The sequence below is a fragment of the Balaenoptera ricei genome, chromosome 5 (genome assembly GCF_028023285.1).
Source record: "Balaenoptera ricei isolate mBalRic1 chromosome 5, mBalRic1.hap2, whole genome shotgun sequence".
Classification (NCBI taxonomy): domain Eukaryota; kingdom Metazoa; phylum Chordata; class Mammalia; order Artiodactyla; family Balaenopteridae; genus Balaenoptera; species Balaenoptera ricei.
Window position 1 is genome coordinate 70,114,333 of NC_082643.1, and position 53,960 is coordinate 70,168,292.

Genomic DNA, 53,960 nt, shown 5'->3' on the forward strand with positions numbered 1-53,960 from the left:
CGCTGCGCTCAAAGCTGAGCCAGAGGAGAAGTGATGGAGTGGATAACCCAGCTCTCTTCTCTCAGTAAAACCTGGAGAAGTATTCTATTTATGCACACAGCGCCACACTAGTCCCCATTCAGTGTCCACACTGGTTGGTGAGGCTCCCTCATGACTCAGAGACACCGCGTGCAAAGCTGCCTCTGTGGCTAGAATTCCCTCCTCGGACAAAGGCTGTGGAGTTGAGGCTGGTACTGAAGTGAGTTCCCTGCCAGGGGTCCTGTGGAGAGGGCTTCTGCTGGCAGCCAGGACCATCACATGGGCAGTAAAGGGCAGGAACAAAGGGAATTGTCCAGACATGGAGAACTTCTTTTCTGGCCAGAGTTTCCAGTAACAAAACCAGTCCCCTCCCGTGTGGGAAATTCTGAAGAGAGGCGAGCACAGTAGCTGTGGGAAACGTGCAGGCTGACCATCTTCTTTTTTTTTTTAATGTATTTATTTATTTATTTATTTTGGCTGTGTTGGGTCTTCGTTTCTGTGCGAGGGCTTTCTCTAGTTGCAGCAAGCGGGGGCCACTCCTCATCGCGGTGCGCGGGCCTCTCACTATCGCGGCCTCTCTTGTTGCGGAGCACAGGCTCCAGACGCGCAGGCTCAGTAGTTGTGGCGCACGGGCTTAGCTGCTCCGCGGCATGTGGGATCCTCCCAGACCAGGGCTCGAACCCGTGTCCCCTGCATCGGCAGGCGGATTCTCAACTGCACCACCAGGGAAGCCCTGACCATCTTCTTGAAAAGCCTCAGTGGACAAACTGGCTTCATGTTTTGCCCCGTACATGTTATTTTGTCTTCAAAGACCTTAAACTTTGAAGAAATTATGACGCATCCCCTCCACCCATTTACAATTCAATTTTTTTCACAGTCTGAAAGCTTAAGGAAGTCCAACAAAATTCTGATTTTTTTTCCTTAAAGCTACTTATAATACTTTTTGAAAATAACAGACACCAAGTTATTTTACTTGGGGGGTGACCTTGCTTTGCTGATACCCTAGTTCATGTTCAGCCTGACTAGCAGCAGCCCAGGATTGGTCCTGGTCCTCTACTTCCAAGTATGAAAATCAAAACAGAGCATTGTTGTTGGCCCTCGGGGTTATAAGCAAACATAGATCTGCAGGTTCATAAGAAGAAGGAAAGAATAATCTTTCTTCTGTTTTCAATGACTCTATTGTCATAATTAAGAATATGTAGAAATTAACAAGTTCATTTAAATTTATTTATGGCTCTTGGGAAAAGGGTGTTCCAAGAGAGGAGGCTTAGTGGGACATTGGTATTATCTCCAAAGGGAATGACTTTCCAAAGTTTCTCTATGAAGTTCTTATTGTTCTTCAAAGCAGAGATCACTCAAGTGCTAGTGTACTCTGCACCATCCTGTAATTGATGGAGGGCTAACTCTTCTTAAGGCAACTCTCCAGTACACAGAGACTAAAGCCAAACAAGATACGTATTTCAGAAAGCCCCATCAAAGAACAGACGATGGGATTACATCCAGTAATTAACAACTCCCCCTTATCTTTGACTTTTCCAAGGAAATGTCTCTCTTCCTGACACAAGATGTTCTCTTGCAGTGTGAATGTCAGAGTTATATTTTGCTCAAATAACAGTTTCTATGCTGTTAAATGTCTTTAAATTTTTATTCACTGTACCCTTGATTAGAAATGCCTTTTAGGTCCACCAGTACAGATGTCCACACATCAGACTGGCACTTCCATCCCAATGTCCATATTGGTCTGAAATACACCTAGGATTAAAAGGAAGTGTATTGGTCAGACCTGTGTAACAAAGTTCATGTGATCAGAAACTGAAATTGGGCAAATCCTCATTATTTCTTAGATCTAGCATTTTTTATTTTTGTGGCTACAGAGAAAAGTTGCTCGTAAATGCAGTTTCATGTGATCCAAGAAACCTGTTACTTTTGGTCTTGTTTCCAAACTGATTTATTGAAAAGATACAGATCACAATGAGATTCTCTCATCAAAGCCCAGAGATACTAGCCATATTGAATTAATTTGCAGACAATTCAAAGCATGCATTCAGAATCCAAAAGAATGTATTATCAGTATCATCCCTGTCTTTATTTAAAGTGCAAGTACTTTGTTCGTCATGGATTTTTTTCATTAACTTTGACTTTTTTAAAATATTGCATTAAAATATTATTTTATTACTGAGTTTTTGGTACCCAATGCAACTGCATTACTTGCCTCACCCTAGTCCAGATCCTGTGCATACTTCTCTTCCTAAAGGATCTCAGAAGAAAGGAAGAAGCCCCGTTTGAAGAATATGGTTTATTTCCCCTCAGCAGGGGAACAGCAAAAATGGTTCTGATAATCTCTTCTAGATGAGGCCTTCCGAGAACTTTGAAGATGCTACTAAACCAATACTAAAGCCACCTTCTCTTATGCAGGTTTGCTGGATAAGGTTCACTGTTGAGCAATGCACAGTTCTAGGGGACACTGCTCTCATCATAGTCTAATTGGCGCTGCTCAGGACCGCTATCAGCCCACAAGCTATTGATTTTAGGTCCACCATTAAATAAGGAGCTTGCATCAGAATTTAAATCAACTCTATCCCTAAGCATGCTGTTTAGTGCAGCTTTTTTTTTTTTCTGTAGCAAAACTTTCTCAACAAAGGAAGCAGTTCATTGATTTACAATCAGGTCCCAGCTCCTCGTTGACTGGCACTTTGAATAGCAGTGATCCAAGTGAGAGGTGCTCCCTGGGGTTGGGAAAAGCAAAATCTGCACAACTGAACGTGGACATCCTGTTTTCACCTCTCCTTGACTTCCTGATAGACACAGCTCCAGAAGCAAAACTAGTAACAAAGAGATGTCCTTGAAAACAGACCCCCTTCAACCTCTTCTTTAATCCTAACACCTTTTCCTTATATCTTTAACACTCAAAACTTTTCCTTTCCATTTCCTGGATTGACTCTGGGGCAAAGTCACTATTACACTATTCTGGTTTAAGAGAGATAGGTACCTTACCCACAGTGACTTCTGTCCTCCTGGGACCATGCACAATGTCTATTTATTAAAATTAAATACTAAGTAGATGGATGCTCTATTGTTAAAACTATATACAAATAAGCTCTTGGCTTCCTGATGGCTTGTAACATCAATTAACAGCATCCTTGTTATTGATAATAAACACACACCAAGGAAGAGTTTCCTTTCCCAGCCATCAGCGACAATATCCTGAAACTGTTATATCTCTGAGGATAGTGGAAAAATTGGGGATTGATCCCCTTACCCAAAAGTCTGACCCAGGTGATACAGAGCCTAAAGACCTGGATTAAAGCCTCTGTGAGGGAGGAGGATGTATAAAATCCTTTGTAAAATTTTGTTTGGAGACTAGAATTTTCACTTAAACTTAGGTGTATGGTCATTGGCAGAAGGAATATTTAACTGATAAATTCACTGTCCTTAAAGACGTAAATTTTAAGATCAATGTTCTCAGAAAAATTATGTTAAAAAATAAAATAGAAAAAAAATACCAAAGCAGGTCTAGAGAAGCCAAAATGCAAATCTACATTTTTTTAATTGAAGTATAGTTAATTTACAGTGTTGTGTTAGTTTCAAGTATACAGCAAGGTGATTCAGTTATACAAATATATCCTTTTTCGGATTCTTTTCCACTATAAATTATTACAAGATATTGAGTATAGTTCCCTGTGCTATACAGTAGGTCCTGGTTTATTTTATATGTAGTAGTATGTATATGTTAATCCCAAACTCCTAATTTATCTCCTCCCACCCCCCATCCTGGAAATCTACATTTTTGACAGGAAACATTTTTGCTTCTTCAGAGACTTATTTTTTTAAGTAAATAGTTTTAATTAATGCTATAGAATTTTCTCCCTTTCATTTGTGACCTTTTTCAAATGCTTGCATATTATTCTCGTGAGTCCCTATAATTTCTTAAGAGAGTTTCTCAGCAATATTTTTCCATCTTCCAGGTGAAAACTGAAATATTTGCTTGGAATAACCCTAAGGGTCTCTGAAACTGACCTCCCTGCTCAGGACGGACCTGGGGAGCTTGGACCATGGGAAAAGCTAACAATCTGAAAAATTTTGGAAACCTTCAAGGATGATTAAACGTTCAGTTTCTCCTATTCCATGTTTAAAAGCAAAGAACTATATTCAAAATATTTATTAACAAACTGAATCATGCCTCATTAAGAACTCCAGGTTAACAAGATGGTGGTGGTAGGTTGCATAAGGAAATTTAAAAATTAACACACAGAAAGCTTTGTTTTAGCAGAGGAATTTCTTCCCAGGCCTTGGGGATCAAATACATAAATACTTTATTAGGTATAATGATAGTTATTTAACACTTCACATTTTCTATCACACTTTTTGTATTTTATGCATGGCCATCCTCCATCAATTTAAGTTATTCTCTAAATTTATGGAAAGCAGTAGAACTGGTAATTGTTACAGATTTTACCTAAGGAATTGCTATTTCCCAGTTTGAGTCTTAGTACTGAGGGACAGTAGCCTATTTCTTAAGCAACATTGCCATCTGGTGGCTGTCTGTACATTTTCCAGGCCTACGTGAACTAAAGAGACCTCAAGTTTGGAATTGATTTATGTCCCACAATTTCCTTTAATTGTAGATCAAATTGGTTAAGGACAAAGGGATTATCCTGCCCCCCCAAATTTTACAACTTTTATTTCCAATAATCAATGTTGTTTTGTTTTACAAGGCCACTTCTGGCTATTCCATGAAGAAAAGCTGAACCAAACAAGGAAAACATTAAGAAAAAAAAAAAAAAAATCTATCATTATTTCCACCAAAGAACCATGTATTTCAAATACTGGCACATTCAATTTGAAGTTACATTTAGCCCCTCTGTATCAATATTTCTTTCTTGGAGCTTTTGAGAACCTAATTTTCAACACTAAGACACTAGTGATGAGAGATTATATTGCGCTCTGAAAACAGAAAAAGTGCTTTAGTTTTTACGAATAGAAACTGAAACAGGTTCATTTCTAATCTTCTCTTTGGGACATTTGTTGAGTAAACAGAAAAAGCCAAATGTCTCTCCTCTATTTAATATTTGGGAAAATTCCAGTTGAGGTGGGCCACCTGTGAGGTCTAATATTTGGATGTCAGTTTCATTCTATTTTAGATTTTCTCTAGAGATTCATATGAATAATCATAAAGCTGTTCCAAAGTCTGAATCATCCAGGTGACAAGCTCCATTTGGCAGACAACCACGAGTAGGCAAACTGTGGCCGATGGGGACTCATTATTCTAACTGTGTTTCTAACTCTCAGTAATACACAGTGAACACAGGTAGAAGGGAATGACATGAAATACACATTCTGACAGCTCAACAAAGAAGCTATCCAAATATGAAACACAAGAGAGGACATTTTTTAACCTCTAGGGAAGAAAAATAAAATTTCTATTCTTTTTTGTCCTTCTCTTTCTTTTATTGAAAATCTAATTATATAGCAATATTTTTATATGTATGTACACAGATCAAGAATACACATACTAAATTTTCAGTAATTTACCTATTACTGGAGTATGGCAAATAATATTCTCAGAGGCTTTTAAATTAACATTTTATTTTCCATTTAGAAAGTTAAGGACAGCATAAGACATGCAATAAATTATTTCTGCAATATTATGCTTGTGAGTCATTAAAGCCAGATCGAGAGCAGTGCTTTTCAAACTTGTCTGCCAATGTTAAAAATACAGATGCCCCTGGAGATTCTGATTCAGTATGCTTGGAGTAGAGTCCAAGAATCTATCTGTGATAATCATGCCAAGTGATTTTCATCATCAAACAAATTTGGGAAATATTAATCAACATTTTTATTGAAGTGACTTAAGATGTAAGTATAATCACAACTCAGACTTATTGGAAGTTACACATAAGTTAAGAATTGTCATTTTTATTAACCCAAATATTCAAACATTTAGAAAATAATTATCTTAAAATTTCATAAAATGCATGCATATATGAATCAGGATACAAATTCATCTTTATAGGGAATGCTATTCAGTGTGTTCTAATTTTGAATAATATCCATTTGTCTTTTTCATTGATTCATAATTACATTAAAGGTTAGGTACCTGTTTTTAAGAAGTGTAAATAGATTTACATTAGAGAGACTAACTAGGAAAACAAAACCCTGATAAAGCAGAAGAGAACAAGAAAGAGAAAGTAGAAGTAAAGATGCAAAAGCATAACATGTGAGGGACTGAAGGAGAAACATGAATGCTGGAAAAGCAACACTGACATAAATACTGGGTTCAAGGGAATTTTATTTTATGATACGCTTGATAGAAGGGTGAAGAAAATAAGACAAAAGGGAAAGATAAGCAGAAGTATAAAGAATAGGGATAAATAAGAGATTTCCATTTTGAGCCTTTTATCCCATAACGAATTTATTGAGTGAAAAGTCTGTTTATCAGGTGATAGAGTCAGAATTCTTCCTTCACTTGTAAAAGTTGATAAAACCTAACTCCCAGTGGTGAGCAGCATCTGTAATTCTAGAAAACCAATAGGTCTTAGGAAGAATTTCCTGAAACAGGTCTTCTAGAACAGTACTTCTTCAAGAACTCCATGAAAAAAAAGGCTTCCATGGCAAAATAAATTTAGAGAGTCTGCACATGACATTCTCTTTGAAGCTCCCCACAAACAATTGATTAAAGGCTCTGAAGTCCTATAGAGATTTGTTTGAATCACTTTTAACTCATTATTTTCCAAACTTAGTTGGCCACAGGACACTTTTTTTCAGTTCACATCTTACTAACATTCTGTAGAATCAGGGAGAAGAGGGTGGGGCTCAGCATCAGAAAACCTGGGTTGAACTTTTGCTCCAACGTTTACGTGCTTCGTGACCTGGGTCAGGTCACTTAATAACTTAGCCTTAGCTTCTCCATCTGTAAAATGGGTTTAATAATGCTTAGCATAACATCTGGCACATAAAAAATGTTGGATTAAGTACTAGTTATTTGTATTCTGCAAAGGCTATTCTGAGAAACATCTTAAGCTTTCTGTCAAATTATCAATATGAAGCGTATGTATTAAATTATGCCATCACTCTTCTTAACATCAGAAGAAATTTATTTTTCCAATCAAAGAAAACCCGAAAATTTTTCTTTTATTTTTCCTCCCTCCACCCCCAACCCTTTTTATTTTCAGTTAGTCAATTTCAAATCAAACCAAGAAAGGTCAGAAATCGGTCACATCACATCCAGGCCAGTGATATGCAGCAGAGAGTTGTCATAAACAACAGGATAGAATGGATACAAATGGGTCTTAGATAAAGATAACCATTATCTTAGTCTGTTCGGGCTGCCACAACAAAAATAGCATAGAGTAGGAGCTTACTCAACATTTATTTCTCACTGTTCTGGAGGCTGGGTTGTCAAAAATCAAGGTGTCAGCAGCTTCAATGTCTGGTGAGAACCCGCTTTTGGGTTCATAGACGGTCATCTTGCTGTGTCCTTACATGGGAGAAGGGCTGAGGGAGCTCGAGGGGGTCTCTTTTATAAAGGCACTAATTACATTCATGAAGGCTCCATCCTCATGATCTAATCACCTCCCAAAGCCCCCATCTCCAAACACCATCACATTGGGGTTTAGGTTTCAACATATGGATTTTGGGGGGACACAAATATCCAGTCTAAAGCAATCATTTCTAAGATGAAGCTGCCTTCTGGAAACAGAATTCTCACTGCCTAGTAAAACTCTACTGGTGCCAAACACAAGAGTGTAATAGGTGTAACTTGGTTTTCATGCCCTTGACCATCCCATTCAAAGGGTAAAATTCCATTATATATCCTGCCAACCCTAATCACATGCTAAAGGCGCTAATAGTCCTTCATCTCCCCCTCCATCCATATGACTTCCTGAAAAGACTCCAAAACCTCCTAACACCATAACTGGAACATCATTTAACAAGCATCAAGGGACTTCCCTGGTGGCGCAGTGGTTAAGAATCTGCTTGCCAATGCTGGGGACATGGGTTCAGTCCCTAGTCTGGGAAGATCCCACGTGCCATGGAGCAACTAAGCACAACTACTGAAGCCCACACACTTAGAGCCCATGCTCCGCAACCAGAGAAGCTACCGCAATGAGAAGCCCGCGCACCGCAACGAAGAGTAGCCCCCGCTCACTGCAACTAGAGAAAGCCCGCGCGCAGCAACGGAGACCCAATGCAGCCAAAAATAAATAAATTAAAAAAAAAAAAAAGTATAGACAAATGCTTCCTAAGTGAATCAATGATGAATGAACGAATAACTGTTTCCATTCTCACTTCAACTTTGTGACCCGCAGAGCCAGGCCAATCCTAAAGTCTGTTATTCTAAAGACACAGCTCTGAAATTTGTCCCCTGGTCTAAGAAGATAGAAGCAAGTAGGAGGGGCGTATAATGCCACATCCCCAGCAACCCAACCCCGGAAATCAATTGCAAAAGGGTCCGATTCATCAAATGGCGCTCAAGAGCTTCTGACAATTATCCAATTACTACCTTTTCCAAAATATATTTCACATCACATTTCAAGACATTATTTTGGTTGTATCCTAAAATTATGGCTTAAACTATATTGAAATAAAGCTATAACATACCCATTTATCATATTTTTTGTTGTTCACCCAATAGCAAATAGAGTTAGCTGCCTGGTTTTTTTGTTTGTTTTTTGGGTTTTTTTACATCTTTATTGGAGTATAATTGCTTTACAATGGTGTGTTAGTTTCTGCTTTATAACAAAGTGAATCAGCTATACATATACACATATCCCCATATCCCCTCCCTCTTGCATCTCCCTCCCACTCTCCCTATCCCACCCCTCTAGGTGGTCACAAAGCACCAAGCTGATCTTCCTGTGCTACGTGGCTGCTTCCCACTAGCTATCTATTTCACATTTGGTAGTGTATATATATCCATGCCACTCTCTCACTTCGTCTCAGCTTACCCTTCCCCCTTCCCATGTCCTCAAGTCCATTCTCTATGTCTGCATCTTTATTCCTGTTCTGCCCCTAGGTTCTTCAGAACTTTTTTTTTTTTTTTTAGATTCCATATATATGTGTTAGCATATGGTATTTGTTTTTCTCTTTCTGACTTACTTCACTCTGTATGACAGTCTCTAAGTCCATCCACCTCACTACAAATAACTCAATTTCATTTCTTTTTATGGCTAATATTCCATTGTATATATGTGCCACATCTTCTTTATCCATTCACCTGTCAATGGACACTTAGGTTGCTTCCATGGCCTGGCTATTGTAAACAGAGCTGCAATGAACATTGTGGTACATGACTCTTTTTGAATTATGGTTTTCTCAGGGTATATGCCCAGGAGTGGGATTGCTGGGTCATATGGTAGTTCTATTTGTAGTTTTTTAAGGAACCTCCATACCGTTTTCCATAGTGGCTGTATCCATTTACATTCCCACCAACAGTGCAAGAGGGTTCCCTTTTCTCCACGTCCTCTCCAGCATTTATTGTTTGTAGATTTTTTTGATGATGGCCATTCTGACTGGTGTGAGGTGATATTTAATTGTAGTTTTGATTTGCATTTCTCTAATGATTAGTGATGTTGAGCATCCTTTCCTGTGTTTGCTGGCTGCCTGGTTTTGATACATTAATTGCCAGTGATACTGTGGAAAGTATGATATTCATGCTGGCACCCAGGGGGCAATTTTTTAAGCGTGAAATTATCGCATCACATTGCATTTGAAAGAAAATTAGTTCCTGCTTCATTTTCGATGCCCCTATTCACTCAGTGTATTAAGGCCAACAGCCTTCACCGTTTTGATATTTAAATGGCATATGCTGAATGTCACTTACCCTACCCGTATGGTTCCTGGGCTCACAGTTCAATGACCTAATGCAGTTTGGAATACTAACTTCTTAAAATCTCCTTAACACATTACCCTTAACTATAGGTATGATACTATTCAAAGTCATACTGCTAAGAAGTCTCCCATTCAACCCAAACTTTATAGAACACTATTGGCAGCAATCTGCCTTGCGAAGGATTTGCAGGTGCCTAAAAGTGAATTATAATGCTCTGCAACTTGCCATTTCTTAGGAATATGGCAGGTGGAGGACACAGCTGCAGTAATTGGAAGTATTAGATGGATCTCTGGGCCCCTCTCCCCGCACTCATTTTATGGCTGATGATGATCCTAGGATTATAGTTTCAGTAGATACTTGTAAAAAGACTGAGTAATTCACCTGTGAATGACATAACTGAGTTACATTCTTTTGTGACGTTCACCATATTTCTCCCATTGTCTTGCATAACTTTCTTATATATAGGTATTTGCCCCCCAAATTAATTCTTCAGTTGATATGTGGCGCTCTCTCTTTTAAATTTGCTCTACTGGCTGTATTTTTTTTTCTTTTTTCCATCATATATGCTCTCTATGACAGGAAAAACACAAAGGAATGCAACTGGACATGACAGTAAGCTCCAGAAGAGCCCGAACCTTGTCCATCACTACATCCCTAGCAGGACATACTGTATCTAGCACACAGGAGGTGCTCATTGCACTTGTGAATGTATGAATGAATGAATGAATGAACTAACCAATAAACAAAAGAACTGACGCTATAGGCCATGGAGGAACAAAAGAAAACAGGAGAGAATATTATTCTGAAATAAAAAGGCTTGGAAGAAGACCACATGGTGTATTGGATGAACAGGTTCCTAACCTATTTTACACTGAAGACACCTGGATTTCTTGTGGGGAGAAACTGAAATAATGTACATGAAAACAGTATAGAACTACTCAGAGAGAGTGTCTTGAATATGAAGACAATGAATTGTGAATAAAATAAGCTGAAGCTGATAATTAAGCTGCAGCATGGAATCACAACATCATGGAGTCAACCCCAGAGCAGAGGCACCATTGATATTTATTGAGGGAATTTGTGGCCCTGGTTCAGACCTCAGAAAATGGAGATGGGTGAAGGGAATCTGCAAGGAAAGCATTTCATTGCAAAGAACCTACAAGTACAGAAGCACTTTTTTTCTTAATTTTATTATTAGATGTTAAACTGGTAATACAAAAACTAACATTTATCCAGGTTACAAAGAAAGAGTTTATCATTTTTCAAAGTCACCAAGGTTAAGGTGCATTAAGATGTTAATGCATCTTTTTCCCAATCAGATGCATTCCCATATTTCACTCCTAAAAAATTCTGATATGTAGGCATTCTCATTATTTAATGAGATTTTAGAAAAGACCTTTTAACATATAACACATTCTATGGTTTTAATATACACCAGCTTCTCCAGGAATGCATTTACTATGTAAATTAAGGCACAGCTGTAAGTTTTTGTTCAAAACTTTACCAAGAGTTGTTCACCATTTCAGAAAACCCATGACATTAGTGTTTATGATATTGCCAGTACAACGCACATTGATCTGCATTTGTAGCTAGTAATTCTACATAAAGGCGTAAGCGTCTGATGACTTTATCTTCCGGGATAGTCATACCCAAGCTTTTTTGTTGAAATACGTTCTATTATATTAAAAACTGCTTTCCTTTTTTCTGATTTATATTACAGCTCAAGTACTATATTCGTTGTTTAAAAGTATATATGCCTATAAATCATATTAACTTTGAACATCATTTCAGAATAGCCAAAATAAAATATTTGTTATGAAAGAGGGCATGAGTCTGGGAGGGTTGAGAGAACCACTGATCCCATCCACCCTCGTCGCTATGCAGTGAAACTGAGGCTCGGAGAGATGCAGTAACTTGCTTAAGGCCACCAAGCAAGCTGATGACCAGGTCAGAACTGGAGTTACCTGGGCACTGAGTTCTCCTTCCAGCACGCAGCCCTGCCTCAAAGTGATGCCTACATAAATGCAGAGGGAGAACAATTAAGTTCATGCTTCAGAATGAGTTGGTGACCATTAGACCCAAGGGGTGGAGGCTGGGGAGGTCTCTCCGCGTCCCTGTGTCCCAGCACAAGAGGCAAGATGCTTTAGAGAAGATTTTTTTGGTTTTTTGTGGGGTTTTTTGTTTGTTTGTTTTCACCTAAAAAGCCCCAGGTGCTGGTTCTGGTGCTGAGCTTACACAAACTGAGCTGTGACCAGTTCAGCGCTTCTCTCTAAAAGGCACACAGCAAAAGCTGTCATTTGCAAAGCTTGTGTTTAAAACCAGCATTAAAGTGAAAAGAATTTAAAAAAAAAACAAAACAGAAAGAACATTATTCATCTTGAGAGAGCAACATTCCATTATAATCTTGAATGTGAACTTTTTCAACAGTACTTCACAGTGAAGAAATCAAGGGATAGACATTCAATTTAAAATCCATAAATGGTACCCTTAGCTTTTAGCCTTGAGTTTAAGTGTTTTTAGTCAGATGGAGTTCTTATGCGGTCTGAGTTTGTAAACAACCAGGTGGAATAGGTAAAGGGTGTGTCCCAGGAATCTTTTATATTTCACACATACATTAAAACTGCCCGAAATATTCCCAGGAGATAAACACAAGGTAATTAACATTTATATCCAAACTGGCTTCTATCCAAATCACAGCTCTGCATTTATGAAGCAAGAGAATTCTCTCAAGTAAGTAGCTTCAACAAACAGTGCTCAGTTCAGCCACACTGGGCACTTCACAGTAAGAAAAGAGAAGCGAGCCAATGAACTATATTCTCCTAAATCATCATCACCTACATTTAGCCTGAAGTCACTGCTATGCTATAAGTTCCCCAACCTGAGACTAGGGCTGTCTTCCAAACCCCCAAAGAAAATTAAAACACCCCAGATTGTTTTCCAGTTAAAGCTAAAACCAGCAATTATAATATTTATGATCAGTTTATAAACTGAAATGACTCCTCTTGTCTTTTGGACTTAGCATGGTAAAGATTTTCCACTTTAGTTCTTGTAGTTGCTATAAAAGAGCCTCGTATTTCAGGATGAGAATCCTGAACCTGTGTAATGGACTTTGCTTCGAATGAATATGATCCTAAATACCTAGGCAATTGTTTTTTTATCAAATTAATGGACTCAGTATCTATAAAATAAAATAAAATGCAATATATCTGAAGTTACAAATGCACTAAGCCAAAACATTTAACTCTCTGTGTGAAGTGATACACAGAATTGCCTTTTCACATTATCTTAAGTGAGGTCTGAGGCAGACAGCAGGCAGGCGGAGGCACTGGGTAAGTTGGCCGTTGCAGACGTCCTGGGCAGAGGAACATGGCTGGTGGTTTTAAAACCCTAGGGAGAAAAGTAAACGGTTTATTATTATGGTCCATTTCTTAGACTTTCTTTTGGGAAGACCTAAAAGAAAGGTGGGTGATTAATCTAAGTTTACATCAATCAAATCTCTCCATGAGAGCCTCTTCCTGTGTCACCCATGGCACCTGCCGTGGTACCATCCCGCGAGAAGGCCCAGAAATAAAAGGTGTGAAGTGGAGGTAAGAAATGTTCTCCAAGGAGCAAAACATTCATTTTGCTGCATGATGCTGAGTTCTAAAAGCAACAATAAAAAGCAGAAACTTTGTTCCATCTAGACCATCCTACTTACTTGGCAATCCATATCTTATTGGAGAAGGACTCCGGCTTCGAGATATCTGGAAAATATAAAAGTGTAGTGTGAATTACACAGTAGATGGAGCTCAAAGAAAGAATCCTTTTGATGTTTTTTTCCTAAAACCAGCTAAGGAGTTTATCTGAAGCAGTTTAGAACTATGATGGTTTCCCCCTGAGGTTGAGCCCTGTGATTGCTTTTATACTTCCTGAAGTAAATGGACACTCAACTTAGCTTAAATTTTATTATTAACTAAAAGTTGAGCTCAGTGGCCTAGTTTTTTGTTGGTTTTTGTTGCTGTGGTTGTTTTTAGTGGTTGCTAAACACTTTGAGACGGGATGCTCACTGGCCATACTGAAGTCTATGCTTTCCAGAAAATATTTATTATTATTATTAATTAAAGCTAAAATGATCCAATACTCTCTGGCACATCCTTTATATGAATTATATCATGTGTCCAAAATGCTGTCCTATGAAGGAGGGTCACTGGGAAGCCAGAAAAGAGCCATTTTTCAAATCTCACCTTTGCTTTCACTGAGGAAAACTACCCCCATACCTACAAGCCTGCGATGGCTCGGAAATAACTGACCGCAAGCATCATTCTTGCTGTGAGCTTTCAAGCACTTTAGATAAATAGACATTAACAAAGATGGAAGCTGTTCTGGATATGAGGTCTCAAACAAGTCAACAAGATTAACCAAAAATGTTTGTACCGGGCTTGTCGTAAAGAGATGATGCTGGAAAGGGACAGGATTTTGGCAGCAGTTTCACCTTTGAGAATCTACTTTAGTCTATCAAAAGTTTAAGTTTGCTCTCCCTGGGCACAAAGTTGGAAAAAGAGAGGATGGGTTCAAACATATACAGGTACTTATTACAGAGGGACATTGCCCATTGCTAAGCCTTCCAATGAGGGTCCAGAGTTAAAATTCACCATGGCTGTAAGTGCAACAGGTGTCTAATATTGCTCTTTCTTCTGATAGAACACTTCGTCTTAGAATGAGAATTGTAATTCTTCCAGTATAAAACTCGTAATATGTCTTTTTAATTTATCAGCCTGTTAAATGTACTCTCCTTTTGCTTTTTCCTACTGTGAATACCTATTTGGCAATAAGGATAATTAAGTTATATTAAAATCAGCAAGAGCTAAAGAACTGTGTCTGACACATGGCTTTCCATTCTCAGGCCATTTCTTTCATGTGGATAGTCGTCCCCAGTTTCCCAGCCCACAAAAATTCTGCCAGATCACATAACAACTCCCCCGTGAACTAAATCCAGAGGGAATCTCTACCTCCTCTGACAGCTTTAGCTGTCATTCAGTAACATTCAGTTACTTTGTTGAAATCATACTGATTTTCCTATATTGAAACTCATTCAGGGAAGAAACCATGTTTTAGTCATTTCTGTATTGCCCACACACACATACACACTAGCATCCATCCGATAACGGAAAAAATGTTTGATAAGAATGTTATCAGGGCTCTCCTGGTGGCACAGTGGTTAAGAATCCGCCTGCCAATGCAGGGGACACGGGTTCGAGCCCTGGTCCAGGAAGATCCCACATGCCGCGGAGCAACTAAGCCCTGGTGCTACAACTACTGAGCCTGCGCTCTAGAGCCCGCGAGCCACAACTACTGAGCCCGTGTGCTACAACTACTGAAGCCTGCGCACCTAGAGCCCGTGCTCCACAACAAGGGAAGCCACCACAATGAGAAGCCCGTGCACTGCAAAGAAGAGTAGCCCCCGCTCACCACAACTAGAGAAAGTCCGCACGCAGCAACGAAGACCCAATGCAGCCAAAAATAAATAAATAAATAAATTTATTTAAAAAAAAAAAAAGAACATTATCAAACATAATGTTTTGTTGAGAGGGGTTTAGAAGTTTAGGGCTAGAGTTGCATCGCTAGAGATAATTTCAGAGAAGTTGCCTTCTCTACCACTCTCCCTAAAACAAGTTTGAACAAATATTTAAAGAATTTTTATTTGAAGGAACAGCAAATTGTTAGCCTATCTGGTATCTTAACATGTCTTGGTCTAGATCTGTATTCAAAAGGCACTAACTAAATATTATGTGTTGAATGAATGAACAGTGGTGAATCATAATAATGTTAGTTTTTAGGGATATTATCTCCAAAGTTTTCAGAGATGTTTTTGCTGTTTTTTTTTTTTTTTTTTGATAGATGTGTTAGTAATCCTAAGAATGAATACACAGAGACTAATCCTAATTCTTTCTACTTTGAAGTTTGGAGGAAAATTAAGACCTGCAATGCCCTTTATACAGTATTGAAATCCAGACCATTTGAGCAATTTCTCCAAACTCATACAAGAAGTTCTAGAGATACCAGAGACTGATGTGTGCAGAGACCAGTTGACTAAGATGTCCTATTCTCTGTTCAGGAGACTCATAGCTAATAGCCCATTTTCATTTAAAGATAAAAATAAAACACGAAATAACTAAAGTCTATTATTCTTTCAACTAATGAAGAAAAATACTACCTCTACTTCCTTCTTTCTAGAATGATAAATTCCTTAGCCAAGGTAGTATAAAAATCAATCTGGGGTGATTGTAGTAGGTTCTCTTTCTACCTACAAACTTATCATCACCTCTTTTATAGGTGACTGTGGACCAAAAAAAACATCAACCATAAGATGATTTTGTGTAAAAATGATTAGACAGATACGTACCGTGCTTAAACTAATACGGCTACGAGGGCAGATGGGACTTAAGCTCCTGCTTCGACATCGACTTAGAGATCGCACTGAGTTCCACTAGAGAAAGAGAAAGAGAAAAATAGTCAATAGTTTGTGAAAGCCCAGGTGGCTTAAAACAATACTCATATCCCATAGAACGAACAAGAGGTTTTTCTGATATGATTACACTTGCCCGTTACTGGTCGTCAGTATGAGTACACTCATTTGCTATAGCTGCCCAATATTTGACAATAGCTCTAGGGTACTTCTCAAATAAAATCCCATTACAATGAACTTTGGGATATTCAAATTCATGATGCTAGTGGAACTTTGTTTTGATGAGTAAACTGTTAGAAATTACATTCAGGTTTGCAAGTGTTGGAGAACGTAAGCTCCATCTGGTCAGGAATTTGTGTTTGCTTTGTTCATTGCTGAATCCCCAGCACCTAAACACAGTGCTTGGGTCGTAAATAACTATTGAATAAAATGAATTAATGAATAAGTGAGTGAGTGAATCACTACTGTGGCCCACCTACTGTCCAACTAAGTTAATGAACAAAAAGAAAATTTTATTTCCTATAATGAGATTTTACTAGTCAAAGTCTTCTCATCAATTCCCGTCATTCAACCCTTTCCCAAGTTCTTGCTTTAAGGGTATTTTCTTTGTTTTAGGAGTTTAAGCTTGGGTAAATATTGGTGACATACTTGAGGGGAGAGAAGAAGGAAGTTAAAAGGCAATTGCTATTTGATGGAGAACATAGGAATAGTGGCTATTTCCTCTCCCTCCCTTCCAAATTGCACTGCAGACAGTCTACAACAAGAGTTTCTTAATAGAGGGTAATTGTTGTAAGGGCAAGAAGCACGTTTTATGAGCTCATTCATTGTAGAGCACGTGCGATTGCCAAGTCAACACAACCCAGTTTCTATGGGCTCAACTCTTACAGCACAGAATATTTTCATTGAGATACTTTATGCTACAGTGGGATGTTTAAGCTTAAGTTCTTAAGTTCTTTTAAATACACTACTCCGCTTCTCCACTTCATGTGTGAAAAGCTGCCATGAAGCACTTCCCCTATTCTCCAGGTCAAAGAGAACAGGAACTGAGACCACCAAGATGGTGGCTTTGCTCTGGACCTGGGAGCTCCTCTCCAGGATTCACTTAACTTCTAGGAAGGGCAGGGTAAAACTCCATAATGGGAACAATACAGAATATCCAAGCACCCGTAGCAACCAGTTCCAACATCCTCTCCCCACCTTAACACACACACTTACACACTTGCATACCTAAGACTCCATTCTGAAGGCTGTCCAATTATTTAACATGTTCAAAACATTCTACAGCCAATGTATATAGGAAGCAACCCTCCAAAACTGATTGGCTCCTCTCTCCCCACCTCCTCTGCCCTCTTTTTCTCCATCCCTCCCCTCCCTACACATCATACCAAGGAGAGAAAAACAGGACACATCCATCATATCCCAAAATACAGAACTATCAGTAAAAATTGGGCCAATTGTTTTCTGACAGTTAATTGATCACTTTTAAATGCTTAGAATTGTAGAGGGCCTCCAAAAGTTGAGCTCAAAGGGCTTTGCCCTTATAATAGCATAATATTTCTAAGACAGAGGAGGCAAATAGGACCAGTTCTATCTTGTAAATAAAGCAATAAACAAAGAAACGACTGCCAGGAAATGATGAAGACTCATGGAAGAATCAAAGAAAAGAATCTGTTCTTTCCCAGCCGGTCCCTTTCCTCTCCTTTGTACGAAATCTTATCAAATAACCCTTTATGAACTTCTTTTATAGAATCTCTGGGTTTATAAATGTTCTCGAACTTGTGAATCAAACACTTGTGATGAATTGTCACTATGCAAGGCCACCGTACAAAAGCCCCTCTCCTGGTGACAGCTTCTCCCTTCATAATGATACAGTCATTCTCCATGATAGCAGGCCACACGTGATAGAAGACCAAGGGAGCCGTGAAATCGGAGTCATAGCTTCGACGGTACCTATTTTAAACACCCAAAAGAACAAGAAAGAGAAGGTAAGCAGTTATGTAACCTAACTGGGAGGGAAGGGGACATCAGTATAAGTTTTCATCTTTTATTCTGCTCACATTTAGATAAATATGGATCCTGATTCTATTATTAAAGAGATAGTTGTGGGCTCCTAGAATAGGAACCAGTGATAACAAGGACCCGACATGGACTCACTAAAAACAAGTCATGTCATAGAGAACAGACTGGTGGTTGCTGAGGGGGAGGGGTTGTGGGAGGGATGCAGTGGGAGGTTGGGGTTAGTGGATGCAAACTAGCATATTTAGATGGATAAACAACAAGGTCCCACTGCAGAGCACAGAGAACTATATTCAATATCCTATGATAAACCATAATGAAAAAGAATATTTTAGAAAGAATGTATATAGAGATATGCATATGTGTAACTGAACCACTTCGCTGTAGAGCAGAAATTAACACAGCATTGTAGAACTGCAATGTGCTATCACTGCACGATGGAGCCACCCCAACACAATACTGTAAATCAATTATACTTCAATTTTTTTAAACTGACAAAAAAAAAGTCATGCCAGACTAGTCTTGTTCCTTCTCAGGATTACAAGAATTGTAATTCAGTCAAATGCTAGAGATAGAGACCATCTAAGTCCCACAGGCAACCTATAAGATTTCTCATGCTGGGGACTTCTCTGATGGCACAGTGGTTAAGAATCTGCCTGCCAATGCAGGGGACACGGGTTCGAGCCCTGGTCCGGGAAGATCTCACACGCCGCGGAGCAGCTAAGCCCGTGCGCCACAACTGCTGAGCCTGCGCTCTAGAGCCCGCGAGCCACAATTACTGAGCCCGCGAGCCACAACTACTGAGCCCACGTGCCGCAACTACTGAAGCCCATGCACCTAGAGCCTGTGCTCTGCAACAAGAGAAGCCACCGCAATGAGAAGCCTGCACACCTCAACGAAGAGTAGCCCCCGCTCGCCGCAACTAGAGAAAGCCCACGCGTAGCAACGGAGACCCAACGCAGCCAAAAATAAATAAATAAATAAATAGATTTATTTAAAAAAAAATTAAAAACAGAATTACCATATGATCCAGCAATTCCACTTCTAGGTATTTATCCAAAGAAAACTAAACACTAATTTGAAAAGATATATACACCCCCATGTTCATTGCTGCTTTATTTACAATAGCCAAGATGGACATCTAAATGTTCATTGATGGATTAATGGTTTAAAAAGTTGTGGTATCTACACAATGGGATACTATTTTGCTATTTAAAAAAAAGAGAATGAAATCTTGTCAACTGAGACAACATGGATGGACCTTGAGGGCATTATGAAATAAGTCAGACAGAGAAAGACAAATACCACACAATCTCACTTATATGTGGAATCTAAAGCAAACAAACAAACAAAAACCAAGCTCACAGATACAGAAAACAGATTAGTGGTTGCTGGACATGGGGGCAAAATGGGTTAAGGAGGTTCAAAGGTACAAACTTCCAGTTACAAAATAAATGTCATACAGACGTATAATTGTTAACAATATACTTAATAATACTGTATTGCAAATTTGAGAGTTGCTTAGAGAATAGATCTTAAAAGTTCTCATTGAAAGAAAAAAAAGTTTTGTAACTATATATGGTGACTGATGGTGATAATCATTTCACAATATATACAAATGTAGAATCATTATGTTGTAGACGTGAAACTAATACAATCTTATATGTCAATTATACCTCAATAAAAAAAATTTTAAACAATAAAAAGCAATACATGTCTGTATTTCTATAGCACTTTTCTTTTTTTTTTAACATCTTTATTGGAGTACAATTGCTTTATAATGGTGTGTTAGTTTCTGCTTTATAACAAAGTGAATCAGCTATACATATACATATATCCCCATATCTCCTCCCTAGCACTTTTCTTTTAAAGAGTTCCAAACAGACTACAGGTACTCATTAGTTCTCCCCAAGACCAATATGTTCAATGGAAATCATAACATCACCTCTGAAGCACATTTGACTGAGAAGGAAAACGACCCCAGAAGAGGGCCCTGCCCTGTAGTACAGAGAAGTATATGGCTGGGCCTGAAAATCAGGTAATGTTTGTTGATTTCCCCATCCAGAGTTCTTTTCCCTAAATTGTTCCCAGAGAATACAGACAAGATCATTTATTTATGAAGAATCCCTTAGCTTCTGCTCCTATGTCTCTTACTTGCAATCATTAAAAATTTCTCCATCGGCCCCAAATGCAATATCGAGGGGTGGGTCTAAAGTCTGCATTGCAAAGGCGATGCAACATATCTCATGGATGAAGTTACTGAGGAGGCAAAAGTCAACTTCAGGAGGGAATGAAATCTTGGGATTGACATTCATGGCTCGGATCACATCCTGAAAAACAAAAAGATGGCATCACCTTGTTACCAACCTGTGAAATACACACTGACAATCCTAAGGACGTTATGACTGATGGGAGGGTAAAAGAGCATGTGAGTTAAAACAAGGTAAACTAGAAGAGAAGTGCATGTGCTGAAAGGAGGAAGACTCATTAACAGAGAAGGAGGAAAGATGACAGAGGACAAATGATATACTAAAGGCCAAGAAAGTCTCCAAAAACAAAAAACTAAAGCAAAAACCCTTAGTAGCTTTCATTTATTATTTCCTTATTTTTCTATTCTGGGCAAGTTATATAATCGCCAATACAGGACTCTGACTTGTTCATAATCTATAATAATAACAATTATAATAGCTTACTCTTATTGAGAGTTTACTCTGTGCCAACTCTTGTGCTAAGCAAATTACCTGCTTCCTTTCATTTAATCCTCTCACAAACTCTATAGGGTCATGACCACTGTTGCTCCCATTTTAAGATTAGAAAACTAAAGCACAGAGAGGTTAGGTAAATGTGCAAGGTCACACAGCTAGTAAGTGGCAGAACCAGGATGCAAATCCATAACTATCTTTCCCAAAATCATTGCTCCTAAGCACTATGGTATTCTATCTTCCAATCTTAAGAGCCTGTCTGAAGAATTGAACTAGAAAGCTCAAAATATTTTCCTCATAATATGTCTAAGAAAGAAAGAGCCAATAATGACTGGTTCTACAAAATACATTGGATGCTCATTCCAGCTCTTCCATTACATAGATGCGATGCTAAGCTGGATGGATTTCTGAGTTATTAGTATTCATTACAAACAGCGGCAGCAGCAAACCAGTCCCAATAAAAGACCCAACACTTACATTAACACTGCTTTGGGAATCATATAGATCAAGATGACAAATGATATAATCCAAAACAGCATCCTCAAAGTCATTTGACCCTGCATAAGACGGTGTCAGCGATTTCCTCACACGGATCTTGAAGTGTCTGAATGCCACTTTAGCTACATGGAACGCCTCCTGCACATAAAAGTACAGCAAATTTATCTTGTGGGAGGAGGGAGGTAAAGAGGTCCAAAGCAAGGAATGAAGAAAGAATGCCCAACAAAAATTCAACATCATATTGGACTTCTGGTAACTAAACCCAGTGGTCAAAACTACTTTTAACCTGGGAGAAAATACATATCTAAATTGTGGAAAGTACATAAATACATATAAGACTATCCATATTCACTAATTTCAAGACAGTTGACCACTGTTCTGGTAATCCTGATTGCAAGAAGCAGGACAATGCAGGCATTCAAGGAAATAAAATCACCTGTGGTTACATAAATACTTGAAATATGCTAGTTGATGCTCTGATTCCACAGCAATATCATATTACTGGTCAAGAAATAAGAGAAAATTATCAATCTAGTGATCACGTCATACATAGACACATATCAAGCGTCTGACATGTTTCCTGGCATATATTAATTCAACAAATATTTATTAAATGCCTGTAATATAGCAGGCACGGGGAAAACTCAGTTATGCATGAAAGATATAGCCTCTACAATTACAGAACTTTAACCAACTCAGTACATGATTCTTAATTATATAAATTATATATAAGTTAAATAATTCTTAATGATATAAATTATTTTTTCTGTAAAAAGCCAGATAGTAAATATTTTAGGCTTTGCAGGTCACATAATTGTCTCTGTCACTTTTTTTTTTTTTACAACCCTTTAAAATGTAAAACCATTCTTATATGTTAGCTCTTGGGTGGTATTTCTCTTAGAATTACAGATCAGGGCCAGATACAGCCCAGGGGTCATAGTTTGCTGACTCCTGATATAAATGAATAAATATAGGATAAAGTCCGGTAGATTCTGATAATTCCACTCTCACACCAATATTTTGTTTTGTTTGTTAATATTTAGCTGCTCTCATTACAGACTCTTAGTATCTCCGTATGGTACCCACAGAATAAACACATTTGTTTTGGATTTTAAGATTATATATGAGCATTTTTTAATCTTGCCATACTCAAGTAGTTAGCAGTTCTAGTATCTACTCTTAGTTAAATAAACAGAATAGTGAACAAAATCACAGCCTTTTGATTTTTCTAAGAAGGGAAGGTAACCTATCAAATGATAGCCCTTAGCAATAATATATCCATTGTGCGTACATATACCCATATTACAATAGAAGATCCAGTGCGAATCAGCTTGGATGGGTATATACCCATCTGAGATAGTCCTACATTTATGGATGCTTCAACAAATGTCTGGTCAACATAGGTATTAACATCTATGAATAGTTATTGAGTGTGAAAAATAATTCATGGCAAATATCTGTAATGGAAGGAAGGCAGGGGGGGAGGGAGGGAGGAGACAGATGGAAACCCACCCTCCTTCAGTGACCTCAGGCCCTACCAGTCTTTTTTCAGCCGTCCTGTTCAGTTGACCCAAGCACTGCCTGGCCGCAGCGCCCTTGGACCGCGGAAGTGCAGCGGCGCGCGCGAGGCTCACGTACCACTGCCGCGATGTAGATGATCCGCTGCACCGTCTCGGCTTTGTCGATGCAGCGCCGCAGCAGGCATTGCGCGTCCAGGCGGGTCTGAGAATAGGCGTCGCTGAACCGGGACAGCAGGGCGGCCTTGCGCGCCGCGCTGGACAGTTTGGCGCGACTCGGAGACGGGCTCCTGACCTTCGCGACCGCGGTGGAGGGGCTGGCGGACCGGCTGCGGCCGCGGCTGCGAGGGTCAGGGCTCGGAGACCCGCTCCTGGCGGACCTGTTGGTGAGCAAGAATCAGGCAGGGAAGCGCTCTGATTCCCTTCACTCTCTTGTTCCTAGACTCGGCTGCTTCTCTCCCCGTAAACCAGAAGCCATGGGAGCAGGGAGAGCAGCTCCCTATGAGAGGCACTGTGTCTCTATAAGGCCTCAAATAGGACCACAAACAAAAAACAATACTCTATACTTGCCTGGTGCATTAGAATTTATAACACACTGTCACTCACTCAGCGCATCAATTTATCCTTCAAGCAGCCAGGTTGGCCCTTTTACAGATGAGGAAGTTGAGGCTCAGAAATGCTAAGAGGGCTGTCCTAGAGTAACACAGCTAGCAAGAGCTAGAGTTAAATAAAAAGTCCGATTTTCAGTATTTCTTACCCCAACCTTGGGCCACTAACACATCACTGAGCTTTCTGGTATAAAATGAGATGAACGCTGATTGAACAATGAGAAAGAAAATCTGTGTTCTCCTTCCATAGCAATGGAACCATTTGCAGTCATTTTCTCCTCTGCAGGTCCTCCATTTTCACCTACAAAATTTGTGCCCTATTTTGGGATGGTGGGGAGGTTATCAAGTGAGCTAATGCATGTGGAAGTAACTTGGTGAATCGAAAAGCACTGTATCAGTGAAACGTATATTGCTACCAAGTACAAAGTAAATGATCAGACTAGCTAGTCCAAAGGGAATGGGCCACCAAAAAGAGAAGTTTTGTAGAAGGAACTGTGGGGCAAAAGGTAGTACAAGCAGACTCTCTGAAGGTGGAAAGGGGACAAAAAAGCCCTCATTTATAGTGTTTGCCAGTTTCCATGGTGCAACAAATACTCTCACCATAGCCAATTTCAAACTATCAATGTGACGTCACTGAACCCAGAGTTAGGTAGAAATGCACAGAATCCGTTCCCAGAGCTAGTACAAGCTGGCACTCGCACAACACTGATGGAGGGATTCCCCAAAATGAAAGCCTAAGGTGACATTTAGGGGAATGGAGAACAGGGTTAGGGGTGGCTTTGATAGCCTGAATCTGGGTACACTGTGGGGCTGGGGGGGAAGAGGGGAAGTGTTAGAAAGAACAAGGAAAATGCAGAAACTCCTAAGAGAGAAATACTCTACTTTGTCCTCACTTAACACTGTCTGAATGACCTGTCTTAACGTTCTGTCCATCAGTAGAAGGGACTTTCACATTCCCTTACCTACTCATTCCATCAAACAAAGTGAGATGTAAAAAGGCAATACCCTCTAGTAAAATGACAGTTGGTCATCCTGGCGAGAGAACTCGTAGAACTCAGAGAACAAGATCCTTCCCCTATCATGGAACAGTCTTTCAACATGGGTACCGCCTTTTGCATTATAGGCACTCAAATCTGGTATCAAGACAAAGAACCTTCCTTTTGCACGTCTTAGTTTCATTCCTTAAGCTTCAATGTCAGTCCGAAATTAATTAGTGCCCAAGTATTGTCAGTCCACGAGGTATTTTCTCTATGGAAGCGTGAAGTTAGAGAAAACAATCCCTCTACAATTCAAAGTTTTCCATATTATTGGGGTTCGCACTCAGGATGTCACTTTATTTTTCTTTTTTCTTTTTCTTTTTTCCTTTTCCAAGCCAGGCTTTTATCACTAACTCAACAAAAGGAGCTTAAATGAAAAGATCTGTGAGACTTTGTCAGACCTTCCTTGGAGTACAGATTTTTCAGTGGACAGAACAGCTATCTCGTCCTTCAGCGTTCGGAGCTGCTTCTCATAATCGCGTATCGCTTCTGCCTTCCACTGGTCTACGCTCCACCCGTCCGCGCCCATCTGCTCCGAGCCCCACAGCTCCTCTCTCCTACGCTCGGAGCCCCGCTTCTCTGAGCTCCTATGCTCTGAGTGTCTGTGGCGAGATTCCTCCTGGGCTTGAAGAGATTTAAGCCTGAACAGAAAAAAAAGTTTGAAAGAAAAGAGAGAAAGGGAGGGATGGAGGAAAGGTAATAAACAGCAATTGGCCTACTTAAGGAGGCTGCTCTATTTAGTGTGCTGCTATTGCCCTGGGAAACTCAGATGGAAATACATAGGATCAAACACAAATTAACAAAGAGCAGAATTGCCAGGGTCAGGGTGCCACTTCATGTCTGCAGCTTGCATGAGAAAAGGCTCCTGAAGAAAAGATAGGCATGCAAATCCTCTAGCCAAAGCAGAGTGGGCAGAGTTATGAAGTCTTTGCAGAAGCAAAGCAGAGACATACTATTCTACGTTGGACGGCTTCACTGCACAAAACTCTGGAAGGCCTGTGACCTCCAAAACCTAGTCCAGAAGCTGGTCAAAGATATAATCTATTCTCACTGGCTCTTCTATTCTCTGAACAGATGGAATGTGGGGGGAAACTGCAGTGGAAATTGAATACCATCCACAACACTAAACAGAAGTGTGGACCTATGAAAATAATGGACTACTATGGAAAAGAGTAAAGCTTTAGAAATAAAACTGGCATCCTCATTAATACAAAAAGGTATGACCATCATACAAGGGAGCAAAAGCCGTAAGAAGAGAACATGCTGTGATGAAAATAACAGTGATGTAAGAAGAAAAGGGAAGGGGTAAGATTAAGAAGGATGTAGAGGGCTTCCCTGGTGGCACAGTGGTTGAGAATCTGCCTGCCAATGCAGGGGACACGGGCTCGAGCCCTGGTCTGGGAAGATCCCACGTGTCGCGGAGCAGCTGGGCCCGTGAGCCACAACTACTGAGCCTGCACATCTGGAGCCTGTGCTCCGCAACAAGAGAGGCCGCGACAGTGAGAGGCCCGCACACCGCGATGAAGAGTGGACCCCGCTTGCCGCAACTAGAGAAAGCCCTTGCACAGAAACGAAGACCCAACACAGCCAAAAATAAAAATAATAAATAAATTTAAAAAAAAAAAAAAGAAGGATGTAGAAAAACTAAAAATGCAATAGCAGAATTAAAAGCTGCCCTAGAAACAGTAAAGAACAGAATTGCTGAGGAATTGTGCTGAAGGAATTGCTGAGTAATATGATCAAAGAATTTGAGAAGCTGTATCAACTAGGAAATGAGATTAGTGCTCCAAGCTAAAATTTATGGATGTTCCTGAAGAAATCAGAACAATTGGAACATGTATGAAGGCAATAGAAAGGTGTGTATATATGTGTGTGTGTGTATATATATATATATATATATATATATATATATATATATATTTTTTTTTTTTTTTTTTTTTTTTTTTTTTTTTACTGCAACTCCCATTTGCTCTTTTTGGGGGAAAAAAAAATCAAAGTTAAGATTGAAAAAAGTGTGCCCTTAAAGGATCAGTGTTTATTTTCCCCTTCTAGAAATTTATCTTTAGAGGATAATCTGAAATTTAAACTAAGATTTGCCACAAAAAATTATTTCTAATGCTGAAAATTGGCATCAAAGTAAATATTCCATGTTAGGGAAATACCCAAATGAGGAAATATGATGTACCTATTTAAGACTAAGCTCTGCTTTATTTTTTCTTAGTAATAGAGAAAAATGTTAAATGAAACAATGGGGTCCACAATTGTATACTTACATTTTGTTGTCTTAACTTTATTTTTAATGTACTAATTGGAAGAAATAGCAAATGGTGACAGTAACTGGCTCTGGAATTATGAGGGCTAAGGTTCCTTTCTACTATGTTGTACTTTGAAGATTTTCTATAGTAGATAAGTATTGTTTTGTAGTAAGAAAAATATATAAACCATTAATAAAAACATTGCTGCCTTTCCTCTTTATGGACAGATTCTTTCATATTGTAATGGAGCACCAAAAAAGCTAAATTCAAAGGTTAATCAGCAGCCTGCAATAATCCTGTCATTATTTTTTCTTACTGCTTTCTTAGCTGATTTATTTCCTCCTCTGCAGTCAGAAGGGATATGGCCGATCTGTTCTTGGGTTCTTCAAGAGTCTTTTCAGTTTCAGCCATACTGTAAGAGAAATCAGTAACTAAAGACAGATTTCCCAAAATTGGCAGACTTTCTAAATCAAGGCATAGGTTCTCTTGGGAACTTTTGCCATATGATATAAATTCAATATAAACAACATCAAATTATAAGACATCTGCATTCAATTAGATGATATTACAAATATTATGGCACACTAGTATGCAAAAACATGCTAGCACCTTTCCTCGATGTCAAACACAAAGAAATTACAGAGCTACTACCTCTAAAAGACTATGTAATAATTACTGGTATTAGAATGTAAAAGACAAACTTGTTCAGTTTCTCCTTCTCATCCTCCTAATTCATCTGCTCTAATTACACCGAATCCCCAGGTTGCCTCTCTCTATAAAATCTCCATTTTTCTGTAATATACTAATACCTATTCTTATTACTTTGCACTGTAGAGCTGCATTTGACTTAATTTTCCCAGATTTACTAAATATAGAAAAATTATTTGCCCGCCTATAAAAAAGTCCTCCACTATTACACTCGACTACCAAGTACTTCGTGTCTTCCTGCCTCTGACTTCCACCACTAAATGAGCACAGTTTTCCTGAGTTTTCAACCTAGCTTAGTCCTTGTTAGTTTCAAGGACTCTCCTCGTTGTAGACAAATCATAATAAATCATACTATTTCTTTAGGAAGTGAGAATGTGATGGATGCCATTGGATGAAGACCAATGGTTCTCAATGAGGTTGTCCTAGTACAGTGAGAGGCTGTGGATTGGCAAAGGTTTTTGGACTTCTCTGACCTTGCATCCCTGGAACACCCAGTATTTTTCATCATAGTAGTTCTGAAGCTAAGAGATTGCAACTGCTATCCAAACTCACACCAGTCTTCCTCCCTACACTTGGATGGAAGCATGGAAGGTCAAACACTGGCCTCCCCTATACAGTGAGGCAGACTGAGAAATAATGGGACAGCAGGATCCCTATCAAGTTCACACAGATCCGATGAGACAATGCAGGAGGTGGTGTGAGTTTCCCCAAATTCCATCTCATCCCCTTCTCCTCTAACAAACGCCCACTCATCCAATGAGTGCCTCTCCAAAGGCCACACCTGACTCTCAAGCAAAGTTTGTCTTCCCTTCTCCTGAGCCCCTCCAACACTTGTTCATATCTGTAATCTCATTACAAACACACTGTGAACTACTTGAAGGCAAAGATTTTATTTTATTCATCTCTTTATCCCCAGCTCCTAAAACAGTACCTGTCATATAGATTTTTTTAAAAAACTGAAAAACTGAATGAATGAATGAATGAATGAAATGTCTGAAGTCTAAAATAAAACCAGAGGAGCAATAACTTCACAATAGGGATGCTGGCGATTGTAAGGAAATTGCTGTGATTTAATTTCAATGTGAATATGTTATAGATTTTTTAAAGTATATATGGGAAAATGAACATTTTTATCAAGAGAAAACTGTGGAAAATTAAAAGAAGAAAATAGACCAAGAAAGGAAGAAGAGTATGAACAGTAATCGGGTTTTTTTCTCTCAAGACATGGCATACATGTGTGAGCACATATATATATACAAGAAAATATATATGCCAACTTGGCCCCCTTGGACGATATACAGAGAGAAGAAAGGAGATACCTTCATGTGACAAGCATTGTTTTAAGCAGGCTAACACATTTATTTTTTGTTATGGATTTATTCATTCATTGAGCAAGTTATTGAGAATTTACTATGTGCCAGGTACGATGCTAGATGCTGGAGATACAAGTGTCAGAATAGTGATACAGGACAGTAACACTTTGGAGCTTCCAGTCTAGTGGATCATAAATATTCAAACAAATTTTTCAAAGTTCCAACTTGCAATAAGTGCTATTCTTAGATGACTGTGAAAGAGAATTAGAAGAGAGGGAGAGGAAAGACCATTCAATGTATAGTGGTCACAGACTCTGAGAAAGTCACATTTAAGCTGAAACCTAAAGGACAAGAAAAAGCCAGCCAGGCAAAGAGCCAGCAGAAGACTTCCATTTCTCTGAAAATGCACAGGCAAAGGCCTCGAGGTGAGGAAATAGACAGAAGACAAGGTGAGGGGAACTTGGCATGAGATGAGGGTGGAGCAGGAGGTAGGTTCAGATCACGCAGGGCTGGGAGAGCCCTGGGAAGGAATTTAGAATTTTTTTCTAAGTACGAAAAGAAGCAACTAACAGCTTTTAAGCCAGGGGGTGACTTGCTACAATAAAAGTATATCTATACTTGCTGTGTGGAAAATGAGTTGTAGTAGAGCAAGAATGGACCCAGGGAAGCCAGTTGGAAGGCAACTGGCTGAGGCAAAAGGTAACAGCGACTTGAATGAGGGCAGTGGTAGTAGAATAGAAAGGAACATGTGTGGGAGACGTTTAGGAGGTAGATTCCACTGGATGTTCTAATATATTGGACATAGGAAATGAGGACAGGTGAGATTTCTAACCAGAGTCCCAAAATAAAATCCAGCAGTCTTCCCTTGTCTAGGGCTCGTCAAACCTGAGCAGACCCGTCCCCATTCGGCACTCTGTTGGAATTTGCACCTTTGGAACCGAGTCACAGCTAAACTGGTCTCCACAGGGTTAGACATGGGAACCTCCTGGGGTGGGCCCCTCATTCCACACTAGGTAGCACCCTGGATTTAGAGACAGGTAGGCAGAGCAGTGGAGGAGAGAGCTGGCTACCGTAGAATGTGGGGAACAGCCTCCGTCATTTCTGATGCCTTAAAAAGTGGAACATGAACCACACGTGGGTTAAAAAACAAACCAAAACAAAAATAGGGAAAAGCACCTTCCTGTGTGCAACTTTCAAATGGGGGAGGGCAGTGTGTATACAGATAGGGAGAGTATACATACAAATGATAAAGCAGGGACTTCCCTGATGGCGCAGTGGTTAAGAATCTGCCTGCCGGTGCAGGGGAAACAGGTTCGAGCCCTGGTCCGGGAAGATCCCACATGCCGCGGAGCAACTAAGCCCATGCACCACAACTACTGAGCCCGTGCCCCACAACTACTGAGCCCGTGCCCCACAACTACTGAAGCCCGCATGCCTAGAGCCCGTGCTCCTCAACAAGAGAAGCCACAGCAATGAAAAGCACGCACACCGCAACGAAGAGTAGCCCCCGCTTGCTGCAACTGGAGAAAGCCTGAATGCAGCAACGAAGACCCAACGCAGCCAAAAATAAATAAATTTAATTAATTTAAAAATGATAAAGTAAACGGGGCAAGGGGCATATGAAAGGGTATATGGATGTTCTTAGTACTATTCTTGCAAATTTTCTGTATTTGAAATTATTTCCAAATAAAAAGTTTTTTTTAAAAAAGCGTGCAGTCATAGTTTTTGGTCCACGATGCCCCTGATGGGTAACTACACAGCCATAGTGACAAGAGAGGCAGGTAGGAATTCCTGGCTCCTACGGATTCTGACTGAAGACAAGAATCAGCAAAGTTGCAAAGCTTTGCCTCACAACCAGAGGCAAATGGAGGCAGCAGCAGGGGCCAGCGAATGCCTGAGGAAACTTAACCAGATGAGCCGCAACTCAGCGCCCATCAGCACAAGACTCCAGTGCCCAGGTAGAACCAAGGCAGCAAGAACCCAGAGGGCAGTACAAGACCAAAAGCCCCTCTCCTCCATCACCAGGAGAGCACGGAAAGGAAAACTGTGTGAGAAAGGAAAAATGTCTGGAGTAAAATATGCCAAAATGTTAACAGGCATGAACTAACAGGTGATCTTCATCTTTATACTTTTATTTGTTATATGCATTTTGACAAAGGAAATGTGTTTTACTTTTATAATCAGGCAAAATTAAATCAATCGATAGAGATGTTTTCCTTAGAAGGAAATCTAATCAGAGAACAAGGCAGAATGCCATACCCTATTCCATCACAAGCCTTAACTAGTGACAAAAGAACCCCTTGCCGTCCTCTACATGTCAACCATGGAGCAATGCTGCGGTAGGAGAAACACCTTACCGATGGATTTTTATTAGATGTGTTAAAAGCAGTTGCATCACATTTGTCTATCTCCCTCAAGTACAACCCGAAGTTTGCAATTTTCTTTGCAGTGATTCTTTGAACTTGCTACCCTGGCTTTGCACACAGCATACATCTGAGATCTGTTACTGCCAGACATTGTTTAACTTTTTAAAAATACATTTTTATATCTAAAAGTTATTCCAAAATCTTGAATGGTTCTCAGTTAGGCGTGAATAACCCCTAACTGACAGATAGATGCAGGCTGCTTCATCTTACTTTTTCTCTCTTTCTCTTAATTTTTCTCTTTACCTGATCTTTCACTCTCTTTAACCCTTCCTCTTCTTCCTCTTTTCTTATTTTCCTCCCCAAAGTTAGATTTTCATGCAACAATCTTTCTATTTTATACATATGGACTGATAGTGGGCCTATGGAAAAGGAGGAGCCCCAGGAATGAAGCCAAGGGGACCAGGGTCTTAGGGATCATAATGTAATATAGGAATCCTGTCCCCAAATTCAAAGCCACTGCCTCCCAACTCATACACACACACACACACACACACACATCATATGACTTATTTGCGAATGTCTACATTTTACATGAGCCAGTATTCTCCTTTCAAACTTAAAAATTAAGTTAAGAACAAGCAATTCTTTTTGGAAGCAAATAACTTGCATTCCTCTTACTCGTCTTGAACCTGGTTGAGTTGATGACGAGTTGCATTCAAATCAGCATCTAATTGTTGTATGTCCCGATCCCGAGCGTCAGACTCTTTATGTCCGTCCTTATCAAACGTGTCCTGGAATGGTACACAAATCAAAACAGAGTCTGAATACATGAAACCGCATGGGCAGATTGCAAAAACATTACCCTGGACAAAAGAAGTCAAGTACAAAAGGGCACGTAATGTATAGTTCCATCTTCATGAATTTCCCATGCAGGAAATTAATGGAGAATGATAAAAATCAGAAGAGTGGTTGCCCAGAGGGTGGAAGGAGGGGACTGGGAAGTGGCACAAGGGAATGCTCTGAAGTGATGGAAATGTTTTATATCTCGATAGTGGTGTGACTTACAAGAATATATCCATTTGTCAAAATTCACCAACCTATGGTTTTCACTACAGGTAAATGATTCCTCAGATTTTTAAAAAAGACAGTGAAATATCATCCTACATCTTTATACCCAAAATAACATCCACAGAGGGTAAAAATCTAAGAGGCATATGAAAATCCCCACATAAAAAAATTTGTTTAATAACAACCGATGTCTCCAGAGCCCTTACTACATGTAAGTTGTTTCGCAGGTTTATCACGTTTAACTCTCACAGTGACCCTGTTAAGTCAGCAAAAGCATTGTTTCCATATAACAGATGAGGAAACTGAGACCTACCAGGTTGGACAACCTACCCAGGACCATAGAAGATAGACTAGGATTCTGTCCAGTGACCTCTAAGCAGGAATCCTTTGGCCACTACCTCATAAGGCCCTCTTGCTTAGAACGGCCTGCTCTAAATGGTTCAGTTTTTGAAAGGAATTTATGTAAATCCATATAAACATTTAAAATCAAGGTTACAAATGTTTTGCCTATCCAGACATAGTGATACCAGCGCCTTAAGCAAAGTATGCATTCTCTTTCCAGTCTGGTCCTCAACTGTTAAAACACTGCCACTGTCACATGGAAACCACCAATATCAACCACAAATAATGACACTCATGATCAGTCTACCAGAATTGAGTTTTCTTCTTATCTTGGAAGTTTCCAATTAGTTTTATTTTACTCTTTCAGAATACTGAGCTTTCCCCCATCTAATGATCTCTTTCTCTTCTGACCCCGCCCGGTGGTACCCTGTCTGGGTGGCTAACTTGTTGTTTAGAAGTTACTATTTAGTGCCTAGTGTGGGCCCAGCAATGTCCCAGACGCAGATCATCACCAGGACCTTTTCACAGCTGAGGAAGCAGGGGCTTATTGAGTTGCCTGAAGCCATACCACCAGTAAGTAGGCAAGGCTGAGATTTTAATGCCGATTTGTCTTAGGAGAAAGATTAATCCATTATGCCACGTATTACTGTATATAGAAACTCACCTTTTCGACCCGCGTCTCAATTCACTAACTAGAGTTGAGCCCCTCACTAGGTAAAAACCATATCTTACGTATGTTTGAGTCCCCAGAGCCTGATGAGGTGCTGAACACCTAGGAGGATCCTTTAGCATCCCTACCTGTAGAGAGGACACCTTGCTGTCGACAGGTTTTCCTAGGGAAGCGGCAGTAAAGGAGGCCTCCAGCCAAGGCAAAAGGCGCGATTTGATTGTTTCCACACCATCATAATGTCCTCCTAGAAGAATCCACAAATCAGGTCAGTGAGAGAAATCCAACCACACCAACCCAGTCAGAGAGCACAGAGAAGGGACAAAGAAAAGAAAGCAAAGACGGGAGACCCGGAGGGGGATGCATGGACCATTCTCACCCTCTTGGGCTGCTGTAGTGAAGATCCCAAAGAGTTGTCTCTGCACTTCGGCGACTTGCTCAATGAGTTCGAGGCAATGATTTAGATTTTGATCACATGAGTTTGTCTGCAACGCCAGAACAGTAGACATCAGTGCAATTTCCTTATTCTGGGACCCACTGCAGGTGGACAAGCACTTCACTTTACACAAGGACCAGTGGCTCTGGTATGCTCCCAGGGCAGAGACTGTTGTGTGCTCACAAAACACACTTCCCTCTCTTCCTGGGCACCCACTAGACTGCTTTCCCCAGCTTCCCTAGCGGTCGGTGCAGCCGTGCAAACCATTTCCTGTTAGGGATGGGAAGTAATGTGATTGTCCTGAATGATTGTCTTCTTCCTGTCTCCCCCCATCTACTAGCCAAATGCAGAGGACCCAGCAGAGGACCCCAGGGACATAAGGGATGGTGGAGCCACAGGATTTAGAAGGTTGCTAACTGAACACTTGAACTGAACTGTCACATCACTGAGAAAGTTTTTTGGTGGGCATTAAGCCACTGAAACTTGGGGGTTGTTTTTATAGCAATAACCCTGACTCCCTACTCAATGGAACCCTGCAAAAACTTCTTTTAAAAGTAAATAGTCCTTTTGTAACACAACATAAATCACTGCCTCCTAATTTACCCACTTTACTGGTTCTTACCCTCTACCTAAGTTCAATACGTGCATAAAGGGCACTACTTGCTAACAATAAGAAGATATTGCTGGTTTGAGGATACAATGGAGTATAAGACCAAAAAGATGGCCCAGGTCATATGGTGAGCCAGACAAGTGGGGGAGAAAGGAGAGTAGACAGTTACCCTGCAGTGGAATAAAGTCTTACTATAGGGATGAGCACAAAGTCTATTCAAGAGCCCATTGTCTTAGAAAGTCAGGGAAGGCTTCCAAGACAAAGTGAAATCTAGGTGAGAAGACGTTAGGCAGACTTGGGGAAAGTCTGTCCCCAGAATGAAGAAGCCAAGAGGTAGACCTCTCAGCTCTTTTTCTGCTTTTCTCATCTCCTTGGTGACCTTTCACCAATTCCTTGTTAGTCAAACCTCTAACTGATTCTAACTCCAAAGGAATGAACACAACTACAAGCAACAAATTGTGTGGGTGTAAAAATGCATAGATTTATGTGTGACCTCAAGCCATAATAAGGCACTAGCAGGGGGTACCTTCTGGGCACTACGAATTCCTAGACAGGAAGTGGGAGCTAGAAACTGGAATGAAGAGGAAAGTTTCAGATGACCTCTAGGTAAAAGTTTACAAGTAAAATGCAGATCTGTGTCAACAAGGGAAATGGTTCAGACAGGCAGTAAGCTCTTGTGGACAGAGGATATGCCTGGCCTGTTCACTGTTGCATTCCCAGCCCTGCATTCTGTTGTCTCTATATATTCAAACTCAATGTGTATTGGGTTGATGAATGAAAATGAGACAATTCACTCACTTTGGCTTTATTACATCCCCCCTAAGTGCCAGGCACTGTTAATGCTTTACATACGTAAACTCAGTTAACCGCACTATAGTACTCTAGGAGATTAAGAGGGCCTTTGTCATCACTCCCATTTTCAAATGAGAAAACTGAGACCCAGAGAGGTTAAATAACATGGCCAAGGTTACTTTAGTAAAATGCCAGAACTGAGACCTGGTTTCAGAGCCCATGCTCTTAACTACTAAACTATAGTGACTTCTGGATCATGATTCGTGCCGGGAGGAGGAAGAGAAGGACTCGATGATGTGACAAAGTGTGAATGAGGAGGGCACTCCGGGAGGCCTCTCTGAGGACGAGACACTGGAGCTAAGTTCCGGTTGCAGAGCGGCAGAGAAAGAGCAGGCCAGGCTGTGGGAACAGCAAGGGCAAAGGCCCAATGGCAGGAAGGAGTCTGGCAAACTTGAACCAGAAGTAGGTACATGTGGCAGAGGACAGGTGGTCAGAGAGGTTGGCAGGACAGATCCTGGAGGGCCCAGGAGGCCTGGTAAGCAGTCCAGATGGAATGGACTCGTTGTAACTGAGAGGAAGCTGCTGGTTTACCTTCCATGCCTGGTTAACGGTACCTGGGGACTAGCTCTGTTGTAGCATTGATTTCTGTTGTGGCCATTTCTTCTTCTGTCTCATCTTTCTACCCCCTTCTCCTACCAAGACTAAGTTTTTTTGTTTGGGTTTGGTTTGGGTTGGGGTTCTTTGTTTTTTGTTTGGTCGCGCCTCACGGTTTGGGGGATCTTAGTTCCCCGACCAGGGATCGAACCTGGGCCCCCTGTAGTGGAAGTGCGGAATCCTAACCACTGGACCACCAGGGAATTTCCTGGTTTGGTTTTGACTATGAGTTTTTTTAAAGACTTTGTCTTTCTCATGTTTGTATCAATCATCACTAGTATCCATAGCAAATCGAAGGACCCAAAATATTTGATGAATGAGTGAGCAAGTGAGTGACTTAGCATAATATTGACATGATCAGAACATATGGAACCCACAGCCTGAACAGCTCTCTCCATTCCTTCCTCGTTGAATCAGCAGCTCCTTGTCCTTGCTGTTTTATTCCTGCATTTACCACAGTGAACTTCAGTTCCCCACTTACAGCCATTTGCCCTCTGGCTAGATCATGCCATGTGCTAAGTGGACAGAGAAGGGGCTTGGGAGTCAAGCAGACCTGAGTATCTCAGCTCTGCTACCTGCCACAGTTCTGTGTGATCCTGCACAGGTTATTTAACCTCTCCGATCCCATTTCCTATCCAGGAAAATGGGATAAAGCCTTGCAGAGTGTTAAGAGAATTAAATCAAAATAATGCACGTTCCACACCTTAAAGGCAAAAGATGTTCAACAGTTGGTACCTGCGAGGCACTACACAGAACTGAATGGAGCAATGAACTGAGTAATAGGGCAGACCATGGTTCAGATCTAGTTCTCCACTTATTAGCTTTTTCTCTTAGAAAGGATATTTTAAATATGAGCTTCCATTTACTTGTATTTAGAAGGTGGTTGATCTCACCAGCTAACTTAGGTGCAGAGTAGAGGAGGTATGTAATAATTAGCATTATTGTAATACTATTACTATATGTTCCCGTGCTATGCCCAATGCCTGATACAAAGTAGGGGCTCAATGTTTGTCAAATGAGTTTGTACACACGACTGAAATAACAGAAGAGAATATACCACATCAGACAGTTCCTGATCCCAAGACATGTCATAACATGCTGCTGTTTCTAACACAAAGCATTGCACAAGACACTCAACTTGCAATAGAGTCACAGTACTCCACCAAACAATTACTCCCACAAGATAAATAGAGCAAGGATATGAACTAATTATATTGTCTCCTAATTCCAAAGCTCATTCATTCATAAATCACTGAGTTCCTTTAATTTGTAAGCCTTGGGCTGGCAGCTCAGGAAACAAAACTACATGAAAAAATAAAAAGTTGCCTGCTGTCAATGAGCTCACCAGCTGGGGAAGCAGGATGGAGAATGGGAAACACACAGAGGATAAATAATTCCCTTAGTGTTTATTAAATGCTCTAGGAAGACAATGAGCTGTAGAGGGAGCAAAATACACTCTGGTGAGGGGTGAGGGTAAGAGGTTAGGACACTTCAAAACGAAAAACATCAGGTACCAAGGCAAGAAGCAGTAAGGCATACTATACAGGAGAAGGGAATGCAGGGTCCAGTGACCAGGTAATGAAGGACTTTATTTGCCACGTGAAGGGCTTTGGGCTTTATCCCATCACTGAAAAGTTTAATGGGGCAAGTGGAAGATTTGCTTTGATTTTACAAGAATTACTCTGGCAGGAACAGACCAGATAATTTGGATTAGAGAGCGAGTCCTGTGAGACGGTAGTAGCTGTCTGGCTGAGAGATGCTGAGAGCTGTGGCAATGACAAGGGTCCCCTAGAAGTCCTTCCCAGCCCCCAAATTACATCTGTATCAGGCAAGGTCCCACTGATTCTAGCATTACCTGAGGAGGAAGTCAGGATGCTTGGAAACAGGTAAGAGGTATGAGAGGGAAGATACTGTTTTCAGACAGTTTAAAGGGTTTGAAGGAGCTTCAGATAGAGATGTCCAGTGAGAGTACGTAACCATTACTGAGCACCTACTCTTTGCCAGCCAGGCACTGCGCTAAGAGCTTTAAATACATGTTTAAACGTTTCATTTAGTCCTCAAAACAACCCTGCAAATTGGACACCATCCATCATCTCGAATTCACTAATGAGGAATACAAAGCTCTTAAGTAATTTGGAAGACATGGTGGTTCATCTGGAACCTAAACCCATCCTTGCAGCTTCTGGAACTGGAACCGATCTCTCTAACATGAGGCTTTACCAAAAGCCGTTGGAAAGTCATCTGGATCTCAGAAAGGAGGTGAGGGTTAGAGGTGCGGCTGTGGAAGCCTCCAGCAGAGGAAGAATGGAAGCCACGTGCACAGAGGGGAGAGTGGGGAGGGGCCTGAGGGCGGGACAGAGGGCAATTTGACTGTTTCGGAAGTGGGCTGAGGAAGAGGGGCCAGTGAATGAAAAACAAAGCCAGGGCAGTAAGAAATAAGAGGACAGCCAGAAAGAAGGATGAAGAAAGAGGAAGCCAAAGAAGATGGTTTATTCTCTGCTTCACTCATGCATTTATGTTCTCAACAAATCTTTATGGAGGAGGCTACGGTGTGCTGGGTGCTAGGGACCCAAGATAGTCTCGTGCCCCCAAGGAATTTATAGTCTCAGATAAACATGTAAATGAATGCAAAATCGAGTACTGCCTGCTATAATAAAGGCAGGTCCAGAATTCAGAGGTGAGGCTCAAAGGAGGACGTGGTAAGAAGCCTTCACCCGAGGAGCCTTGTGGGTTCCCACTCTTAAAAATTCTAATTGCTCTAGTTTGGGATCTGGGCATTAGAAAGCTTAAAAACTTTCTAGATGATTTGTAGGTGTAACCAAGACCACAACATTAATGAGGAGTGATATTGATTTAGTGAGTCTCACCCAGCTCCTCCTAAAAAAATTAATGAAAAAGAAAACAGAGTACATCACAATTACTAAAGATAAGAATTATTTACGAACCTTTACTTCAGTTATATAAGGGTGTATGTGTGCTATGTCGTGATGTAAAATGCATTCATTTCTATGGGTAAGTTTTAAAAACACTGTCCCAGGGCATAGGGTTTTGCCTGCATTGAGAATCACTGGTATGGGGAATGAGGAGCCCCCCAAAACGATCCCCTGTACAGCTGTATAAAAATTGGATTGGAGAGGGGCATGGAGCAAGGCAGGAAATCAATAGGAATATGCCATGTTGCAGGTCTGGAAGTTAAACAAGTAAACTTCAAACTTATTCTAGTTGCTTCATGAAAATAGGAAAGCTAGAGGTAAGAGAAAGGAGTAGAACATTCCGGAATATAACCACCAGCATTATTAACATTTTTTTTTAAAGTGTTCTTTTGAAGCTACAAACCCCTGTGCAACAGAGATGGGCTACTAGCCTCCTTTTGTAACCGTGACGGCTATAAAAATACTGTGAGTTGTTAGGGACAGAATTCTCTGCACAGCAAGCAACTGCTATGCCAGTGCATCTTCTCCCTGCAGCTGTAGGCATTATTGCTATAAAGTTCACTTGAGATCTGCCTTAAATATATCCTAGAAGTTGGTTTTCCAACTGATTGGAGTTTGAATAAGAACAATAGCAGCGGGCTTCCCTGGTGGCGCAGTGGTTAAGAATCTGCCTGCCAATGCAGGAAACACGGGTTCGAGCCCTGGTCTGGGAAGATCCCACATGCCGCGGAGCGATTAAGCCCGTGAGCCACAACTACTGAGCCTGCGCGTCTGGAGCCTGTGCTCCGCAAAGAGAGAGGCCGTGACTGTGAGAGGCCCGCGCACCGCGATGAAGCGTGGCCCCCACTTGCCACAACTGGAGAAAGCCCTCGCACAGAAACGAAGACCCAACACAGCCAAAAATAAATATAAATAAATAAATAAATTTATAAAAAAAAAAAAAAAAAGAACAATAGCAGCTAAAGGGGAAAGGGAGGAGATACTTGAGACCTTTAAAAGGTGGAATCCTCAGGGCTTGATGAACCCATTGGTGAGGTGTGATGGGGAGGGAGGGCGCCCGGGCTTCTGAGTTGGGCCACAGGGGAGATTGTGATGCCGTTGCCTAACCAGAGGCCACAAGTGGAGAACCCGCAAGACTAGAGGGAGGGTAACTAGTCCCGTTTGGTTCATGTTGGGTCAGAGGATGTGGACATCCATTTAGAGCTGTCTGGAAGGCAGGTGGCCGGCCACTCAGGTCAGGAGCTCTGGAGAAAAGCCCAAGCTAGAGATAAATCTGGGAGTTGCCAGCATCTGGGAAGGAGCTAAAGCCATAAAATTGGATAAGTTGTGTCAATTGCTGCAGAGAAATCAAGGAGATAAGGACTGTGGAGAAAAAAAAAAGAGATTGGATGTGACTGACCATCAGGTGGCTTTCAGTGACCATCGTGAGAGCAGTTATGGCAGAATGATGCAGGGGCAGTGGTGCTTGGTGTTGTTCCAGATTACTCCAGGTTGAGGAACAAATGGGAGTTAAAGAGCAGAGGCAATGAAGACAGATTACTCTTTTAAGAAGTTTCATAGTGTGGGGAAGGAGAGCAAGGGGACAGGGGCTTTGTTCCCATCCCTTCAGTGTCACCACTCTCTTACCCAAACCAAAGGTCCTAACCCACTGAGCCTAAGTGTTGCCTAATTGCCAAGGTCCTTCATAAAGTGCCTCCCCACCACTTACACAGCCTTATTCCTCCAGCAACCCTCTCCAATCCAGCCACCATCCTGCTTTGCCATTGTACATGTGACGTGTGCACCAGATTGACCACCATTCCTTTGATCCCTTTCACTTCCTTTACTTCTGAGCAATCTTGACCTTATTTACATTTCTTCTCATGAGAGCCTGATCATCCCAGCCTCTATCAATGGTTCTCTCACACCCACTATTCTATTCCTAACTCGAATCACCTCCACAACATGAAAATGAAAAAGAGAGAAGATGTTTCACCCCAAAATAATAAAATTTATCACTAAATATGTTCAATCAACTTGCCAACTTCAGTTTGAAAAGCTATTCAAATCTATCAATTTTAGTACAAAACACAGTTATTTCCACTTTGAGAAATTTTAATCTCATATACACAAAATATGCTTCATCTATATTAGATAAGAATTAAATTGTGCCAAAGGGTTCATCACAATATTCCTTTAAACTATGAATGCTACCACAACATTAAATGATTTGCCTGACATTTTAATTTTTTTAATACTTTTCTTTTTAAAAAAAAAAAAAAAAAACCTCATTTTACATACAACAAGGATACCATCTCCAAACCTGCCAATTAGGGAATATGTAGATGAGCAAGGGAAAGAGATGATCAGTTGGAAGTAGGTGGAGTCTAGTCTGAGGGGCAGCATTTCGCAGGTCCTTGCAACTGGCCCTGGAAAGACACACATGGAAAGCAAAGCCCTAATTTTTACCTTCTTTCCCTGTTCCCCGCCCCCGTTGTTCAGGGTATTTATTCTTGGGGGAGTGGGCAGGGGAAGGATGGCAAGAAACAGACATCCTTCAAGTGGAGTGTCCTTATACCGTCCCTCCTTCTGTAGGAGATAAGAGAATGGACTTGACAAGCAAAAGACCTAGATTCAAATCCAAGTTCCATCCTTTCTAGCAGAGTGACCTTGGGCAAGCAAGCTGCCCTCCTGGGGTTTGGTTTTCTCATCTGTAAAATGTAGAAAATAAAGCCTGATATTTCATAGGTTCTTACAAAGTTTAAAGGCAATAATACATGAAGAGTGCTTTGAAGGCTTTCAAGGGCTCTTTAAATGCTGGTTATAGGGATGAAGAGGTACAAACTACTATGTATAAAATAAATAAGCTACAAGGATATATTGTACAGCACAGGGAATATAGCCAATATTTTATAATTATAATGGAGTATAACCTCTAAAAATTGTGAATCACTATGTTGCACACCTGAAAACTTATATAATATTGTACATCAATTATACCCCCCCAAAAATTTTTTTAATGAAGTACGCTACAAAGTAAAAACAAAAATTCTGGTTATAACAGGCTATAACCTCTTCTCTAGGGAAGTACAGTCCCATATGTGGGCAGTCTTTCAAGCAGCCCTATTCCAAAATCAACCATCTGTTCTACATCATGGCTGACCTTGCCGGCCACACACCACTGCCTCCACAACAAAGTTTTTAAACTGAAGTCCTGAATTTTAGATATAAGAAAAAGTAGGCTTATGTACACCCCAACGGTCTAGGAAAAGCTTCTGTTTAGACTTCTCCATGGGATTTTATTATCTTGACCCATAGTTAATATTCCTACTGGACTTTTTTCATTACTTCTTCTCCTTAAACATTAAACAACGGTGATGTTTACATTAACCAGTTTGCCCAAGATGAAAATAAGAAAAGTCAAATGAAAAAGTTGATAGCCTCTCTGTTAAAAAGAAAATAATCTTCCTTAATCACTTGTCAATTTTTTTTGTAGCCATGGACCCATCATTAGTAACTATGGCAGAAGGGGTAGCACCAATTAAATATTCCACGTGCTTTTCCACATTTCTCAGGCTTACAATTAGATGGGAGCCACATAACTAATTCTGCCCACAGGACAATGAGTGCAGGGGACGTGTATAATGTACGAGCAGTGCAAGTTCTCCACTCCGTCTCTTACCCTGCAGAACCTTCGAGGTCCCATAATGAGTGGTTGCTCCACCTGATGGAAGGTACCTGAATCTGAGCCAGTGACCAATGAGAGAGCTGCCATCAGGCTTTGCATGAATGGGAAATAAATCTCATTTTGTTGAGACACTAAGGTTTGACATTTATTCATTACTGGTTAGTAAAAAGATAAAGGTCCTGAAAGGAAGAAAAATGTTCTCTATAAATTTACTAATTAGAATGAATCCTCAAGAATGTAGAAGGGGAGGGGTAAAGGAGGGCAGGGAATCTGGTTGAAGACACCATAGCAACGACAACAACCTTGTGTACCAAGAAGCAGGCATACTTTGGCATAAAGGCAGCCTCTATTTCAACCACAAAGATTATTCTAAAACAAGCAGAGGAGACACCTCTTTAAGAGCTCTTTTTTTATGTTCTGATATTTAATATACTGTTTTCACTTGTTAGTACAGATTTCTATAGCACAAGAGGAGAGTAATGCAAGAGGAAGCATTATCAGCCCTCCTTACTATCCCCACTTATATATCAAATAATCAGAAGTGTCCAGAGTGTAGTGTCCTGGTGTCTATTATTTTACTTAAGAAATGTAATCGTGTCCTATCTTAGGGATGGGGTTATCAGTGGTATTAAACTCTTACCATTTCTCCATAGAGTACATTTTTAAAAGTAATAAATCTCAGAGAATCTGACCAAAGTTAACTTCTTGGTCCACAGGACTCTGAGTCTAAACAAAAGCATCTCAGAGGGAGGCGAGTTTCAGCCCAGAGTTGATCTTCTCCGGGTACTGCTAACATTATAAGGAGGTTAATCTCTCTTCTCATCTTGACATCTCTAGGGAGTAATTAGGTAATCAGAATCCATTTCTGCATGGGTGGTTATTTGACCCTTTGAAAGAATTAACCAATAAAACCATACAGATGTTGCTTGATAAATCGGAGGCAGTTGGAGCCGCACACTCTTACATAAACCTTAAAGACCATCTTCAGAGTCTTTGACCTTGTTTACTAAATGTGCCAGAGTAGTTTACAAGGAGCTGATTTATATAATCTCTTGCCTAAAGTCTTGCAAGAGACCGTTCTCCCTAGGGTTTCCAATTTTCCCATCATAGAACAGCTAGAGCAACCTTTCCTGAACACAATACAAACATGTCTCCTCCCTGCGTAATGCTTTTAGTTTCTCCCCATTGCCCTTATGATAAAGTCCAAAATCCTTAACACACTACCCAAGGCCCCCCATCCTCTGGCCCCCAACACCCCACCTCCTCGGCCTCACGTCGACTCCCTGCCTGGAAGTATTCACGGTCCCCCTAGCTGTGCTAGCTTTTTCATGCTCCCTGCTTCTTGCACATGCTGTTTCCCCTATCCTTCAACCTCTTCTCCAATTGGAAGTTCATCATTAAGATGCAGCTGACATTTCTATTCCCAGCACCTAGCACAGACACACACATCGTAAACTCTGGAAAAAAAAAACATTTTTGAATGAATAAATGTACACTGCAAGAAGTGTGCAGTGTACATTTATATATAGTGTCTGACCCAAACCCTTTACACGTACCAGAAGCTAAGTAACCATTTGTTTTTTGGGTTTTTGTTTTGTTTTGTTTTGACCACACCACGCTGCATGTGGGATCTTAGTTCCCTGACCAGGGATCTAACCCATGCCCCCTGCATTGGAAGTGCAGAGTCTTAACCACTGGACCTGCCAGGGAAGTCCCAGTAACCATTTGTTGAATGAATTATTAAACGCTTAATAATTGGCTGAGTTCACGGTTAAACAAGAAGGAATTCTCTATAACCACAAAGGAGGAAAACCAACTCTGTGAGTTATGTGTTTACCCCAACCTGTCCCTCATCCTCCAGTGGAATCCAAGTTTTAAAGGCCAAGTAATGCAATAATTCAGCATCTCTTTAATAACTAAAAGAAAATGAGGTGGTGATGCTTGCTGTTATTTTTAGGATTTGTTTCTCACTGGGGGGGTTGAAAAATATTTCTTCTTGAAGTTTTTTAAGATAAATATAACTTTAAAAAAAAAATCAAGTGCTTCCCTGGTGGCGCAGTGGTTGAGAGTCTGCCTGCTAATGCAGGGGACACGGGTTCGAGCCCTGGTCTGGGAAGATCCCACGTGCCGTGGAGCAACTAGGCCCGTGAGCCACAACTACTGAGCCTGCGCGTCTGGAGCCTGTGCTCCGCAACGAGAGAGGCCGCGATAGTGAGAGGCCCGCGCACCGCGATGAAGAGTGGCCCCCGCTTGCCACAACTAGAGAAAGCCCTCGCACAGAAACGAAGACCCAACACAGCCAAAAATAAATAAATAATTAATTTTTAAAAAAAAATCTAAATGTTGAAATCATCAAGATTTGTCAAAAAAAAAAAAAAAAAATCAAGCAAGAAGCAGTTTTGCCCAAGGCCCAGAAGATTGGTAGATGTTTTAAGATAAAAAACAAGTAAAATACAAAGGCTTTGGGGCAGAAAATTACATTTTTAAAGAACTTACTGTTTCGGCCAACATATCAAGGAAACAGGCTGTGCCTGAGATGGTGGTGATGCCCGGATGAAGGCAGAGGGGATGGGAATGGATGAAATATCAATGGATGAAAAGCTTTCCAGGCAGAGGGGAACAGTGAGTGTAAAATGCCCTGAAGCTGGAGCATGGCTGGTGTGTTCTAGAACAGCTCTGTCCAATACAGTCGCCACTGGCCATATGTGACTATTTGAATTTAATTAGACTTCAGTGAAGTTAAAAATTCAGTTCCTCAGTTTGCACTTGCCAGATTTCAAGTGCCCAATGGCCACCATATTGGACAGTGCAGATATAGGTATAGATATGGATATAGATATAGATACAGAACACGTCTGTCATCATGGAAAGTTCTGTTGGACAGCTTTGCTCTAAGGCTGCAAGTATTGCTGGAGTGGATGAGCAAGGGAGAGGGTAAGAGATGATGTCACAGAATTTAAAGGACCACAGTTGTATAAGAGCTTGATGGCCAGTGTAGGAACTCTTTTTCTGAGACAGGAAGTTTGGAGAGTTTTGCCAGAGGAGTAACTTGATCTGACTTGACATTTAGAAGAATCACTTTGGGTTATTTTTTTAATGATCCAAATAAAAGATGACCAAAGGTGGACAAGGGTGGCAGCAGCAGGGGTGGTGGAAAGTGGTCCGGTTCTGCACGAATTTACAACTGGTACCCACAGATTCTGCTGGTGAGGAGAAAGCGGAGTATGTCATGATAAAGACTATTAAGTGAGGAAAGAAGTTGGTGTTTGGGGCATGGGAGAGGCTAGGGTCAGTCTTAGACTGATTTGACTTTGAGATGACAATAGCACAACTGAAAATGTCCAACGTACAATTGGAGAAGAGAGAGCTCAGATGAGAATAGGACCTGAATATAGATGTGAGATGATCAGCATAGGAGTAAGAGATGAAGCAGGAACAGAGGTAGAAGAGAAGATTTCTAAAGTCTGGCCCTTGAAGAACAGTTACAAGAGGGGAGTGGGTGAGGCAAGGAGACAAATTATTAGAGCCTTAGAAGAATAGGGGTGTCGAGAGTCAAATGTGACAGAGACACCAAAGAGTTGAAGACAAATGATGTTGCCCAGGGAATGGCCACAAAATTTGGAAAGCCACTGATCTCTTAGAGTGCAGTCTCTACTATTCGTGTGTGTGTGTGTGTGTGTGTGTGTGTGTGTGTGTGTGTTTTAGGGGGCGGGGTGGGACAGGTGAAGAACCTAGATTAAAATGGTTTCAGTGAGAACAGAGGAATGGGATGCACCAGTGTCAGTGAGAAGGGAAAGTGCAATAAACTTTGGCATTTCTCAGTACTTACAGGTATTTTCAAAGCAATCATTTAATTCGGTCCAGCCACTACTAGTATCATTTGTGTTAAATGTTGTCTAGTGACAAACTGAATACACTTTTTAATATTCCGAGTTAATTTAGACCACAAGCAAGAAAAACATTTTTTTTTTGTAAGAGGGAGTTTTAAGAAGGGTGAATACATGTATAGGATTTGTTATTCTCAACCTTCTGAGACTAGGTAACAAGTAGCCACTTTTAAAGGTAGGTGGTGAGGAGAATCCAAGTCTTTGTGCTAGAGGTGAATTTTAGTTTTCTTGCAATCTTGGTGGAGAAGGAATAATCAGTGCTGGTTCTTTAAATGTGCACGAAGGGGTAAACACTAGGAAGGAAGGCTAAGGAGAAAGCTGTAGCTATGCTTTGAGCTCCCCTCCTCCCAGGAGCCCTGGTTAGAGGGTGGATAGGAAAGCCCAGGGACTCATGACAGCAACCACTTGCATTTTTCCTGGTAGAATTTCAGAAACAAGCTGATCTAGACTCAAAAATTTGAGATCTAAAAAGGAACTTTACTATCATCTAATTCTCCCATTTAGCAGGGGAGGTACTGAGACCCAGAGGTTAAATAAATTGCCCCAAATGATTCAGCTAATTCTATGCAGAGCCAGACCTAGAAGCTAGGGGGACTGATTCCGCGTCCCTAGCTCATTCTGCCTCCCTGTTCTACTTGCTGTGTGAAAATAGGACTCCCCTTTTTAAGACAGACCAACCGAAGCAAAATTCAGCACTGGAGTTCTACTCTCTGGGTGGTGGAGATTAACTGGAGCTGGAGTCGGGGTGGGGATTAAGGAGATTTGAAGAACCCTTCTGGGTTTGAAGAGAGAATATGGGCTTACAAATGCCTTGGCAACAGGCCTTCTGAAATCTGCCCTGGTGTTGAAACTGTGCCTTACTTGCCATGCTGACCAGCACACAAGTGAAACCCGCAACGTTAACAACTGCCCGTTTCACTGATTTCTGGGTACTAACTCCTGGGTGTATTTTTATAAAAATCCATTCTGATACAACCACAAGTTATCCCCAGAGTGGGAGACTTGAGGAAAGGCAAGAGGAGGGACGTAGTAAAAAAAAAAAAAAAATTCGAGTCGGGGGTATGAGGATAGACTGCTGGCGGAGGGCATAGGAGGGAGAGTGGCAGGCTTGACCAGTCCCCGGCGGCTCGCAGGGCTTTCGCGTTGCTAGGGCCGCCAGCGTCCTTGGCTACCGCTGGGTAAAATGCGCGCTCCCTTCCCAGACTCCGAGTCCCGCGCTCCGCGGGCTGCGCCACCCAAGCGCCGCCTCGCGCCGCACGGAGAAAGGGGAACGCGCACTGTCCTTCCTTCCCGGCGATGCGGGTCCGACGCTGGGCCCCAGTTAGGCATCACAACCGCGGGACTTGGCAAAGCGGCCACCCGGAGACCAGTCCTAAGAAGCCGCCGCCGAGGGTCGTGCGAGGAACTAGAGGGAGGGGCGAGCCCCGGGGGTCTCCCACCCTGACTCACGTTGTACTCCCTCAGCCAGGACTCTAGCTGGTCCTGCATCGATCTTAAAGATTCGTTGGAGACCAGTTTCCTCAGGTTATCCGCCATTGCTCGCTTTTCCGCTCGGCCCCGCTCTGGGAGATGGGCTCGTAGACCGCGGGGCGGTGTGGCGGGAAAAGTGTTATCTTCCGGAGGGGCTCAGAGCGCGGCTGGTGTTTCCATCCTCCCTCCCCGGTCGGACGGGGCAGGGTTCGGGAAGCCGGGGGTGGGGGGGGTGCCCTGGGCCACAGCCGCCGCACCTCATCCGCCGCTCCGCGCGGTCTCCAGGCTCCCCTGCGGCTGCCCAGAGCCCCGGCCAGAAACACCCGGGTGATTGTGAAACAAACCTTGACGTGAGCGCGCGGCTGCTAGGTACGCGCGCCGCCCAGCCCCAGCCGCGCCCTCCGCCCGCCTGCAGCCCAGGCGCCCTCCCTCCGACCCCGCGCGATGCCGCCGTTCCTCCCGCTGCTGAAGCTCTTCCTCCTGCTGCTGGTGGTGCTGCTGGTGGTCGAAAGCGAGGGTGCCCAAAGCCAGTGAGGCTCCGGGTTGGGCCGGGGTCTGGAAGACGCTAAGACTACGGATGGCGGCTGCCCTACCCCCTGATGGGCTGAGACGCGCCCGCAGTGTAGGATGGGGGGCAGCTGGAGGCCTCTTGTCTAGAAAAGCAAAGGTCGTTTCTCCCTGGGCGTCTTTGGTTAGGCTCTGAAGAAAGCACCTGTTTGGGTCCTTCCTTTATTCTTTCATTTCTCAAGGCTTTAATTCTTCATCTGTTAACACCTAGGGTTTGGTGGGTGCCCAGCTAAATAGATGTTAGCTCCAGGATGTTCACAAATTAATCAGGTTTAAACAAGATTTGGTCTATTTTTAGAATCATTAACACTCTAAAGCTTCATTTAATTATGAATTCTCTAATTGAGACTTTCTTCAAGTTCAGAGCCGGTTTGGAGCTATTTCAAAAGGGTGTATTAAGCCACAGTGATAGTTTGAACTACTTAAGAAATGAAACCATTTCAACCATCATTAAGCACTTTAGAACCCTTATTTTCTATGCCATCAAATGATGTGCAGATTGCAAATCATCCTTATCTATTCATTAAAACAATGCGGGTGGAGCAGGGCCTCAGCCAGCTAGTTTAATTCAGTTCCTTTTTTTCAGGTATATGAGAATATATGAACATTGCACATGTCCACCTACCGTAAAATTCAGAATTTTTGCCCCCCCCCCTTTTTTTCTCTTAATTACAATGGTTTTAATGTCCTCTAATAAAAATGAAAGGCTCATTTCTGGAGCCTATGTTCTTACTATCTTCTATAGACCACAAAATAAGAACTATAAAAGTTCTCATCACAAGAAAAAAAAAAAAAAACTTGTAATTTTGTGTGGTGATGGATGTTAATTAGATTTATTGTGGTGATCATTTCACAGAATATACAAATACTGAATCATTGTACATAATGTATTATTTTGATTATATCTCTACAAAAAGAGAAAAACTAAGGAATATAAAAAGAACACACATTTTATCATGGTGCAATAACAATTACTAAATTACAAAAAAACACTATTCATTAGAGACTTTCTTCCTTTAAAAAATTGTAAAGAAGGAGGAAGGGAATGGGGAAGAATCTCATAGATTTCTTAATTTAGGGCCAATAACTGCACATTTTAATAGGCAATTGGAATTTTTGAACAGTCGGATTTACTTATTAATAAAAACCAAGTTGGAATATTTGCTTATATCAGATTGTGTTAAATCCTCTTCCTTGCTATGGGCACTTTAATTAACTGCTAATCCTAGTTTATATCATCTTACAATAGTTCTTACTTCACAGGAATATTAGAGACTAAATAAGATCATTCATGTGAAGTATACTTAGCACAGTGCTTGGCATATATTATAGCAAGTGCTTCCTAAATGCTATGATCACTCTTACGACGACGAATGTAGATCACAGTATTATATTAAACAGAGAAAACTAGGTTGGAAACAATGTAAATCAATGATAGGGTAATGATTGACCAAATCATTCAATGAAATTTTCACACTAGAAATCTTGTTATTGAAGATATCTAGTATCTAGGAATTCTTACTACATAATGTTAAGTGAAAAAAGCCAGACACTAAATTATATATATTGTGTTACGTCATACAACATGAAACAAAGGCATGATTATGGATGATTTTAATTTGTTCCTTTATACTTTTCTGATTTTCCAAATTTCTACCATGAACACAAACTGCTTTTATGAAAACTTACTCAGAAACAAAGTTACCCAAAAACTTTACCACCTTCAGAAAAATGTTAGTCAAAATATCAATATTTAAGCCAACTCAAAACAGAATATGCTTTGACCATATGTTCATATTACTAATTTAATAGACTTATAGAGTCTTAGGATAAAATGGGTCTTTGAAATCACTTTACAATATGCTACCTGATGTTGTTTATCTCTACAATACTGGAGCCCCACAGCTAGATTCAAGACCCTTCAGGCCTCCAGTCATTTCAAGCACTTCTTGGTTTCTGTAGAATTCTGGAGCATGGTTGCCCATAGCAGGAACTTGATGCTTACTAACAACAAGCATAGTTCTTAAGGACTCAAAACAAAGGAAATGCATACTTATTCATTATTTATCCCCGCCAAAACTTCCAAAAGAGGATCTGAGATGGCTTACAGTAAAAGGTTTGTAGAAAATACCATTGTTAGATTAAGAAATTTTTTTAATGGAAAAAATATGCCCCCAATTAAAGCTTATGTACTAAGATTGAGCCTTATTTTACATTTATTTCTGGGCTTTGTAGTAGTCAAGGCAAAAAGGAAAATGGGTGGTATGATTAGTACTATTTGATTTTAAAAGTATACATACTAATTTTTTGAATGAAAACACATTTTTCTGGTACCAGTTCTAAAATATGTTTATTCTTTTCCAAAGAGTATAGAACATAGATGAAGCCGTCCTTAATAACCCCCCCCTTTTTTTAGAAAATATAGAAACAATCTTAATTTGATTGTTTCTTGCAGTCACCTTTGATCAATGCCAAGGGGGTAACACTAGAACACATGCCATCAAAGAGCGGGCCAAGCGATTGACACCCCATTTCTTAGCTCCCTGGTGATGTTACTTGATACAAGCTTAGAATTTCCATACGTGTAGGAATAAGTGGATATCCTCATAAGTGCCCTTAATGATGATCCCCTCCTCAGAGCTTTTTATGGGTGTAGGATGGTAATCAATTTAAGAGAGAGGTAGAGTCTGGAATGCAAACAGTCGATGTTGCTAATTAAAGAAGAATCCATATGCTTCAAACTACAAGTATGTACTCAACAAGTTTGAGATTCTGCTTTAAAAGTCTATTTTATGTGTATATATGAAAGAAAATATCAGTTAAGTAAAGGTACTATTTGGAGAATCTTTTGATGCTCTAAATTTTGTTCCAATTCGATTATTTTAGGATATTATCAAGTAGGCAATTACTTGGGAAGAAAAGATAAAAATCAAATCTTTCTTTTTGGTACACTATCAGGTATCATGGAGAAGTTGAAAGAACAATAAACTTGGAACATGGATACTCTTGCTTCATCTCACACTCTGCCAGTTAGTGGCTTCTCACGACTTTACATAAGTCTTTAATCATTCTGAGCCTCATGTTTTTTCCATTCTATATAATGAAAAACATGGGCTAGATGAGCTCTAAGGTCTCTTACAGTTCTCACATTCTTTAATGCTATTTTTCCTTTTTTTTTTTTTTAACATATTGGTTATGGTTTGGATTGAGCAAATCTTGCCCTTTGTTTCAGTTTTTGGTTCACAGTTCAGTTGAGGTCAAGCCTTGATTCTGAGAGCATTAGCCAATCAGCAAAAGTTGAGCCTCTTCCTTGCATACAATTTAATCTGCAGACTTTCTGGAATAACTAATATACCTAACCTCCAGGAAATAAGCAAGGGGGTTCACGATAGTTGCACTTTTAATTAATTTAAATCCAGCTCAAACTGACAAAATCTTCCTAACTCCTCCAACCCCACAAAGCTCATTACTCACTTCTTTATACTTTCTGTCTCTAACTTTAGACATGTTGATATTGTTAAAGTTATCATACTATATTAAACTTATTTGTCTGCATCCTATATAAGCTTGTGAGCTTCTTAAAGAAAAGGGCAAAGGTTTATTTAGCTTAATATCCTCAGCACAGCAAGTGACACTTTCTAAGCCCTCTATAAATGTTCTTTAAACTGCATTGTTAACAGAAAGATACAGAAGTAAAAGAAAGAAAAGAGGAAAGAAGGTAGGAAGGAGATGATTGGCTGCTTCATATCTGATGTCATAATCCCATTGAGGTAGAAGAAAAGCAAATTTAATAGCCAGTTGGTTGTTCTTAGAGCATCATAATTCTACCATCCAGCCAGGAGCCATTTGATCTAGAGAAGTGTAAGAGTCAAATATCTGGGTGGAATAGGCTTTCTGAAAGTCCTTAATTGTGTCTGGTTCATATTTTACCTACATCAGTTAGCTGGAGATATTTTTAATTTGGGATTTTAAGAAGCCAACAAAAGACTGACGGAACCCACTCTCAGTATAGTGAGATCTGTGCATGTTTTTCACACTTGTATGTAAGAAACCTGTATGCAGGAAGCTACAAGGATATACAGTGGGATCCTCATCATAATTTCCAGTGCTCCCTCACTAGGGACAGTTGCAAACCCTTAGCCAATGTGGCTAAAGGCATAATCTGTTCTGCTCTGGCCAGGATTCTTTTTCAGGCACCCCAGTCCTCTTCTGTGTGTGCCATGCTATTCTTATCCTACAGCTGTCCGTGTCAGAATCTCAGTCCTTTGGGTCAGGGCCTATATTGCTATTTGAAGAAAATCTTTTAGCCTTTGCTGACCCAATTGCATGAAGTTTCCTTTAAATTCAATTTGTATTGGTAGTATTGCCAAAGCACTTTGTCTCTACTCGTAGGTAGAAAACACTAATTTGTCCATTCACTCACCATTCTGTAACCTGAATGCTCTGTGTTCTCATACTGTCAACTTCATTTGGATCTTTTTGTTCTCTGCCACACTGGAAAGAAGCTTCCCCCCACTGGACAGAAGCAGGGATTCTGTTTTCTGTGTAATACCAATAAGCATTCCCTACTCAGTGCAACAGTTCAGAATTTTTCTGTAAAATTATTTCATGCCCACTATTGATTAAACTACAAAAACGAGGAAAATTTTAATATATCACAGCTGTATCGCCTTAGCATGTAAATAAACTATTGATACTATAGAACATTTGTAGCAAATACAGATTAGCAGGGGGGGGAAAGTAGATTTGGTGTGATTTTTGAGGGCTACAAGATACCCCTCCTATCCCAACCCAGGATTCCATCATTTTAGTTAGTTCAAAAAAGAAGGCATCCTTGCCCTCAATCTTTTCAGCTTTGCTTGCTAGACACATGGCAAATACTTGGCTCTGAGAAAATGGTCATTGAAGGTATGAGCTTAGGACGCATTAAGCTGATGCAAAGGTGCAGTGGGTATGATCTACATTATAAGATACCCTTAAACACCTCAGGAGAGGGACATGGGACAGCATGAGAACAGTCTCTAGGATGAAGGATGTTGAAATAGATCTTTTCAACACATTTGATAAACATTTACTGAATTTCTAGTGTGACGGAAACAATTGCCTTAATCCTAAGGCAAAATTAGACTCAGTCCCTTCTCCCTAACATCTCACAATCTATTCAGGAGAGAGAGACACAACCATAGTTCATTGTGACAAGTTACAATAGGGTAAATATAAAATTGTATGGAAACACTGACCTTCCTCTACTTCCTCCTCCATCCCCCTGAAGAAAGGAAATTGTAATGCATGTACACATATCAGCAACACTTAGGTGCTAGTAATATTTTTTACCCAATAGAAAAAAATTAATCCAATAGTCACCCATCAAAGTTACTAAGTACACATGATGTACTTGGTTCCTAATGTGTCCAGGATTTGGGGCAAACAGAAGTAGTAACACATTATCCCTGCTTTTTAATGAGCTTACAGTCTACCCAGGAGCACAATCTATGTGCGTGAAAAGTAAAATAACATACGATAATGTGTTATTAAGTATCAAATGGGTGTCA

At 40.7% G+C, this 53,960-nt stretch overlaps 1 protein-coding gene across 1 annotated transcript; it reads right to left on the reverse strand.

The window, feature by feature from the left end:
* Positions 1–13,166: 13,166 nt before the first annotated feature.
* Positions 13,167–47,907, reverse strand: SPATA18 (spermatogenesis associated 18). Its single transcript, XM_059924103.1, has 13 exons — positions 47,821–47,907; positions 33,772–33,877; positions 33,524–33,639; positions 31,994–32,106; positions 27,245–27,340; positions 25,075–25,314; positions 23,150–23,408; positions 21,491–21,649; positions 20,466–20,641; positions 18,122–18,245; positions 16,233–16,316; positions 13,548–13,593; positions 13,167–13,237 (listed from the first exon to the last, which is right to left on the reverse strand). The coding sequence occupies exons 1-13, from the start codon at positions 47,905–47,907 to the stop codon at positions 13,230–13,232; spliced, it is 1,614 nt and encodes a 537-aa protein (XP_059780086.1). The 3' UTR covers positions 13,167–13,229.
* Between the last annotated feature and the right edge of the window lie 6,053 nt (positions 47,908–53,960).

Excerpts from the sequence above, each read along its gene's own strand:
- SPATA18 (XM_059924103.1), bottom strand. The coding sequence starts at position 47,907 with ATGGCGGATAACCTGAGGAAACTGGTCTCCAACGAATCTTTAAGATCG. Across the intron at positions 21,650-23,149 it reads TCATCTACATCGCGGCAGTG|GAGGCGTTCCATGTAGCTAA; the intron begins GTACGTGAGCCT and ends TTTTATGTGCAG. Across the intron at positions 18,246-20,465 it reads GAAATTTTTAATGATTGCAA|GTACCGTCGAAGCTATGACT; the intron begins GTAAGAGACATA and ends TGTTTAAAATAG.